The 72089-nt window shown below is 37.6% G+C and overlaps 3 protein-coding genes and 1 long non-coding RNA gene across 4 annotated transcripts; 3 read left to right on the top strand and 1 right to left on the bottom strand.

Annotated features, from left to right (window-relative positions):
- Window positions 1-13462: 13462 nt before the first annotated feature.
- Window positions 13463-14558, top strand: LOC138876075 (uncharacterized). The gene is made up of 2 exons (XM_070154967.1): window positions 13463-13942; window positions 14085-14558. The coding sequence occupies exons 1-2, from the start codon at window positions 13463-13465 to the stop codon at window positions 14556-14558; spliced, it is 954 nt and encodes a 317-aa protein (XP_070011068.1).
- A 3733-nt stretch (window positions 14559-18291) lies between these two features.
- On the top strand, window positions 18292-21477 carry LOC138876074 (uncharacterized). Its single transcript, XM_070154966.1, has 6 exons — window positions 18292-18637; window positions 19088-19145; window positions 19259-19327; window positions 19468-20018; window positions 20347-20543; window positions 21034-21477. Exons 1-6 carry the CDS (start codon window positions 18292-18294, stop codon window positions 21475-21477), a joined length of 1665 nt encoding a protein of 554 aa, XP_070011067.1.
- A 10735-nt stretch (window positions 21478-32212) lies between these two features.
- LOC104237421 (uncharacterized) lies at window positions 32213-35703 on the bottom strand. The gene is made up of 2 exons (XR_713624.2): window positions 33358-35703; window positions 32213-32544 (listed from the first exon to the last, which is right to left on the bottom strand). It is a non-coding gene; the product is annotated as an uncharacterized lncRNA (long non-coding RNA).
- Window positions 35704-44496: 8793 nt separating this feature from the next.
- LOC104238236 (probable polygalacturonase At3g15720) lies at window positions 44497-61542 on the top strand. The gene is made up of 13 exons (XM_009792541.2): window positions 44497-44865; window positions 47607-47838; window positions 48598-48815; window positions 50602-50670; window positions 58343-58462; window positions 58582-58716; window positions 59255-59419; window positions 59869-59895; window positions 60343-60553; window positions 60666-60747; window positions 60867-60975; window positions 61101-61217; window positions 61309-61542. The coding sequence occupies exons 1-13, from the start codon at window positions 44497-44499 to the stop codon at window positions 61540-61542; spliced, it is 2088 nt and encodes a 695-aa protein (XP_009790843.2).
- The last annotated feature ends 10547 nt before the right edge of the window (window positions 61543-72089 follow it).

The raw sequence follows: 72089 nt of genomic DNA, 5'->3' as shown, positions 1-72089 counted from the left end.
TTGATAGGAGTCCGGTTTAGGCCAAAGCATATACTTCGATTAGCATACATCTTTCTTTCTTCTATTTCTGGAAACAAAATAATAGAAATGTAGTCACTTTAGGATATCCTCTTCTAAAATAATGAGACGAGCCTCGCTAAATAAAAAATGCAAATTGCGGGGCCCTCAACAACTAATCATAATATTTAGAATTCAGGCTAGGCCGTTTAGTGAATCTCATGGCCTTCTCAAAAAATAATAACGCGTTAGACTCTTTAGGCGCGGCTTAATTAAATCATATTCTTAAATTCGGGTGCACATTGATGTGACCCAAATCCAAATCTCAACGAAGTCAAAATGTGTTGACGATCACGGGCGCATTGATTGTGACGTGGTTCGAGATGCATTTTCACGACGTTGCAATTCTATAAAAATAAGTGATAATGATAAAAGCGGTTTAAACTTAATAAAAGCACGTAAGTCATAACATGTATTTAAATCAGATATTTAGCCATTATAACAATTTAAGCGACCGTGCTAGAACCACGGGATTCGAGGGTGCCTAACACCTTCCCTCGGGTCAACAGAATTCCTTACTTAGAATTTCTGGTTCGCAGACTTCATTTGGAAAAGTCAAAAATTTCCTCGATTTGGGATTCAAGATAAACCGGTGACTTGGGACACCAAAAGCCAAACCTTTCCCAAGTGGCGACTCTGAATTAAATAAATAATCCCATTTCGAATATTGTCACTTAAATTGGAAAAACTCCCTCGCGCATTTAACCCTTCGGGGCGGGGCGCGCAAAAAGGAGGTGTGATAGGCACCGGTGTTGGTTTTGCCTACAGGTTCAGGGCCCTATACAGTCTATTGTGATGCATCTCGTATTGGACTTGGTGCAGTGTTGATGCAGGATGGCAAGGTCATTGCCTATGCTTCGAGGCAGTTGAAGGTTCATGAGAAGAACTATCCAGTGCATGATTTGGAGTTGGCAGCCATTGTTCACGCATTGAAGATTTGGAGGCACTATCTGTATGGTGTGGCGTGTAAGGTGTTCACGGATCATAAGAGTCTTCAGTATTTGTTCAAGCAAAAGGTGTTGAATTTGAGGCAGAGGTGGTGGTTGGAATTGTTGAAAGATTATGACATCACTATCTTATATCACCCGGGAAAGGCCAATGTGGTGGCCGATGTCTTGAGTAGGAAGTCAGCCAGTATGGGCAGTCTTGCTTATATTCCGGTCGGTAAGAGACCACTTGCTTTGGATGTTCAGGCTTTGGCCAATCAGTTTGTGAGGTTGGACATTTCTGATCCTAGTCGAGTATTAGCTTGCACGGTCGCTCGTTCTTCATTATTGGAGCGTATCCGTGATCGGCAATTCGATGATCCCTATTTGTGTGTCTTGAGAGACACGGTGCAGCGTGGACGTGCCAAGAAAGTAACCTTAGATGATGATGGCGTATTGAGATTGCAGGGGCGAGTTTGTGTGCCCAATGTTGATGGGATTCGAGAGTTGATCTTAGCGGAGGGCCACAGTTCTCGGTATTCTATTCACCCGGGCGCCGCAAAGATGTATCAAGATCTGAGGCAGCGCTATTGGTGGTGCAAGATGAAGAAAGACATCGTTGCGCATGTGGATCGGTGTTTGAATTATCAGCAGGTTAAGTACGAGCATCAAAGACTTGGTGGTCTATTTCAGAGGATTGCACTTCCCGAGTGGAAGTGGGAGAGGATTACGATGGATTTTGTTGCTGGACTTCTGATGACTCGAAAGAAGTTTGATGCAGTTTGGGACATTGTTGATAGGCTGACCAAGTCAGCGCATTTTGTTCTTGTTGCAGCCACCTATTCGTCTGAAAGGTTAACAGAGATTTATATCAGGGAGATTGTTCGCCTTCATGGGGTGCCACTATCTATCATTTCGGATCGGGGTACGCAGTTTACCTCGCATTTCTGGAGAGCGGTTCAGTGAGAGTTGGGCACCCAGGTTGAGTTGAGTACACCATTTCATCCCCAGATGGACGGTCAGTCCGAGAGGACTATTCAGATTCTTGAGGACATGCTCCGAGCCTGTGTCATTGATTTTGGAGGCTCGTGGGACCAGTTTTTGCCTTTAGCAGAGTTTGCCTACAACAACAGCTACCAGTCCAGCATTTAGATGGGTCCGTATGAGGCGTTGTATGGTAGGCGATGTCGGTCTCCGGTTGGATGGTTTGAGCCGGGAGAGGCTCGATTAATGGGTACGGATCTGGTTCAGGAGGCCTTGGACAAGGTCAGGATTATTCAGGATAGACTTCGTACAGCTCAGTCCAGACAGAAGAGTTATGCAGACCGCAAGGTCAGAGATGTTGCTTTCATGGTTGGTGAGCGGGTATTGCTCCGTGTATCGCCTATGAAGGGCGTGATGAGATTTGGGAAGAAGGGCAAGCTCAGCCCTAGGTTCATCGGTCCATTTGAGATTCTTGATCGTGTGGGAGAGGTGGCTTATAGACTTGCCTTGCCACCTAGCTTGTCAGTTGTGCATCCCGTGTTTCATGTATCTATGCTCCGGAAGTATCGCGTAGATCCATCGCACGTGTTAGATTTCAGCACTATCCAATTGGACAAGGATCTGTCATATGAGGAGGAGCCGGTGTCTATTCTAGACCGGCAGGTTCGACAGGTGAGGTCAAAGAGTTTTCCTTTGGTGCGTGTTCAGTGGAGAGGTCAGCCTCCTGAGGCATCGACCTGGGAGTCTGAGTCTGATATGCGAGGCCGTTATCCTCATTTATTTCCCGACTCAGGTACTTCTTTCTTTTGTCCGTTCGAGGACAAACGGTTGTTTTAGAGGTGGAGAATGTGACGACCCAAAGGGTCATCACCGTAGTTCTTCCTTGTTCCGCGCTTCTGAGGCCTTGAAAACCTCGCTTTTAGTTGCCTCGATTTGCGTTCGCAGTTCGGGCGCGTAGCCGGAAAGTTTTTATGTTAGAATATGTGAATTATGTGAAAAATTTGATGAATTTTGATATTAATATGCATAATATTGAAATCGGTTAACATCTTGGGTAGACGGACTCGGACCTGCGCTTCGACGGTCCCGGAGGGTCCGTAGAAAAATATGGGACTTGGGCGTGTGCCCGGAATCAAATTCCGAGGTCCCAAGCCCGAGAAATGAATTTTTGTGTGAAATTGTTTTCTGAAATTAATTAAGGAAAAGGAAGAAGAAAATTGATCAGAAAACTGTGGTATCGGGCTCGTATTTTGGTTCCGACGCCCGGTACGAGTCTTAAATATGTTTTAAGCACTATATGTAAAGTTTGGCTAAAAACAGACATCATATGACGTATTTCGGACTTAAAATGGGGAATTTGAGTTTTATGAAAGTTGAAAGAAAATCATGAGTTTTGAGGCTTGATCCTATGTATATGATGTTATTTTGGCGATTTGATCGCACGACTAAGTCTGTAAAGTGTTTTCGAGAACATGTGAATGTTTGGTTTGGAGCCCCGAGGGCTCAGGTGAGTTTTGAGTGGGGCCCGGGAGGTCTTAGGCTTAAAAAATGCAGGTTCAGATGTTGCAGGCCCCAGTGCGGCCGCGGTTATTTCCACACGGTCCGCGCAGGCAGACACGCGGCTGCGGTGCTTTTCTGTACGGTCCGTGTGGTGGAGTTCAGAGGGTCGACCAGCGCGGTCGTGCACCAAATCAGTGCGGTCTGCGTTGGGTGGGTTCAGAGAAAGCCCACTTCTTCCCTCCCTCGGCGCGACCGCGATACATTTCTGCGCGGTCCGCGCCAGCCCCCAGCATATATATAAATTCAGGATTTTCAGTCATTTTATCCACTTTTCAAAAACCCAAAACCTAAGAGGCGATTTTCCAAATAACTTTTCTTCTCCAAAACGATTGGTAAGTGATTTCTAACTTAATTTCTTTATTCCTTGACATCTTTTAACATGATTTCAAATTCAAATCAAAGATTTTCATGGGGGAAATTGGGTGTTTTGGGTATAACCTAGGTTTTCTACAAATTGAGAAGTTAGACCTCAATTTGAGGTCTGATTTCAAAACAAATCATATATTTGGATTCGTGGGAGAATGGGTAACCGAGTTTTGGTCCGAACCTCGAGTTTCGACCACGTGGTTCCGGGGGTGTTTTTGACCATTTTGGGAAAAACCTTGTAAAATTTATTTTTCATGCATGGGGAGTGATTCATTTAGTAAATATTAATGTGATTAAGTAACTTATGACTAGATTTTAGCGGATTGGTGGTGGAATCAAGAGGTAAAGCTATACTAGAAGCGTGAGTTGAGTTTGGAGCATTCGAGGTAAGTGTTTGTTCTAACTTTGGCTTGAGGGTATAGGATTAGGATGTTATTTGCTACTTGCTAATGTGGAGTACGGTGTATAGGCATGGTGACGGTTATCTATGCACCGGCGGAGTCTAGCATGACCGTGAGTCTTAATTGCTTTTAATTCGAATAACATGACACAATCTCCTTGTTTATTTGATGAGTTTCATATAATGTGAACGGTTGAGGTAAAATTGTGATTGGTGTACTTTTGGAGCGTTAGCTCGAACATGAATGTGTTAGTTGAGGAAGAAGGGATTTAAAAAGAGAATGTGTTATGATTACTCCCTTGCCGGGATGTGTAGACCGATATATATACCCTACCTTGTCGGGATATTTTTGGGCTGTTAGTTGTACCCTTGCCGGGTTAGAGTGATATGTTGTTGATTCCCCTAATGGGACTCTCCTTACAAAATCAGATGTTTCGAATTATATTATGGGATCGTGTGGCACGCCGTCCACTTATATATTATATTATGGGATCGTGTGGCACGCCGTCCACTTTTATATGATATTATGGGATCGTGTGGCACGTCGTCCACTTATATATGATATTATGGGATCGTGTGGCACGCCGTCCAAGTATGATTTTACGAAATGGGATCGAGTGGTACGCCTACCACAAATTAGAGTGATTATTGGTTATTGGCTTCCATTGCCAGTGACATATTGCGCACTGTGATAAAGATGAAATGTGAACGAGTGATACGCCTACCACGTGGTATATGAAAATTGGGATCGTGTGGCACGCCGTCCACTTATATATGATATTATGGGATCGTGTGGCACACCGTCCACTATATATATATCATGGGAACCAGAGTTTTTTCTATTTATTTCCGATATTTCATTTTTGTCTGTTACTCCCTGATAGCATATCCCCTCCTAGCTTTACTTTGTATTATCTTGTTATTGGTTTCTTGCACTTGTATATATATCTGTACAGGTTAATTGTGGTAGGTCTTGTCTAGCCTCATCACTACTTCGTCGGGGTTAGGCCAAGCACTTACCAGCACATGGGGTCGGTTGTGCTGATGCTACACTCTAAGCATTTTTGTGCACAGATCAGGGAGCAGCTTACGGACCACAGCAATAGGACTTCTAGGAGCTATTTTCAGTCCAGGGACTCTCGAGGTAGCCTAGCTGGCGTTCGTAGGCCGAAGTCCCTTTACATGTTTTTCGTTTATTCATCTTGTATCAGACAAACATGATGTATTTCCTTTCAGACATTGTTTGTAGTATTCTGTAGTAGTCCGTGAGCTAGTGACACAAGACCTTGGGTAGTGATGTGTATTAAACTTCCGTATTTTTGGTTTTCAGTTGCTTTAGATTTAAAGTCTTCCGCTTAAATTTTGTCTCGTTTATTATATCGTTTGAAAGAAAGCAAGAAAGGTGTTTTAAATATTTGTCTTGCCTAGCTCCGATAGTAGGCGCCATCACGACACCCGATGGTGGGAAATCCGGGTCGTGACATTATCGGACAGCTTACAAAACTCCGATTGGTATGTCTTCGTATCGGTTGGTGTTTGGGAAAGCTTTCCATCTTACGATTGAGTTATAGCACAAGGCCATGTAGGCTTCGAGGAAGTTGAATCTTGAATGGGATGTTGCAGCCAATCTTCGTGTAGAGCAGCTCAATGAACTCGATGAATTTAGATTAAAAGCCTACTCCAGTTCGTCCTTGTATAAGGACAAGATGAAGTACCTTCATGACAAATATGCTTGTGGAAAAAAGTTCAAAGTAGGTGATTTGGTTCTCTTGTTCAACTCCCAGTTACGTCTGTCTCCGGGAAAGCTCAAATCCAAATGGAATGGACCGTTTGAAATTGTGTTCGTGACCCCTTTTGGTGCTCTTGATTTGAAAAATAAAAATGGTGAAGTCTTCAGAGTTAACGGGCACCGGGTCAAGCATTATCTTGGGAAAATTGATAACAGCCACGTGGTGGCACTTTTTCACTTCAAATGATGTGATGGTAACATGTGTTGTGTCGCGACGTTAAATTAGGCGCTTATTGGGAGGCAACCCATGTGTTTTTCTTCTTGTTTTCTTTGATTTTCTTTGTAGTATAGGACTGATTTTTGGACTAACTGGTTGTGAGATGTTACAGGGTTGTGTTGATGCAGTGTAAGACAAGGTGGAAATATGCACAGGTCTCTGATGTTGCGAGTGCGGGTGCACTACATTTTGTGCGGTCCGCACTGGACCTCTACGGCTGCAGTCCATTTTATGTGGCCTGCAGAGCATTGCCTTCTCAGGTTTGAGCATAACTGTGCAGTGCGGACCGCGGTCCATTTTGTGTGGTCTGTACTGGTTGATGAGAATAAGCCCCAGAGGTTTTTCTATAAATAGACCCTAAGGGCTCCCTTTTACACTTTTCGCAAATTTGAAATCTCAGAGAGTGTAATCACTGTTCACTATCCTTACTTGCTCGTAATTACTTGTTGGAACTTATTTGCTTCAATTCATCTCATAATCTGGTACTATAATCTTCTTTTTACTTGTTTAATTTTGTGAATTTCATTTAAATTCATTTTCTTAGTTGTTATTTCTTCTTCCTTTCATTTTTTCTTAACTGCTAAGTTAGGTTAGTTTAAATTTTGATTCATGTGGAATTAGTTAGCTTAATGGATTGGGTAATAACTTAGCAACACCTATTAGGTGCAAAAATTGGACTTAAAAGAAAAATTTTATGCACCCTAGCTTAGTGCCATATCTGGGCACTCAGTGTGGACTGCGGTCGTTTTAGTGCGGTCCGCAGTGTCCTTGTGTGGTCCGCAGTTCCATTTTGTGCGGACCGCACTCCATTTTGTGTGGTCCGCACTGGCCCCTGTGCGGCTGCACTACTGTTTTGTGTTGTATGCACTGTCAAGATACAGAGGGTGGGTATTCTGAACCCCACCCTTGTGCGGACCGCAGTCAATTTTGTGTGGTCCGTACTGTCCCTTATGCGACCGCACTCCATTTCGTGCGGTCCACACTGGGCTGGTTTCTGCAACTGTCTGCAATTCTTCATGCCTTTAGACTTATTGCTCGAGGACCCAGTCCCAGCAGCTCAGCCACAGCAGGAGTAGACACAGAGGCCTCCGAAAAGGAGGAGGATGATTCCTAGAGCTGATGATGCTATCATCCAGTTGGCGGACCCACCGTAGACTTCCTCCAGTCATCCACAGGATGTACCAGTTCCAGAGCCTGTCGAGGTTCAGGCCCAAGTCCCAGTAGCAGAGGAGCAGACCACCAGGAACCAGTCTGAGGTTCCCGAGCACACAGAGGACCCAGGGACCACTCATGATCCTATGCAAACAGACATGGCCTAGGGAGTCTTCTATATCCTTTTCCTCTATCTTTTTGGTGCTTATTTAGACTAGTTGGCATTGGGGACAATGCCAACTTTCATTTAAGGGGGTAGGCCCTACTATTCATTTGATGGATGATTGTATATATATTGATACATTTTTATGCTTTCTTGATTTTTCATCCTTGGTCTGTATATAATTTGATATTTAGTTACATTTATTGCACTTTTATTTTACTTTGGGTCTGTATATAAAGTTATATCACATTGTATATATTCATCCCATCCGTTGTATATTCAAATCCCCTCTTGTATATATTCATGCTATTTTCTGCAAACAATTTTCATTTTTAGCTTCTTATTTGTGTTCGCAGCTTTTTGTTTTGTTTTGGACGTTTTCAATAATCTTTTGGTTTTCTTAATGCCATGATTCTTTCCAAAGGTGGAGTGTTGTGTGAACCGGGTGGCTCTTCCCAATGATGGATGGCGTGACAACCTTCTTAAGGGTTTGAGTCCGTTTTCCTTTTTGTTTTTAGTAGTTGTAGTTAAGGATACCTCAAGCAAAACTTCACTTGGGCCTAGCATATTTTCCTTTGATCTCATGATCAAAAACAAGTTGTTGTGTTTAGGATGGTGAAAGTCGTGACCTTGAGACTCTTGTGTTGACCAATAATCATCAAGTGGTTTTCGGGACCATTGTGTGCTCAAATCGTATCTAAGGTCGTTGTGGGACCTCGACTCTATGTCTTTAGCAATCCCTTAGCTTGTGTGGTGAGTAATTTAATTGTGAGTCCAAGTACCAATCCATTGGTCTAGAACTTGCCCTGAATGTTTGTTGAGGCGAAATCCTAAGTGAATTTTGACTTGAAACGTGATTATAGGCTCTCCTTGATCCAAATGATCGTTTGAACAATTCCATAGCCTACCAATAATATGATCCCTACTTACTCCTTTTGAGCCTTAGACCTTTTTCTTTCAAGAACCATGATACAAGCCTATACTCGTTTTAAAAGATACTCTCTCTTGGCACCCGATCTTTCCTTTAGCACATGGCAAAAGTATAAGTTTGGGAGGAGAGACGAAGATGGAAACAAAGTGGTAAAAAAGCACGAAAATGAAAAAAATAAAAATAAAAGGGAAAGGCAATGAAAAAAGATAGAAAAGCAAAAAAAACAAAAAAAATGTTCAAAGTGAAAAAGAATAAAAAGGGATTAAAGAAAAATCAAAGATGAAAGGTGTGGAAGTATGTCTCTCTAACTCCTTAGAAAGAAGTGAAATGACTCAAAGAGTCAAGAGAATGTGTGCCAAATGAATCAAAAGAAGTGCTTAAGGGAAGATGGAACCTACTTAGCCCAAAACATGTCCTACCCTGAACCAAAAGCCTTCACAATATCTCCACAAAATCCCTATATGATCTTGAGTTGAATGAAGCTTACATTAGTGGATACTCACATAAGGGGCAAGCATATGGTACTTAGAGCTGGACTTGTGACTTTTTCTTGAGAGAGATGAGTGAAATTCCATTAGCCTCGTTTTGTGTGCCAATATTCTAAAGGTGAGGTTTGCTTACGGAGAGTTGAGGATGTGTGAGTTTGGGTTCCACAATGACCAAAGTAATTGAGAGAGTTCTTTGATGTGTTGAGTCAACTCTTGAAGCTCTTGTGTCGCACTTGATCCATGGTTTTTCAAAGGCCAAATGTTGTTAATGACTCATTTGTATTGAGGGCAATTGTTAGTCCCAATTGATGCTAGTGAGGTTTCTTTAGGACAGCTAAAAATTTCTTGGATTTTCCCTTAAGGGGTGGGTCTTATTTTGTTTTCTTGAGGACAAGCAAAAGCTTAAGTTTGGGGGAGTTGATAACTAGGGATTTTGACGCATTTTATACTCCTTCTTGCTTGTGCTTTGATTATAAATTCATACCAAATAGTCCCAAAAGGCTCATAAGTTGTGCTTGATTGTAGGTTTGATCAATAAAGTGACAAGATGTCAAAGATCAGCTCAAAAGGAGTGAAACTTGCACAAGTACCAAAGACAAGACAAGCTCAGGAAAAACAGGCCTAGTACGGCCGCACTACACTTTGTGCGGTCCATACTAGGTAGATTCATAGAGCTGGTACTTCAGGCATTAAGGCAGTGCAGCCATAGAAGGTTTTGTACGGTTCGCACTAAAGGCAATGTGGCCGCACTACCATTCTGTGCGGTCCGCAGAATCAAGGTTCAGAGAGGGTGAAGATTGGAGCTTTCAAGCCTATGCGGTCCGCGGTCCAGATTGTGCGGACCGCACTAGAAGCCTCCGCGGCCGCAGTCCATTCTGTGCGGTCCGCGGAGCCTGAGTTCAAAGAGCAATGTTTTCAAGTTCAAGAGCCTAGTGCGGCCGCACACCATTTTGTGCGGTCCGCACTAACCTCGTAGGGGCATTTTTGTCCAGTTTTTCCAGCTCAGTATAAATAGATCCCTTTTCCATTTTTAGGGTATCAGACATTTTAGAACAACTGCTGCGCTCGTGAGAACATATCTTGTAGCCATTTTGGGCATTTTTACTTACTTTTTGTCATTGAATCTTTGTATTTAGTTTAGAAATTAATTAATATGTGTTCATCTTCATATATTTCTCTGTTTTTCTCTTCAAGTATGAGTAGCTAGACCCATTAGCTAGGGTTGTGGCTCAACCCTAGTGTGGGTAATTGATGGATGTTGTAATTTAGGGCTAGATTGACTATGAGTGTTTTTTATTTGGGTCAATTTCATGGTTTAATTATTGAATTAGTGGTTGCAAACACTAGTTTGTGCTAAGTTGACTTGGGCTCTTCTTGAAAAAGAGAGCCTAAGTCTCCGAAATTGATCCAACAAGGAATTGGGATGGAGTCAAGAGAATTGATAGTCACAATTAAAGGGTTAAACCTCAAGAGAGTAATACTCGACTTGAACCTTAGTTGCTTGAGCAAATATGCATACCCAATTGGTCTTGGGAAAGTTAATTGGGCAAAATCATTCTTTCTACCGATAGGTGTGAAAATGGATAATATCGAGCAACGGTTATAACATATTTTCCAATCATGTCAATCGTGTCTTAGACACAATTACCCGTCAATTGGCCACCTAGGTGAAAGTCACTACCCTAGTGCCTTTTAGAATATTTGAACAATTTGTAGCATTTTACTCTTAGCTTAATCTAGTTGCAATTATAATTTGTAGTTTGACAATAGTAGAATTATAAAAGAAAACCCAAAAATGAATAGAAGTGCAATTTGGAACTAATACGCAATCCCAACCTAAATAGATACTCAACTCCCTTTCTAGCTCTCTCTGGAAATTAATCCCGACCCAAAATCGGGTAAAAGCTATTGCGACCCTCTCTCGCTACTTATTAGTGGTGCGGAGTAGGCTGCGATCAAGCTGCACCAGAAGAAGGAAGAGGTGATGGAACAGGTTCTTCCATCCAGAGAAACCTGACAGGGGGAACTGAACAAAGAAAATATAATCTAATTCCCAAATGGAACCTGTCCATGAGCCTGTTCCTCAGCAACATAACATGGGAGAAACATCAAACAGAAACCAGTTGGTTGTGAAACCTTACAAGTATCAAAGTTCTCATCCCATTGAGAACATAATTACTGATCCAACCTCTGGAATTAAAACTAGTTCTCAATTAAAGTATCTGTGTGCTTTTGATACTTTCTTATCTCTTATTGAACCTAAAAATATAGCTAAGGCTTTGCAGGATGCAGACTGGGTAAATGCAATGCAAGATGAACTCAATTAGTTTGAAAGGAGTCAAGTTTGGTATCTGGTTCCAAGACCCAAGGACAGATCAGTAATTGGCACTAAATGAGTGTTTAGAAACAAACTTGATGAAGATAAAACTGTTACAAGGAACAAGGTAAGGTTGGTGGTTCAAGGTTATAGCCAAGAGGAAGGCATAGACTATGATGAGACCTTTGCTCCTGTTGCAAGGTTAGAAGCAATAAGACTCCTCATAGCCTTTGTTTCATACATGGAATTCACTCTTCACCAGATGGACGTCAAAAGTGCCTTCCTAAATGGCTACTTAAAGGAAGAGGTGTTTGTCAAACAACCTCTAGGGTTTGAATGCAAGGACTGTTCGGATCATGTATACAAACTAGACAAGGCACTCTATGGACTCAAGCAAGCTCCTAGAGCATGGAATGAACGACTATCCAAGTTCTTGCTTGAACATGGCTACAAGAGAGGTTAAATTGATAGCACTCTATTCTTGAGGGAAAAAGATAAGGATCTTCTTGTAGTACAAATATATGTTGATGACATAATTTTTGGAGCAACCACTGAAAAACTAAGTAAGGAATTTGCTAAACTTATGGGGAGTGAATTTGAAATGTGTATGATGGGTGAGCTTAATTTCTTCTTAGGCTTAAAAATTAAACAAAACTCAAATGGAACCATGATCCATCAGCAGAAATATGCAAAAGAGTTGATTAAGAAGTTTAAAATAGAAGAATCAAAGGAAATAGACACTCATATTGCAACAGCTACAAAATTGGACATAGATGAACCTGGTTCATCTGTTGATCAGAAGTTGTATAAGGGTATGATTGGTTCACTTTTGTATCTTACTGCTAGCAGACTTGACATTATTTTCAGTGTAGGGCTTTATGCTCGATTTCAAGCAAATCCCAAGGAATACCACTTGACTACTGTCAAGAGAATATTGAGATACTTGAAAGGAACTACTGATATTTTGCCTTTGGTATCCAAAAGGTAGCAACTTTAACTTAGTGGGATATGCTGATGCTGACTATGCAAGTTTTCTTATGGAGAGGAAGATCACCCCAGGTATGACACACTTCCTTGGTTCATGTCTTGTGGCATGGGCTACTAAAAAGCAAAATTCAGTGGCCCTATCTACTGCTGAAGTTGAGTATGTTGTTGCTGTTTCCTGTTGTGCTCAATTGTTGTGGATCAAATAACAGTTGATGGATTTTGGTATTGAAGTTTCTTGTATCCCTATTTTCTGTGATGACACTAGTGCTATTAGTATGACTAAGAAATCGGTTCATCATAAGAGAACTAAGTACATAGATGTTAGACACCATTTTTTGAGGGAAAACTATGAGAAAGGACTGATCTCTATAGAATTTTGTGCTACTGATAAATAGATTGTTGACATCTTCACAAAAGTACTGAGTATAGAGCACTTTAAAAGGAACATGTTAGAACTAGGTATGATTAAGATCACCTAATGGGACCAGTTCAGGATGCATAATGAAAAAAAAAACAAAAAAAAATATTTTTTTTGGTTAGAAAGTCTGGAACTTGTGTAAATATCTAGATTAATTTTTGCTCAGTCTCATACTGTAAATAGTATACTCCTGTGACATGTGTTGATATGACTCACTGATCTCTAACAAAATTTTCTCTATTTTGGTAAATTGAGGCATGATCAAGAGGATTCTTAGTGAAGAACCTGGTTCATCAGTATGGGTTTATCTGAATAACGAGGTATGTTTTCTACACTTTGCATAATTAAAAATATTAATATTTAATTCATGAGCAGAGTCCTACCTATGTTCAAAAACTTCAGAAAAACCTAGCCTTTTGCGTTTGAACCAGTTCCGTCCCAAACTAGAATCCTCACTGTGTTAGAACGCCTAGATTCTAGGGAAACCTAACCATCTATTCAAACTGAAATTTTAGGGTGATAAGACTCCTATTTGACTACTAAAAGTTTTCGTTATGTATTAAATACACCTTCTCCTTTAACTTCATCATCACCACCACTGCCACTCCTCCAAAATTTCCATAATCGTCAAAAATTTTCTCTCTTCTCTCCTCTTCGCTTCTAAAAATTCTCCACACACATCCCCTTTTCTCACTGAATTAGCAAAGATGACCAACCCCCAAGACAACCCTGGCACACCTCCACAACCTACCCCCTCTGATTCCTTCACTTCTCCTCAACCCAGCACAACCCCCCAACCTAGGAGAAGGCGAGTGAAGATTCTTGCTCGCAAAACTGTGGCTACAGGTGAGCTTTCAAAGAAATTGAACGCAAAATTAAAGGCTAGCCAAGCCCAAGATTCTGAAAACTCAGATGACTCCTTCAAATCTACGAGTGAGGGGGAAGGAACTGGGTCTTCTGATTCTGAGAAAGCTCAAAATCCCCCTTCTAAGGTACGTTCTGTTCTAGTTGAAAATTTGGACAATAGGTTTGTTCTGGTTAGGTCTGTTATGAATATGGAAATGCCTGAGTCAAGAAGGAGAGGAGGTAAAAATAAAAGTGAAAAAGAAAAGGAGAGTGAGGGTGTGAGTAGTGATGTGAGGGGGAAAGGGAAAGAAGTGGATGAATCATCACCCACTTCTAAAATGGTTAGACCGGCTATCTGTGGGGCTGAACATGAAAGTATGGAAGAAAGTAGCAAGAAAATAGGGGAAGTGGTTCAGGGGAGGCTACTAAAGGGTTGGTTAATCTCAGTTCACAGGGAGATAATCTGGTTCATCTATTGAGGAGACCCTAGCAGACCTTCTGAAGAAAGCAGATGCAAGCTATAATCCAAAGAAAAGGAGAACCTCAACACCGAAAGCCCACATCACTACAAAAACTACTAAGAAAAGGAAGGCTACTTCTCCAACAACTACTGAGATTCCTCTACCAAAAGGAAGGACCACAAGGAGTAAGTTAAAGCAGAGTGAGGATGAGTTACAAAAGGCTATGGCAGAAAGCAAGAAGAAAATAATGGACAAAGGGAAAGCTAAGGTTGCAGAGCCCGTTGAGACTGTTGATGTGGATAGGATGGACCCAATCCATCAAGATGAACATGTGACTGTGAATGTAGAGGTTCAGATCCCTAAGCCAAAGAAAACCACGGCTTCTTCCAAGAAGTCTTCATCTGTTTCCAAGGCTGTTGAACCTTCTTTTTTAGCTAAAAGAACAAGGTCTGCTGCGAAAGCCAAGCAAGTTAACATTACTGAAGAAGAAGATTGAAGTGGTGAATAAAAAGGTGAATCTGACTATGAACAAAATAAGCTGGCCAAGTTTGGCAAAAGAAAAATCTTGAAGGGTAGACTTTTGAAGGATTTGGTGGAACCAGGGATGGTTCGACTGGTTGATGCTCTAGCTGCTCAGGGTTGTAAGGACATGGTCCTTCAGTTGGATGCCGGGCTAGCAAGGAATGAGGTTATTGAGTTCATGGAAAATGTAGAGGTCAAGGATGGCAGAGTTACCAGTCAGGTGAAAGGGGTTCAAGTGACATTTGATGCAAAAGAGCTGGGTGAGATCCTTGACATCCCTTCTGAAGGGTATGATGACTACACGAGGCAAAGATGGCCAAGTCTGGACTCCCTTCCTACTGCCCTTTCAATCACTAGGAAATTTTGTGATTTCACAGAAGTGAATGAGGCCAAGGTTGTGCATAAGAGTGAAATGAAGCCATGCCACAAAGTCTTGCTTGAATTTGTCAACAAGTGTTTGAAATAAGATACATTGCTAACTACATGGATTTGTTTTTAATGGAGTGTCTTGAAAGTAGAAGGCAGATCAACTGGCCTGCATTTTTTATTAAGTTACTGGACAGGATTATCAATGGCTCCAAGGCCCATGCCACTCCTTATGAGTTTATTCTGACTACTGTTCTTGATCGTTGCAAGGTACCACTAAAGAAGTGGGAGATGACCACAAGCAAAGACCATTTTGGATTCAACACTTTGATTGCTTGTAACTATGAGGTCAATGTGATTCCCATTGAACCTAGTTCATCTAAAAAGACACCTATCAATATCAAGGTCAGAGCTCTAGTGCAGGAGAACGGGGCAAAGGATGCTAAGATAGCTAGGCTGAAGGCTCGTTTAAGAGAGGTTGAATCTGAGAGAGATGCTCTCAGAGCTTAGCTCACAAAGGAAAAGGAGAAGAATGATGGCATTCTTCAAGACATGTTGCACCTTCTCCAAGCCAAGACCCAACCCTCTAGTTCTTCCAAGACTTAAGTTCTTTAGCCTTCATTTCCTGAACCTTGTCTAGACCTTTCAGTGACCCAGATTAGGGATTTTTCTTGTTTTGCTCATGTTTGACTGTTTTTGTTTCTTTTTGTGGATTGTGACAGAATCATATTCTATATCAATGAAGTTTGATGTTTTTGCTCTTGTTGACTGTTTATATTTCCTTGATAGTTTGAATATGTTTGGTTGATTACTGATGATTAATCAATGATTACACTTGTAGTGACCCCAGTGACCATGAGTAATTGTTAAAATTCTCGGAATCACACTGTGTTTATGCATATTTTTTATGATGTCAAAAGGGGGAAGAGATATTGTGCTTTATATTCTGTATAAGTGATGTTTATAACCTAATGAACCTGATCCTTGATGATAAGTAAAAAATTTCTAACTTTGCATTGATGAATAAGCTGAGTTCTGACAGGGCTTAAGTGAATGAAAAGCACAGAGTTTGTCATCATCAAAAATGGGAAATTTGTTGGCCCAAGTAAATGTGAGTTTTGAAGACTGACAAAGGAACTCAGACATGGACCACGTCCATCCTAGCGAGGCACGGATATGGTCAACTCAAGCAGGTGAGATGCACGTGAAGGAGATAAACCTAACTTACCAGAAGTGATATCTCCTGATCATGATCGAAAAGGTTGCATATTGGATAAGGAGAAAGATTCCTTATACAAAGAGAACACGACTTAAGCGAAGGATAGAGTTAGAGGATGAGATCAACTAGAACTCTTCCACCAAGGAAGAGTAGCATCAGAATTCTAGTTAATCTCTATTTACTAACTCCAGAAATATCAGTGTTGTTCTCTTTTACAGGTAACACACATAAGCAGAAGTTAAACGTGAATTGAGAGCAAAATAGCAAGACAATTTTGCAAGTAGTTCATATGTGATTCAAGCGTGCAAACCTGAAGCTACTTGAACCAGATAGAAGAACCAGTTCCAAGTGTCTGTCTTTTATTTCTAGTTCAATTGTAGTAGGTGTTTTCATGTTGTACCTTTAAGTTTATTTGGAAGCAATTATATTAGGTACTCAAAGTTTTCAAGTTAGAGTTAACTTGAAGTTGTCGCAACAGTTGAGGTTGTGTGCTACAACGGGATTAGAGTTAATCCTAGGTTTACAAAAGAGTTTTTGTAAATGCAGTTTTTGGCTCAGTGATTTTAGTGGAGAGTTTGGGAAAATCCTACTGGAAAGTAGGTCGTGATTTTTTCACCTTTTGAGCCAGGTGTTTTCCACGTAAAATCTCTGTGTTCTTTAATTTATGTACTTATTATTCCGCAACAGTAGTAGTTGGAACACATAGAAGAACCAGGTCCTTCTATAATCAAATTAAGCGAAAAATTGGACATCACACAAATCACTCCCCTCTTGTGTGGTATTGAAGTATAAAACATCAATATATAATTTATTTTGAACAGTGAGGCAAATAATCAAGCAATTTAGTATGCACATTCTAATCCAACCTTTGACTAAAGGAAGAAACCTCGAGGCGCCTCAAATCTTTAGCTCCAAATAACTTCTTCAAGTTCTGTGAGTGTTCAATTACTCATAACTATAATCGGAGTGATATAAATCATTAAGTCAATTAATAATTTCCTCTAAAGCCGAATCCCCAAACAATCTTAAATATCAGTTCATGGCTATCTTTAAATTTTATTGACATCCGTTAAAAAAAAAAATTGAAGCTTTAAATTCGAAAATTAAATTTTATAAAATTATTATTTATTTGGATTGTGTTGCAAATGATTGAGAATATCCACTGAAGTTTATATCTCAATTTTGAAGAAATTTGGTGAAGATTCGAGTTGGTTTTGTTTGGAATTTCATATTGAACTCGAAAAAAGAAGACATAAATAAATTGTATATATTTTTGTATGTCGGAACTCGGATGTACAAATTACAAACGACATATAAAATACATAATTAACATAATTATACCCAATTTGTATGTAAAAGTATAGTTTTTTGACCAGATTCTGTATAACAAGTAATTATATGCAAGTTGTATATGTTATATGTAAACAGTAGCTTTTGATCGGATTTTATACAACAAAAAATTATATACAAATTATAGCTTTTAGATGGATATATATGTGTTTTGTGAATAAATCTAATTACTTTTTATAAATAGGAAAATCTAACCAAACCGGATAAATATTGTCCTAATGTTGTATATATAGAAACAAATTCCTTTTATTTATACTTGTACTGGGCCGTACCCGGGTAAGAATCAGCTCAAAAGCCCATCTCATAAACGTCATTTACATATGACCTTGGGCACCCCCCAATTCACTATTTCTCTAAAGGGATTTTTTCTTTCCTATACCATATATGAAATTTTATTACCAAATATATGCATAGTATTTAAATTACCCACCTAGTCCACATTTTTCCTACAATTTCTGTACCATTCGTTTATTAGGAATTAATAGGGCAGAATCTTCCCCTAATAACGCGCGAAAAATCAGGAAAGAATCTTAGGATTGGTTGATTCTACATTATATTCAAGTTTTGAAACGGAAAGGAGATTTCGCAACAATTGCAGAAATATCTTCGAGATTCAACAAACTGAATTCAAATTGTAGAATATTCTATTCTTCGTCGTTTTCAGAAATCAAATTGGCGATCGTATATCTGTTCTTCATCTTTTTTTCTCTCAATCTAGAAATCCAAAAAAACGAAAAAATTTAGAATAATACATCAGCAACAACACGCAATCATGTCCAAAATCGCAATCATGCTACAATTAAATGGGAATTGGGATAACTATTGCAGATTTAGAGATTTTGAAGTTGATGCCATTGTGGTAGATGAGAATGCAAGCTACAGTATTCTGATTTCTACAATTGCAAAACAACTGTCGATTGATACTTCAGAAAAAATTGTAAAAATCAAATACATGGTGAACGACAATTGTCCCCCATTGAAGATTAGGAATGATATAGGGGTTCGTGTGTATATGGAGACCAAAAAGGAGAATAAAAACTTAGGTTCATATCCGTTATGTATAAGTGTACAAGATTTCAATATGGAATTGACAATCACCAACGATAACACAAGTGCAGGTTTGTATAGTTTGAAATTGCATAGAATTATGGTTTTACGGTATTATCTACAAAATTACTACATTTACCTACAATTAAACGACAAATCAGTTTAATGAAAGAATAAAGCAATGTTGTTTTCAAAATTATCTACAAAGTTACTACACTTATACGACAAAATAAACTACAATATATGATTAGAAATTGTTGATTTCAAAATGTTGTCTTCAAATAAAACTACAATCTATGTTTAGAACAAAATCTAGTCAAATAAAATACAAATTAGTTTAATTATGCACGAAGCAGTATTGTTTTCACAAATTTCTACAAATTGCAAAAGTTATAGTACAATTTAACTATAATGTCTGACATCCTAAAATGGATGACTACAAAATTTTCACTATATCTACAAATTATCTACAAAGATTCTACAAAATTATAATGACACTGTTTATCTTTATTTTGATGCAGGTTCGTCTGGATCCCTAAAGTTACTTGACATCCTCTCCAGCTATAGAGGAATATCAAAGTGAAATAATAACAGAATCTACTCAAACCGCTATTGAAGAAGGACAAGTGTATTAGGACTAGCAAACTGTAGCTGCTGCAATGAAGCACTTTTCTGTGATGCACATGTTCCAGTTCAGAGTTAAAAGATCCAGTCATAGAAGGTATGGAGATATTTGTGGTGAAAAGATCATTAAAAGCAGTGTTTTACTCAAGATATGTGTTTTTAAAACATTGTAAATAAATTGTAGTTAAATTATAGTTTATATTACTTTATGTTAAAACAGTCCTTTTGTTGCATCTACATTTATAATCTGTATTAAATTTTTATATTTTTTTTGTAGCTACTGGCTTGTATGCGTTGGTGAAAACTATAAATGGCACTTCAAGGCAACGTCAATCAATGATTCCGCAATGTTCAAGATAAGGAGTTTCAACCGACAACACACATGCTCCTTAATGGACGAAACATTCATACAGCGCAAACGTACTGCAGCTGTAGTTGGTAGCATGGTCATTCCAAAGTATTGTGATCCTAAGACTATTTACACACTAAAGGACATACAAATTGACATGTTATCCGAACACGGAGTGAACCTAAGCTACATGCAAGCATGGAGAGCAAAGGAAAAGGCTTTACAGTTTTTGAGAGGGAATCCGGCTGACTCCTACAGCAAATTACCCAAATATTTTTATATTCTTGAGGAGACTTATCCTGGATCAGTTGTTAAATTGAAGAAAACTGCAGATGAATGCTTCTTATACGCATTTGTTGTTCTTTGTACATCAATAAGTGGTTGGCAACATTGTAGGCCAGTAGTAGTAGTTGATGGGACATTCGTAAAGTCAGCCTACAGGGGGATTATGCTGACAGCAAGCACCATGGATGCAACAGGTAAAAAGTGTAAAACTTTTGTAGTTATTTTTTAGGCAGTCTATAAAATGTAGATACATTATAGTAATTTTGTAGTTATTTTGTAGCTATTACAAGAAATGTAGATAAATTGTCTATATTATGAAGATATATTGTAGTTGTTATATATTTATATTTTTATATACATTTTCATAACTGCCAATTAATATTTTATGAATTAATAATGTAGGTGCAATATTGCCCTTGGCATATGCTATGGTTGATTCTGAAAATGACGCATCTTGAAAGTGGTTCTTTGAGCAATTCAAGCAGGCATATGGTGAAAAACCTTTAATGTGTGTTGTTTCAGATAGGAATGAGAGTATACTGAAGGCAACATCAATTGTCTATACGGGCATGACACACTACTCTTGTATGTGGTATATTTGGACAAATATAAGGTCAAAATTCAAGAAGGGTCATCTACAATTACATGAATTGTACTTTGCTACAGCACGGTCATACACTCTCGATGAATTTAATGAAAGGATGTCGAAGATTGAAGAGGTAGACCCGAAATCTTACCTATATGATATTGGCTATCATAGATGGTCAAGAGTACATGCAACAATGAATAGAACGTGGACAATGACATCAAATATTGCAGAGTCGTTGAACGTTGTAACAAAAGATGCAAGAGAACTGCCGATATTTGACCTTTTAGAGTATATGCGGACACTGCTAGAGCGTTGGACCAACGAGAAGTTATTGAAGGCGAAGGGTACTTTCACATTTTTGGGTCCAAATTCAACAAAGAATTAGAGAACAACAGAACATTATCTCAGAAGCTTAGGGTAAGATCTGTTTATTTGGTGCAGAAAAAATAAATTACTTAATATGCAGTGTTTTCAGATTGTAGATAAATTGTAGTCAAATTGTAGATAATTGTAGGTTGTAGATAAGGTGTAGAATATTTGTAGATGATTTGTAGATAGGTTGTAGATAATCTATTTTTATGATTGAGATAATATTTTTTCTGTTTGTTCTGCAATTGTAGGTGAGGGCTTCAACAGATCATATACATACTGTGTTAGATGGTGTGAAGCGGTACATTGTGTGTCTAGAAAACAAGAAATGTAGTTGTAGCCAATTCCAACTTGAAGAACTTCCATGTGCGCATGCTTTGGAAGCATTAAGGCACAGGAATGAAACATATGAAAACTATTGCTCTCCGTATTACACAAGGGAGAGCCTTCTGCATATGTATGAAATACTAGTAAATCCTCTTCCTGATGAAAGAAAATGGAATGTGCCACAATATATTTTGGATGAGGTAGTAAATCCACCGACGGGAGATAAAAGGCAGTCAGGGAGACCTCAAAAGGAAAGATATAAAACATATGATGAAATAAAGTCAAAGAAATACAAGGTGTCATGTGGAAATTGTAGAGGTGAAGGGCATAACAAAAGATCTTGCAAGAATGCGCCCAAGAAGAAATGAATATCATGTAATTAGAATAGTTATTCAAACTAACTGTTAGTGAGTTAAAGTTAGCAGATTTTTTGTGTAATCGTTTAAGTTTTTAAAGATCATTACGAAGTAGACTACAATTTGTGTGTGTTTAATATGCTTTTATGTATTGTGTCAGGCATTTAAATTTGTCTTTGATATAGTGTAATTAAATTTTAATATTTATTATCTACAATACAACTGATATCAAAAAAATAACTTTAATGTAAAGTGTTTCCAGATTGTAGGTAAAATATAGGTTAAATGTAGTTAAATTGTAGTCTTGGTAATAATTTGTAGATGATTTGTAGATAAATTGTGTAAAATATATTTCTAGGATTGGAGTATTTATTTCTTCTATTTGTTGTGTAATTTAACTTCAACTGACAGTTATATACAGATATTACCTAGAACTTGAAGGTATTTCGTAAAAATTATGAACATATACAACTACAAAATTATATACAATAACTACATTGAGTGTTTCCAAAATGTAGATATTGTGAAGATTATTTGTAGGTAAATTATATTCTAATATCAAAATACTCATGTTTAATATAATGAAGATACAGTGCTGTAAACAACCAATTTATATTCAAGTGAACAACTAATAATGAAAGATAAAATAACAAAACAAAAAGGTATGCTGCAATAAAAAAATAAAAATTTTGTTCATAAAGTAGTGTATTCTCCTTCAACTACAAATTGGCATCAACTAAACTAGGAAAACAGGACACTATTTCTTCTTTCTCTGGACTCTAGTCTTCTCATTCAAAGCAGGAACACCCTTCCTCCTTGCTAGCCTGCATGTAACCTCACTTTCACTGATTGACCCATCTTCTTGCTTCTTTGTAGCATAGTCCCATAGGAGAGCTCCATAGAGTCTACGGTGTTGGTCGATATCCGAAAGGTCTTCTGAAGGGATTGACAAATCTCCAAGGCTAACATACTCCGCAAAAGCAGCCACAAATACACCACAATCGCTGCATAAGACAAAAAAATTTAATTATTTAACAAATGATTATAAAAATAATAATTAAACATATAGAAAGAGAGAATAGTTTTTTACAGTGATCCTTCCTTTTGCTGTGGAATCTCCGCAACCATCCACTGTATATTGTGAGGGTCTGTAACTGGTTTCTCAATGTATGCCTTTGTGGTCTTGAAGTTAATGTCTTTACGCTTCCCGTAGAAACCAGTTCAAGACAAATACAGAGGGATAATGATTGAAAGCTTATCAACACATGATTCAACAACATTATGATGGTGTGAAGACACCATGGAATCATACACATAAAGTTGCATGTCCGCTATGTCGAAAACGACCAACAACCAATGGAAATTCTCTACAATGTTCACGGACATGATGACATAGTCAACTTCATCCCAGGCAACATTAGCAAGAAGTCTATACCCAAGAATATATTCTGCAACATCATCATCGGGTTTAACAATCGAATACTTTTTTTCTAGCGGAGAACTTATGAACTTCTCATAAATTTGTTCAATCTTTGACTTGAACAAGCAATCCGTTGTTGTAAACCTAGTGTTGTTGTTGTTGGGGCCATATTTGCCTCTTTTTCTCAAGTAATACATAATAACATCAATGTGCTGCAAAATAAAATAAAATCTACTATAAGCTACAGTGTAACTACAATTATCAACAAAGCAGCTACACTTTAAACTACAAAGCCAGAATTCAAATAATCTAACAAATAGCTACACTTTAGCTGCTATACACAGCAACAAATGGAACACAACAACTACCATAAGGTCTCAATAATATCTACATTCAAACTACAGTTAATATTATAAGTCTTCAACTTGCTCTATAATTTAACTACAAATTAACTACAATCATGAAATATAGATATACCAATTCTGTCCAAATTACCAAATATACAATCTTTACATACAATCCATCATCAAATATGATACATAAGGTCCAACCTAAATACAATCACACTATAAATAATAAGAGCATCATTTATACGAAATGTCTACAATTTATAATAAAAGGCATAGTCACATATATTTCATATCTACAATATAACTACAATTATACTACAAAACAGAAGACAAAATATATCTTGTGAATTTATTCTTTGATACTTACCGAGTCATTGAGGACTTGTCCAGGGTGAGCAATGGAATAAAACCAGTGCTTCTTATCCACCTTTTTAACTCCAAGGTTTAACCAAGGCTTCATTTGGTTATCCTTTATGGAAAAGAGAACCTTCCTCCTGTAACAACAAATAAATGTCCAATAAAAAAAATCACAGAATGAATTACATATTTAAACTTTAAAATGCTGAAATGAAAGTATCAAATTAAGCATTCATACCTCTTAGATACTTTGCGACTACGGTGGTATAACCACTTATCTAACACATCAGAATCTACATTTTCACCTATAAGAGTTGTGAAGGGGTGCTTGAGGTAGAAAAATTTAGGTCCAATAGAGCTGCTGCCTCCAGAACTATATAGAGGTATGAAAGGTGATCGTCCATGTTTCCCCGGTTGCCTGGTTCTCCCCGGATGAATAAGGGTTGCTTCATCTGGTATGGGCTTGCCATACTTAACCAATTGTGTTAAGTTGTCTGGCAACTCAAAGTCATCCAATGTCACACCCTTCTTATCAATGTCTTATCCTTCAGAAACAACTTCATCCACATGCTGTGCATCTTCACCTTCATTTAGCTGTTTCTCAATGACTTGTTCTATCTGAGCTGCTACAGTCACTCCGTGAATTGGGGACTGTGAATTGATATCTTCAATATCTGTTATATAAAACATAACTTACTTAACAAAAATGTAAAACTGTATAAACAACAATTATTTATTCTGAATGACAGTATGATATTATACCTGCTTGTTCTACCTCAGTTGCTTCTTGAAATTCTGAATATAAGTCAAGATGTGCTGGAACATGTTCTGGACAAACTGCAGCTTCAATTTATAATTAAAAAAAGGTAAATAATACTAGATAATGTTGCCTTAAAATTTGTAGATATATGTAGGAAGTTGTAGATAAAATGTGAATAATAAAACTATGCTCTATAAAGTTTTATACTAAGTATATATATTTGTAAGTATTTTGTAGATACCCGTGTTGTTTGTGCTTGGATGCACTTGCTCACCAATATTGAACTAAAATTGTTGGTTGTTCACTCCTTGTTTTTGGTTGAACTACCAGCAAACTAAAGATTTTATGTTAGTTTGAGTATATTGTTTCATGTCATAATTTTTTTTGGTATATAAATATATGTCAACTCTTACCTTTGCCTCATCCGCATCATATCTCATGTTTATCAAATTCAAAACACTCTTCACATAATCATCTATAAACACTCGAAGGTCATGGAGTTCCTCAAATACAGTCTTCCTAAAATCCTCTAACTTTCCATCAACCTAAAAGTTAAAAATATAGTTAGTTGGTAATTTTATTCAAATAAATTACAAATCAGTTTAATTATGTACGAGGCAGTATTGGTTTCACAATTGTCTATAAATTGCTACAATTATACTACAATTTAACTACAATGTGTGCAATCCCAACACGGCTGACTATAGAATTATACTACAATTTAACTACAATGTATACTACATAAATTGTTATGAAATGTAGATAAATTGTAGCAAATATGTAAATATAATGTAGTTATAATATTACCTGTTCAATTCCCTTTTCTAGCTTCCTGAGCTTCTTAGCCACAGATTCCTTGTCCTCTTGACAATCTGTATGTTTGGGTTCCAATGTTGGAGAATCGACATTTGGAACCTCTGATGATTGTGCACCTTGTTCATCTTCAAAACCCGTTATGAAACCATGTTCATAACCCGTTATGAATGTACACGGAGATTTAGACGATGCCTAACGGGTTTCATAACCTATTACTTAAACGGGTTATGAAAACGGGTTCGATAACTAACCCGTTATGAAAACACGGAGATTTGCACCTTGTTCATAACTACAAATAATCTACAAAACTAAGACAACTAATCTATAATTTACCAAAACACTTAAAACAGAGATTTTTACATCCAAAACAAAACTAAAAAACTGGAAACGAAAATAATAAATGTTTACCTTCACCAAAAAAATTTTCTAAACCAATTTTGGGAGTTTTTTGGACTGTTTCTTCATTTTTTGTTTTGAGGAAGCAGGAGACAACTTGGGTTTTTTAACTGTTGGAATTTTAGGGGCATCTTCAACAATGTCATCATCTACACATACCTCTTTCCCCTTTCTTTTGAGTTGTTTGCCGCCAGTTGTAGCACTTCCTCCAGCATCTACATTGTGCATTTGCTTTGTTCTCATCTCGGCACGGATTTGCCTAGGAGATAAAATGTGAGTAGTAGGTTCCATTGCATGTGTAGATTTTACTTGTTTTTGTGGTGATTTTGGTGTTAAAACACCCAAAAGAGGGGATATCACCTACTGTAGATTTTTTAGGTATTTTTTTGGGAAATTTGATGTTCTTCATGGTTTAACTTCAACTTGACTAAAGATGGGAACAAATTTTGTAGAATGATAACTTCAATATTTGGTGAATTTACATGGAGAATAATGAAGAACGTGTGTAGCTTTTGTTCTGTAAAAAGAAAACAGACGCTAAACGTGGAGGAGTGAAGGGAAAGGTAAAACGTGGGGGGGGGGGAGTTACGGGTAAAGGTAAAACGTGGGGAAGGTGGTTGAGCTAAAAAGAAAGAGAAACGTGGGAATATACGGTCCTATAATTATGCCTCGTATAAATGCCCCATTAATTATATCCCTGTTTTAAATTATGGTATATAAATGATAATTTAGTATACTAAATGTAATTATATCTAACCTTAAATATTGAGGGTAATAAGGTTTCATATGTGGCATAGGAAGGTAAAAATTCCTTCTCTAAAACACTAGATATGATTGCCCGTGCATAGCACGGGTCCAACACCTCAAATGACTTTGAGGCTTATATTAGTAGCAGAATTTGTTTATTTCATTCCAGCGCAAGTGTTGTTCTTATTCTACTTTCTCTTATATTTTCTTTGGCACTTATTACACCTCTAATCAGCAACTCAAATCACAAAAAAAGAGGGATTACTTACCAGTAAAATATAGAGAGTAGTTAATGGCAGTTAAAGAGGAGAATAATAAGTGAAAAGAATAATTTTATTCTTGTTATAAATAATTTGTACATTGAATGCTACATTGGATGTCCATATTGTGAATAGCTTAAAGATTAAATTCCTACTTTATGTCCATCATCTTTACTTTTTATGCCTATAAAAGGCTATTAATTGCAATGGAAAGATACACCAAAGTGAAAGAAGAAAAGACTTCTTCCTTCTTTCTATCTCTTCTTAGTTACATTTTACTGCATTGCTTTTATTTTATAACACGTTATCAGCACAAAGCTCTAATTTTATTCTTAACTCCCGCTAAGCTGAGCCATATTTTATTAAGTTTTCACTATGTCAAATTTATCAAAACTTGAATTTGTGGCACTTGACATCACCGGGAAGAACTATTTATCATGGGTCCTTGATGCTAAAATTCACCTTGATGCTAAAGGTCTTGGAAATACTATTATACAAGGAAATGAAGCATCAAATCAGGATAAAGCGAAAGTCATGATTTTCCTTCGTCATCATCTACATGAAGGGTTAAAAACTGAATATTTAACCGTAAAAGATCCACTTGAATTATAGATTAATTTGAAGGATCGGTATGACCACCTAAACTTACGGTATTACCGAAAGCTCGGTATGAGTGGATACATTTAAGGCTGCAAGACTTTAAAACCGTAAGTGAGTATAATTCTACTATCTTTAAAGTAAGTTCTCTATTAAAATTATGTGGAGACACTATCACAGATGAGGACTTATTGGAAAAAATGTTTTCTACTTTTCACGCTTCAAATGTGGTGCTACAACAACAATACCGTGAAAAAGGTTTTAAGAAATATTCTCAATTAATCACATGCCTACTTGTGGCAGAGCAGAATAATACTCTATTAATAAAAAATCATAAAGCCCGTCCCACTGGGTTAACTCCATTTCCGGAAGTGAATGTTGTAGCAGCATATGATAAGTTTGAAAGAAAACAAAATAATTACCGTGGTCGTGGACATGGTCGTAAATGTGGGTGTGGCAGGGGACGAAACAATTATCGTCGTTATGGTGGAAATAAATTGGAGAACAATAAGGGTTCTCAAATTAATCATTCAAAAGGTAAAACTAGTATGTGTCACCGATGTGGTATGAATGGTCATTGGGCACGCATTTGTCGTGCGCCAGATCATGTTGTCAAACTTTATCAAGCCTCCCTCAGAAAAAAAAGAAAATAATGTGGAGGCACACTTGACCTTTCAAAATAATGATGATGAAGCAGGTCCCTCAAACAAATATGATTCTAAGGCACATCTTGCATATAAAGATGATGATTTTGGAGGCCTAACAAATATTACTCATTTAGAAGCTGGAGACTTCTTTGAGGATATTGACGGAAGAACTAATCATCTTACTGGGGAATGAAGCTATAAAAGTTGTTATTTATGTTTGCAACTAGTTTATTTTTCTTGAGTGTATTTTCCTAATGCATCATGTGTTGCTAGTTTCTACATTCCTAATGTATTTCTTAATGTTTGTTTTGTTTGTCTTTCATATTTCTTATGATGTATTTTTTGTTTTTTTTATGAAGAATATGAAAATTCCTCAGTCTTCAGTTGGACTCAAGATTAATAAAGATGATATTTGTCTTTTGGATAATGCTACAACACACACTATTTTAAAAGATAAGAGATATTTCTCTTATTTGGTAATGAAAGAAGCGAATGTTAATACAATATCCGGTAGCACAAGATTAATTAAAGGTTCTGAAAGAGCCAATTTATTACTACCAGGAAGAACAAATTTGGTTATTGATGAAGCATTATATTGTAGTAAATCTCAAATAAACTTATTAAGTTTCAAAGATATTCGACAAAATAGCTATCATATTGAGACTACAAATGATGAAAAGATTGAATATTTTTATATTACTACAATAATGTCTGGTAAGAAATATGTGCTTGAAATGTTACCTGCTCTCTCCTCCGGCTTATACTACACAAGTATTAGCAGGATTGAAACACATGCCGTAGTAAACGAGAAGTTTATTAATCAAGATAATTTTATTATTTAGCATGACCGGTTGGGCCATCCTGGTTCTAATATGATGGGTAAAATAATTGAGAATTCACATGGACATACAATGAAGAATCAGAAGATTCTTCAATTTAAGGAATTCTCTTGTGCTGCATGTTCTCAAGGAAAATTAATTATTAGACCATCAATTATTAAAGCTATGATGGAATCCCCTGTATTTCTGGAACGTATACAGGGAGATATATATGAGCCCATTTATCCTCCATGTGGACCATTCAAATATTATATGGTTTTGGTAGATGCATCTACAAGATGGTCACATTTGTGCTTACTATCAACTCGCAATATGGCATTTGCGAGATTGTTGGCTCAAATAATAAAGCTAAGAGCACAATTTCCAGATTATGCAATTAAGACAATTCGTCTTGATAATGCTGGTAAGTTTACATCCCAAGCCTTTAATGATTATTGTATTTCAACTGGGATAACAATTGAGCATCTGGTTGCTCATGTTCATACACAAAATGGTCTAGCAGAATCATTGATCAAACTCCTCCAATTAATCGCTAGACCAATGCTTATGAGAACAAAACTTCTCATTTCAGTATGAGGTTATGCTATTTTGCACGCAGTAGCACTTGTGCGGATTAGGCCCACAAGTTATCATAAAGTCTTCCCATTGCAATTGGCTTTTGGTCAGGAGCCAAATATTTCCCAAATTAGGATCTTTGGTTGTGCGATATATGTTCTAATTGCTCCACCACAATGCACAAAGATGGGTCCTCAAAGAAGGTTGGGGATATATGATGGATATGAATCTCTTTCTATTATAAAATATCTAGAGCGGATGACTGGAGATTTATTTACGACAAGATTTTCTGATTGCCATTTTGATGAATCAGTATATCCAACATTAGGCGGAGAAAATAAACAGCTGAAAAAGAAGATAGATTGGAATGCATTATCACTGTCTCATTTAGATCCTCGAACAAATCAATGTGAACAAGAGGTTCAAAAGATTATTCATTTGTAAAATATTGCAAATCAATTGCCACATGCATTCACTGACCTACCAAGGGTGATTAAGTCACATATTCCAGCTGCTGATGCTCCAATTCAAGTTGATATCCCAGCCGGACAATTAATTAAAGCAAATGAGTCTAAGCCATGCTTGAAACGTGGTAGACCAATCGGTTCTAAAGATAAAAATCTTCGAAGAAGAAAAGGAGCAAGTGATCAAAGTGAACATAACACAGAGGTAGTGGCTCAAGAAGAGCCCCAAAACGTAACAAATGATAAGACCTTAGGGGAGGTCCAAGTACCTGAAAATAATGAGAATGAAGAGATATTTATAAGTTACGTCTCAAACGGGAAAAGATGGAACCGAAATAATATTTTTATCGATAACATTTTTGCTTACAATGTTGCTGTTGAAATAATGCAACAAGATGAGGATCTTGAACCAAAATCTATCAATGAATGTAGACAGAGAAATGATTGGCCAAAATGGAAAGACGCTATCCAGGCAGAGTTAACTTCACTTGGAAAACGTGAAGTCTTCGGACCCATAGTTCGAACACCTGAAGGCATAAAGCCAGTAGGGTATAAATGGGTTTTTGTGCGAAAACGAAATGATAAAAATGAAGTCGTTAGATATAAAGCGCGACTTGTGGCACAAGGGTTTTCCCAAAGACCTGGAATTAATTATATGGAGACATATTCTCCTGTAGTGGATGCTATCACCTTCAGGTATCTCATAAATATGGCAGTGCAAGAAAAACTTGATATGCATCTAATGGATGTTGTTACAGCCTATTTGTATGGATCATTAGACAACGAAATTTTTATGAAAGTACCTGAGGGATTTAAAGTGCCAGAAGCATATAAAAGTTTTCGAGAAACTTGTTCAATAAAGCTTCAGAAATCTTTATACGGATTGAAACAATCAGGTCGTATGTGGTACAATCGCCTGAGTGAATACCTGTTGAAAGAAGGGTACAAGAATGATCCAATTTGTCCTTGTGTCTTTATAAAAAGGTCTGGATCTGAATTTGTTATAATCGCCGTGTATGTTGATGATTTAAATATCATTGGAACTCCTGGGGAGCTTCCAAAAACAGTAGACTGTTTGAAGAAAGAATTTGAAATGAAAGATCTTGGAAAGACAAAATTTTGTCTTGGTCTACAAATTGAGTATATGAAAGATGGAATATTTGTCCATCAATCAACATACACCGAAAAGATTTTAAAGCGATTCTATATGGATAAAGCACATCCATTGAGTACCCCGATGGTTGTGAGATCACTTGATATAAAGAAAGATCCATTCCGACCTCATGAAAATGATGAAGAGCTTCTTGGTGCCGAAGTACCATATCTTAGTGCAATTGGGGCATTAATGTATCTTGCCAATAATTCCCGACCAGATATAGCTTTCTCAGTAAGCTTATTGGCAAGATTTAGTACTTCGCCAACACAAAGACACTGGAATGGTATTAAACATATATTCAGATACCTCCAAGGGACCATTGATATGGGTTTATTTTATTCAAATGAATCCAAGCCATCATTGATTGGTTATGCAGATGCAGGATATTTGTCTGATCCACACAAAGGTCGATCTCAGACAGGCTATTTATTTACAAGTGGAGGTACAGCCATATCATGGCGTTCGACAAAACAAACTATGGTTGCTACTTCTTCAAATCATGCAGAGATAATAGCCATTCACGAAGCAAGTCGAGAATGCGTTTGGTTAAGATCTATAACTCAACACATTCAGCAAACATGTGGTCTTTCTTCGAAAGAGAATATTCCAACAATATTGTATGAAGACAATGTTGCATGCATAGCTCAATTGAAAGGAGGATATATCAAAGGAGATAGAACAAAACACATTTCACCGAAATTCTTTTTCACTCATGATCTTCAGAAGAATGGTGAAATAGATGTACAACAAGTTCGTTCAAGTGATAATTTGGCTGATTTGTTCACTGAGGCATTACCAACCTCAATATTTGAAAAGCTAATATATAAGATTGGAATGCGCCGTCTTCGAGACATTAAGTGATTTTTCATCAGGGGGAGTAACTACATGCTGCACTTTTTTCCTTAACCAAGGTTTTGTTCCACTGGGTTTTCCTGGTAAGGTTTTTAATGAGACAACAAGCAATGCATATTATAAATAACTATGTACATCCCAATATTCTTTTTTATAAGTTCTTAATGAGGCACATTATCTTACATGGACATCCAAGGGGGGTGTTATAAATAGTTTGTACATTGAATGCTACATTGGATGCTCATGTTGTGAATAACATAATTTGTACATTGGATGCTACATTGGATGTCCATGTTGTGAATAGCTTAAAGATTAAATCTCTTACTTTATGCCCATCATCTTTACTTTTTATGCCTATAAAAGGCTATGTAATTGCAATGGAAAGATACACCAAAGTGAAAGAAGAAAAGACTTCTTCTTTCTTTCTATCTCTTCTTATTTACATATTACTGCATTGCTTTTATTTTATAACAATTCTAAATTTATTGAATAAGTATCTTAGAGTCAAAATAATATATCACGCATAGGTGCTCAAATCACAAAACTCATCAACTGAGATCTTTCTGTGATTTTTTTCACTCAAATGAAACATCTTCCAAAGAAATATTAAGAAACATACTGCAGAAGGCATAAAATTTGAAAAAGTAAACAATTGACAGTTACGATCTTTACACATGGATCTATCTTCTTTTTTTTGAGTAAAACACGTGCACCTATTGCCTAGAAAGATTGAGCAATACACCCAAAGAGGTGAATAAGTCTTCAGGATCTCCAGGCTTTGGCTGGCAACAGATTGAACTAAGATATACTAATACTATTCTCTCCCCTCTTGTTCGAGTTAAAGCATCATATTCTACTACAACCTGTATAATGTCAAAAGAATTGTCGAGGAATAAATCTTTTGTATATCAAATATCTCAAGGATGAAATAACTCTTGGAAGGGATATCTTTGGTGACCTGTAAGGATATAAATATTTAAGTACGACTCCATTTACATGCACAGGTAAATAATGCTTTTCCACTGAAAGAAAATCAATTATAATAAAATTGTACTACAAATCCAAATCGATAGTTATACGCTATAAAATATATGATACTCCATAATAGTTTAATAGCTCAAGGAGCAACAAAAAGAGGACCAGAGCAGCACTACTTGCAAACCTACTCGGGATGTCAAAAGTACTCTCTGTTGAAGAACCACGTAAAGGAGATTTTTTTAGTAAGCAGCCATCTTTGTATATAGTACAAATCCATTTCGTGATCCATTTGATGAAAATGTCATGTATCTTACGTATATTGATTTAATTACTCCCTCCATCCCATTTCTTGTTGCAGACTTTTCATTTTGCAGATATCTTAGAATATTTGGCATATTCTATGGGAAACATTAGTTTATATAAACAATATTCTTCAAGCATTCCATCTCTGCGAGCAATCAAATAACTATGTAGAGGGATTGGAAGAACTAAATAGAAGTACTGTTCCACTACTGCTAATACACTGCATGTGTTCTTTGTGCCAACTCCCTCTAAAGAAGAGAAACGAAGCTGATCTTTTCCATCTAGAATTTTTTTATACTCAAAAGTACTTAATACTTTAGTCCACTAAGGCTAGTTTCAGTTGGGAGAAGTGATAGTGCAATTGTAAAATATCATTCAAGAGGTATGACACTTACCACATTATAATGGTTCTTCCCGATTTACGAATCTGAGATCAGCAAGAAAGCCAGTTTTTGCAGGAAACATCTTCATCGCTTTTTTCTACCGTCTCAGCACTATTGTTTCCATCTCAGCGCATTCAAGAAGCATTTAGTCTAGTTAAAAACTATAATTTGTAGGATCCCCTTACAGCAGTGGTGATGGATGAACTGCTATCATTGCAAGCTACTCCATTATCTATATTTAGGATCTGGCAAAAATCTATAACTACGACCAATTATTGCTCATGGATAAGATATATATTCAAAATAATAAAAATGAGGCACCCAGCAAATATAGTGTGTTTCCCTCCTGTTACAACTAAGATTATAAGTTTGGTAATTGCCCTAAGCTGTACTTTCTCTTCTTTAAAATATGTAAATTTTGAACTTCCTTCTTTCTTTTCTCCTTGTCAGGAGGTGCGTCAATACAACCATTCAATTCATCTACCAGAAAAGCTATCATTTTAGAGATGTTTTACGAAAAGTGTAGGAAGAAAGATTAAAGTGAATAAACAAGGAGCAAATCAGAGATGCTTTAGGAAAAAGATAAGTTTTTCGCTTTCATCATCAATCAAGTATATAATCAAACTGGAATAATGTGCGCAAAGTAATCAGAAAAGACACTTTTACTTTATCAATAAGCAATAAAAATAGAACTTGGAAAGAAGAAAAACTATGGTGAGCATGAGTTTAGAGAAGGAAGAATCAAGCAAATAGGTCTATATCACACTTATACCCGAGAAGAAAGAACGATAACAATGTCTCGGCCTTTTTTTTGGTACGTGCTTATCAATGTAAATGCTTAGTTTATCTGAAAAGAATAATAGATATAAAGTAATAACATCTCAAAAGAAGTGACTCCAACAAATTTGTTAGCATAAGATTTTTCCTATTAGAGACAAAGAATCTCAAAGTTACTTAGCAATTTTAAACATATAGAACCACTTGCGTGTAAAGAAAATGAAAAATCTTTAAACATCTTACACAGGGATAAAGGAATCAGCATCAACCAAGTACTCCATTCTATGAGATTTAGGCAATAAATAAATTGTTGAAGCGATCACAGTAGCATTCCTGTATATCTATTAGCAGAATCCGCTGCCCAGCAAAATTAATTGCTCTTAAATATCTTAGCTTTTGCATAGGTTTTCCTAAATCTAATATACTCAGCAAATATTTCAACTATAATTTAAATTTACGTACATTCTTTGCATCCTATAATCCTTTCGCTAACACCAAATATCCTTGTGCCTCTGAAATAAATATAGGCAGCCTAAACAATGTAGGATGAGTAAAGTTCCATGTTGACTTGGCAAAATATACTGAGAAAGAAATGGCACAAACATGAAATCATATAGAATGCCGAAAAGAAATGTTTTACAAGAATCTAAGGTTGAAAGAGAAACAGAGACATACCCCAATATTGTTGTACTCCCAAATCTTATGTACTTCGTAGTACACCGCCTACAATTACAACAACAACAACAACAACCCAGTATAATCCCACTTAGTGGGGTCTGGGGAGGGTAGTGTGTACGCAGACCTTACCCCTACCCTAGGGTAGAGAGACTGTTTCCAAATAGACCCCCGGCATCCTTCCCTCCAAGAACTTCCCACCTTGCTCTTGGGGAGACTCGAACTCACAACCTCTCGGTTGGAAGTGGGGGTTGCTTACCATCAGAGCAACACCGCCTACAATTAGTAAAAGTGAAATCATACTTGGACCCATCCGATAATATTTGTATCACAATAATTAGAATTCAATATTAAACATATCAAAATAATGACAACAAATATTAGTACCACATAAAAAATGTAAGAAAATGCTTTTTTTTTTTTTTACAAAATATGCAAAAATATTTAGAGAAACAGACCCGTCACCAAGGAAAGCACAAGCAATAATAAAGGTGGCATATAAAGAAGCTGCGACACATAATCTCTGTAAAGCCCTTAAAGAAAGCCCCTTTGTTTGTTCTAGCAACTGTCCCATTCATTAGCAAGGAAAAAGAAAAGATAATGAATATCACATTAAACAGACATGGGAAACAAAATACGACAATTACTACATCTCTTATCTTTAAACCTAATTCCCACAAAATACACAATTTAGCTTTAAGAAATACCTGAATAAATTGAAGCACATGTCGGAAAGATTTCAACAAAAAGAAGTTTTACAATTAAAAAAGAATCTTGCTGAAGCTAAATGGAAGAAGGCAAACGCGATAAAAGGAACTGAATCACAGAAATTCGTCGTTAATAGGGTGAAGCAATAAACACAAATGAAGACCATGAGAGAAAGGAGGCGCGGTTTTACCTATCAAAAAGCACAAGTGGTTTGCTAATATCAGTTGTAGTAAAATAACCTTTTTATCCTTCTGTAAATTGTCATTTCTACCCTTGGTCGACCAACTTGGCTCTTCTATAATAAAAAAAACAGACTTTGCTAAAAGTGCTCATTTCCCAATACAATTCGAGCCACCTCATCGTATAAAAGTCGACCTCGTGTATTTCTTATAATGTCGTACTTTCACTTAACTATGTACATCCCGTTCACACATAAACTCATTGAAATAATAATAATAACCACACGTTAAGAAATGTATGGGATAAAATTAGTTGATAACAGGTGGTCGAACAGTAAAATGACAAGTAGAGCCGAAGATAGACAAAGGACGAGTCGGAAAACAATTAGTATCGAATGCGGCGTGTCTGATCGGTACCGGATAGATTCCGAAGGGAACGTAGTCGGCGGTAGAAGTTGAAAGATTTGCCATTGGACAACATTCAATGAGAGAATATTTGGTAGCATTAAATGACCAACCGTTACATAGAATATCTGTATTCAAGGCATGCCGTTACATACTCATCAATGACCTTTTTATTATCATTTAAAGAGGAGCTTGATCCTAAGATCATGTTTCCCTAGATAAACTATAAATAGTGGTGTTAACAGCCATTGTAAGGACACGAAATATTCCACATGCAAAAGTTATACTTTATTATTTTGCTCTCATATTTTACTATTCAAGCTCTCACTTTAACAATTTTATCGTTGCTTTATCTTTGGCTAAACTTTTGCTCTTAGAAAGACTGAGTTCGGAATTCTTGTTATCTTCTTTAATTTCAATCACTAAATCTTAACTTTAGTCTTATTTCTTTATTATTTTTGGATCAAATTGATGTGAGCACGTGATTTTTGCCCTACATGAATTACTCCCATAAATTCAAAACAAAATAACTTTCTTTTATTTGGAACCTTTTGAGGATTTCATGGCATTTTCTGTTAATTATTTGTATTTGTCTGTGCATTTCATTTTTGTTTAATTAATAAATACAAAAATATACTGCATTTGAATTTAGGATTTAATTTTACATTTTTTTTAGATTAACTAGTAATTAGTGTTTTACAAAAATAGAAAAACCACAAAAAATAACTTATTTTGCATTTTTTTTAATTCTTAGCTTTGAATTTTGGTAGTTTTCTTTTAATTTGGTATTTAAGTAGTTGTGGTAATTATTTTTAGAGTTTAATTAGTTTAATTTGGTAGGATAATATTAGTTTTAATAATTAATTTAGGTTTTATTTCTAATTTTGAAAAGAAAAGAAATTTTGAAATTGAAAAAGAGAAAAGATTCAAAAACAAAGAGAAGTTCGGACTTGGGCCATTTTAATTAAACCTTCATCAGCCCAATTGATACCCTGAAACCTGTATAATTCCAGCCCAAACCATGCCCCAACCCGGTCCAAATCTCACTTTATGACCAAACGACACAGTTTCCCTTATTAAATCTGAGCCTTCGATTTCTTTTAATCAACGGTCGGGAACTGGGTCACATTTTAGTATTTAAATGTCCTAAAGCCTACCCCCCCACCCTCTCAAACTCGTCTCTCTCACTTCCCATCATCAGAGACCCAAACAAAAAAAACCTAGCGCCGCCTTGGTTTTCCACCATATCCGCCCGTGCGGCGCCACCCGCAAATCACCCCAAATTAACACCCCAAAATCCCCATGGTTCCCTCTCCCCAAATCTCTAACTCTTTTCCCTCGAATCTATCCCGAATCCCTTGAATCTTAAATCTGAAGTCTGAACCCTAAAAGGCCTATTCTCGAAATTGGTTGCATGCAAGGTTATGTCTCGAGTTTTCTGAGTTTTTCAAGGCCAACTTACCACAAAATAATGATGGTTGCTGGTTCTTGGAAAGGAACAAGCGATTAACATTATCTTGGGTTAAGTTGGAATATCAATATGGATTCCGAGTCTATTTGGTAAGTTTCTGCATTTCCTTTTTGTTTCGTTTGGTTTTTTTTTGCGTTATTTCACATCTGTTCTTCTCTTGTCTATTATTTCTGTAGGTTTAGGTCTCTTCTGTTAAATTTGTTGAATTTGTTTAGCTTTTGATTTTAGGTTCTTCTTTGTTTTTTTTTTAGAATGTTCAATAATTTTGTTGGTTTGTGCATTGTACATGTTTTAACTTCTGATTTCTGTTTCAGTCGATAACTAATCTAGTTAAATTTGGTGTTAATTTGATAATCTAGTTAATTCTAGCCCATTTATAAGTCATTCATTTAGTCTAGATTTTTAATTTGTTTGAAATCGTTTAAGTGCTGCTTTCCTCTGCCTTCCATGAGATTGTAGAATGCTTTGGTTTATTTTATTTGGGCTTTGGGTTTCTAACCCATTTGCAAAAAGAAAGGCAGCCCGTTCATTTAGTTAAGTCATTGGGTCAACTTGACCCATAGATTTCAGGGTAAAAACAGGGATCCTAAGGGGTAGTTTAGGAATTGTAGGTGGGGGAAATCTCTTGTAACTGAATAGGAAGCTTCCTAGAAGCTGGGATTGGGACTAAAGTAAAAACCTGATTTTTAAATTAAGGGTATGTGAGCAAAATGAGAATTTAAAAAAAAGGGGTCTTTCCTTCTTTAGCAAGTCAGAATTGAGGGATTAAAAAAATACCAAAAGGCAAAACGGCTGAGAAAAGTTATTCGTAAAACACATTGAGATTTCTGCATCTTTTGGGGTGTGAATTGGTTCTGAATCAGCTCACTAATCTTGAATTTCAACTGGAATTTAAAAGCTTCAAAGAATTCTTGCTTTATCTGGGTGAAAAAATGGTTTAAAGAGCTGAAATTGCTGGATCTCTGGAAGCTGTTTGATTTGGTTTTACTGCTGATCTCTGCTACTATACTTGCTAGCTTGGTTTTGCTTTAAGTTGATTCTCAAAACTCTTGTTTGTCTTTGCTGTAACCAGGTACACATTCGACTTCAAATGACATATTGAAATAGGAATGAGCATGCTGATGATACCATGTTTTATGGCAGTATATGTTAAATTATTTGGTTCTGTGTTCATGTAGTCCTGTTGCATGGTTGTGTGTTCATTAAGTTATTATTAAAGTATTTGTAAAGCGGATGAGTAGTTTGGTCTAGTATGGTTTGAGTTATGGGCTAATAAGAATGCTGTTAGATGCATTTAGCCATGCTTTTGGTACTATTAGTTCTAATGTGAGATTGTGTTCAGAAGTTAGACACGTGAGTTTCATTAACTAACTTGAGGCTGCTTACCTCTTCTAGATGTTAGTTTAGGTGTTTGAACGAATTCAGTGCACGATATTGTATTTGATAGTTGATCCGAATGGCTGTAATATTCCACTGAAGCCACTGAATGTGTTAGTTTAAATATTTATTATGTAGTAGTTCTGATTTTGAGATGCAGAAAATTGGTTGTGCCATGTTGCAATACAAAAGTCTCCTATTTGGTTTAGGTAGAATCAACTAGTGATTGCTTTCTTTCGAGGTTTGGAGTCAGGCAGTTCCCAGTCCTTTGTTAATGAATGAAGTCTATCTGAAACTTTAAATTGTTTTTCTTCTTGCTGGAAATTCGAATTGGTTGCTTAAAATGATAAAACATCTTGCACGAGCTGTTAATAATCAGTTTTTTTTTCAAATTCTAAATCTTTACAACAATGTAGTTTACTTTCAATTGTTAATGCTTAAATCACTGAATTGGGCTATTAGCATTGGCCCAGTTGTGCCAAATTTCCTTTTGACGGACAGATCTCAGTTATGGGCTTCGTGTTTGAGCCCATTTGCATCATCATACCTGTTGGCAAAATGATCAATTGGTCATTGGGTTCATAGCCCTCCTGGGTTCCTTCAGTAATTCCATTTGATTTCATGTACTGTTAACTTACGAATTATTAACATTGATTTTAAAATTTTCGCCTTAATGATTGGAAATTCTTTAGTCTTTTAATTAGTTAGCAGGGTCCTTTAAATTAATCGAGGTATGCCATATCAAACAAGACCAATATTTATGGCCCTCAAAATTAAGTGTAGAAACTCTTTTATTAGAATAATCGAGGTGCGCTGTGCCGAACAAAAGTCTTAAAATGCATGGCCCTCGCATAATTAGTATTTTGAGCCTTAGAATTCGAGGCGCGCCATTTAGCGAATTTCCATAGCCCTCGCAATGTTGCAAAGGCATAGTTGCTTTAGACGCATAATTAAATTACCTTTCTAAACTCGGGTGTGCATTTCATGTGACCCAACTCCAAGTCTTAACAATGTTAAATAAAATGTGTCTCGGATTGCGGGTGCATTTCATATGGCGTGGTCCAAAGACGTGTTTTAGATGACGTTGAATCTTCCTAAAAAATAATTAAAAGTGGTTAAAGAGTTAAAATTTGCACATAGGTTCAAATGTAGTAAAATTATATAATTAAGCCAGTTATAACAGTTGAGCGACCGTGCTAGAACCATGGAACTTGGGAATGCATAACACCTTCTCCTGGGTTAACAGAATTCCTTACTCGGATTTCTGGTTCGCGGACTGTTAAACAGAGTCAACCCTTTCCTCGATTCGGGATTCAACCGGTGACTTGGGACAACATAAATCTCCAAAGTGGCGACTCTGAATCTTTTAATAATAAATCCCGTTTCGATTGTCCTTTAATTGGAAAAACTCCCTTTTATTTATACTCTCCCGGGGGTGTAGTAAAAAAGGAGGTGTGACAGCTCTGGCGACTCTGCTGGGGACAGAACCCAGAATCTCTGGTTCAGGGTTCCAGAATTCGAGCTTAGAATAATTGTTATAGTTGGCTTTATCCATTATCTGAATTTGTTACATGATTTGGGCCTAATGTGATAATTGATTGCTTTTACCGCTTTGATATTCCGTGAACTGTATATAAACTGTTGTGAAGTCCTTCCTCTCTCTGAGTCTTCTAAATCATGAAGAAGTGTGCACTTCGTGTGATTTCTTTTCTGTTAGAATCATATTCCAAATTTAGAACGAGGTTCGGACAAGTTGCAAAACCGGTGAAGCTTTTGTATTCCCGGTACGCTGCCCCCTGCCCCCCCGGGCTCGAGCTGTCCGCTCGGGTAAGCCAGGTCTAGAACAATAAACCCCAGGATTTAAACCTAGCAAAACACAGCTTCATGCCAGATCCCTAGTAGGAACGTTTGTTTGCATCATGTGCATTTTGACTTTGGAGGCTCAACACAGGGGTTGGGTCTGTCTAGGACAGGTGCACCCGAAACAAAAAGACCATCCTGATGCATCCTACTTGCTACTTGTGCATTTATTTGCTTCGGACTTGCATGTTGACCGGCTTATGAATATTGGGAAAGGTTGAGGAAAGAGAAATGGCAGTATGAGGGTTAAAGAGAGTTAATCGCGTGTTCTAAAAAAACCAATGTCCAAATAGTGTCAAAACTCTGCCGAATTTTCGAGAAAATAAAAAGAGGGAAGAAAAGAAAAAAAGTTTTTTTTGTTTTCAAAATAGATTGTTTTATTTACCAATGAAATGAAAAAAGAAAAAAAGAGAGAAAAAGTTTTTGTTTTCAAAAAATAGTTTTATTTGCCAATGAAATAAAAAAAAAGACTTTTGTTTTCACAAATAGTTTGTTTTATTTGCCCGAACTACGCCGGTTTGATTCTCACGGGGTGTGAGATACGTAGGCAACCCCCATCGGGTTCAACTTTCTTTTTGCAAAAATAGCCCAAAAGCCCAAAAATTACTTTAATTTGAAAATAATTAGGATGATGCCACTCTTGTCAGAAATAACCGAATGTCCCTAAAAGGGCACTGGAAGGCTATTTTTGCAAGAACAACCTCTTTTGTCACTTTCAAAGGTTTTGGCTGGTTAGCTGACACAGCCTTAAAATCTTCGTTTTTGAAGTGCTGAAAGGCCGTGGTGGCAAGGCCGGATGTTTTATGGAAATTTTGGAATTGGTCATTTCTCTTAAGTCAAAACGAGTCATGGTTTTCTTTTAAATTAAAATCACCTTAATAAATGTGCAGGATGAGCACAAATCAAAATGAACATTTCTCAGTCCGTGAAGAGATCCCTTTGGAGCTACATATGTGGTGGCATGATTTGGGGGACGATAGCAGAAAAATTGTGACAAAAGAACTGGGCGGTCTTATTGGGCTTTTGAAGGTCAAGACCAGAAAAGACGTGATTGAGGCCTTAATACCATTTTGGGACCCACCACATAATGTGTTACACTTTGCGGATTTCGAGTTAACTCCTATGCTAGAAGAGATAGAAGGCTATGCTGGTTTCGAAGGGAATCTCAGAAGTCAATACCCGATAGCACCAAGAACAGTGACCCCCCACAAATTTTTGGACTTGTTAAGCATCAGTCGGGATGTCCGAGATGGAAATTTGGCCAAAGGATTTTGTACCTTCTACTTTCTGTACCGACGATACGGGAATCCACGTGGTTTCGAAACACCAGATACTGGTCTTACTCATGCTGGGAATTACGATAAGTGGGAAGCTCGGAGAGGATTAACTTTCATAGTGGCGTTCCTGGGTATTTTGGTTTGCCCGAGAAAAGATGGGAACATAGAGATGGGATTAGTAGGGATAACTGACTTTATGGTGAAGAAGGCAAATGGGACTATAGTGTCGTTGATCTTGGCAGAAATTTACCGAGCTCTTACTCGTTGTCAAGAAGGAGCAAAGTTCTTTGAAGGGTGCAATATGTTGTTACAAATATGGATGGAGGAACACCTTTGCCACCATCCCGGATACTTGAATTGCGGTATGATTGGCCTCGAGTGCATTAAAAAACATGAAAAGCGAGTAGAGGGTTATGAGTTTCCAGATGGTGCGGAAGCATGGCATGCTCATTTGAGATCTTTGACCGCAAATAAGATCGAATGGACATTCGGATGGTTCTCGGTCAATGAAGTAACCTATATGTCGGCTGAGGTGTGTTTTTTGCTGTTGATGGGTCTGCGGAGTATCCAGCCTTATGCTCCGCATAGAGTCTTGCGTTATTTGGGCCGGTACAAGACCATCCCACATAATGAAGATTTGAGTCAGCAAGTCATTGAGTTAGATCCAAAAGCTGCCTTCCCAGAAGAAAACGTGCATCGGGTTTGGCATCAGTGCAGATTCTTAGGGCCTAACACGCAAGTACGAGACCTATCCAGAGGTGAGGTGGAGCCCAGTTATATTGCTTGGTATGGTAAAAGATCCTGAGTTCAACATGAGCCTGACAAGCCCGCAAAGAGACCTCATGTCTACCAATTCACCGACGGAGCTCAGGTATAATGGGATTGGCTGACCAAAGAAAACGATTACAGGGCTACCATAAGCAAGTTGGAAAAGCAAGTCAGAGAACTTCAATTCGAGAATAGCTTGCAAGTGGCGGCGGATGAAGGAGAAAATAAAAAACTAGCCAAAGAAAATGAGGCCCTTCGAGCTCAAATCCAGAAATTAAAAGTAGCAGCAGAAAATCCAGTCCGAAGTGACAGAGATGAAAAACTCATAGCTAACCTGAGGCAGAAAGTAAATGACTACAGTTTTGATTTGAATAAAGCAGAAAGTGAATTAGCTAAGGCTCGAAAGCAATTGGCTAAAAACTCAGATGAACGAGTACTCTGGTTAAGCAATTGAGAGAAAGGTACGACGATGAGGTCGCAAGGTTAAAGAGAAGGGTCATCGCCGCAGAAAACAAAATGATCAAACATGCAAAAGACTTCAAAGTTGAAAGGGAACATTGTTATACAGCATTGGCGCAATTAGAAATAGATTTGCAACAACTTCAGAAGCAAAATCATGTGGCTGAGCAAACTTTGGAAACCAGGGCCCAGCAGATTGGGCGTTTGTTACAAGAAAAGGGCGCCATAAGAGAGAGAATTAGAAGCATTGCCGACTACATCGTTATGAAGTGCCACATCTGTGAGGATATGACTCGCACTACATTCTTTGTAGCGGTGATGACCTTTATTAAACAAATAATGAACGACTTGGACCGACTTCAAAGGGATCTTGCACATAGGCCCGTGGCGAGACCGAATGATGTCCCGCGGGCACCAGGAGCTTTGATGTATTCGTGATTTTTCGTTTGAGTCTGTATTTCCTTTTCTGTCGGAGTCTGTAAGTCATGTTGAGTTTGTATTTTCTTTTTGTTTTTGAGTCTGTATTTCTTCGGAGTATGACAGTCCATTCTTGGAGTCTGTATTTCATCTTTGCATTGAAATCTGTTAGTCTTTTGGAATTTGTTAGTTTTGAGTTTGTAATGGAGGCATTTGTTGTTTTATGAAAATTGAAAATCCCAAAAAAATGTTTTATTTCGCACTTATCTACAAGAACTACGCTTGGTCTGATTCATGCGGGGTCATGATACGTAGGCAGTCTCCATAGGATTCAACTGTAACCAAATAAAAGAGAGTAAAGAGAAGAAAGAGCGGAAAAACAAAAGAGAGAGAAAATAAGAAATAAGATAGGGTAAAGACAAAGAGAGAACAGAGGCTGGAATGAAAGGAAAGGAAAAGAAAAGAAAAGAAAAGAAAAGAAAAGGGGATGTTTGCAATTAAAAGAAGGAAAAGGCCGGGATGACGCATGCAACCAATCAAATACACAATAGAGACGGTTAACTGTTTAGGTGCATTCATGCCCAATGTGCGGTTACCAATCTGTTAAAGCCTAATCGCTAACAAGGTTGTTTGTTTGATGTATTAAGTCCAGGCAGGTGATTAGTTGACTGGCATTCTGGCAACTCACTCCTATAACACCCGATCAAAAGATAGGCTGAATATGGTCGACCAGGAACCGAAAACAAGTATTGTCGACCCGTCGAAAGAGGTGGAAGAAATGGACGTTAATGCAATAAGGGAAGAAATGTATAAGCTGAAACAGAAGATGGCTGAAATGTACCAAGCTTGGGTGAAAGGACATCCACCACCGGTTTATCCCGCCAATCCTGCTTATATCCCACCATCAGCCCAACCTCTGGAGCCTCCCACTGTGAAGTTATCTCTAGCCTTCCCCCTCTACCAACAATGCCATGGCACCACTTCCCATACTTCTCAAGCTCCACCACCTAAACAAGTCTCGTACCCTCCCCCACCAATTACACCTGTTTTTGTAGCACCTCCACCTGCTACATTACACAGATCTTCCAGTGAACTCCTGTTTCAAACTCACGACAACCAGTACTATCCCCCTGAAATCACCTTCAAAGTTCCAGAACCATATCCTTACACTCCTCATCTTGATATCCCGGCAGAGACCGAGAAACCGCCCAAAAATCACGAGCATGAAGAGATGATCAGAAAGGTCAAAAGCTTAGAGCAATCATTCCGAGATATGAAGGGTCTGGGAGGCCAAGTGAGTGTGGCCTATAAGAATTTGTGTCTGTTCCCAGATGTTCAGTTGCTAGCAGGGTTCAAAATGCCCAAGTTTGATCTGTACGATGGGCATGGCGACCCGGAAGCACACTTAAGAGGATTCTGTAGCAAGATGAGAGGAACAGGTGGAAGAGACGAATTGCTGATGGCATATTTCAGCCAAAGTTTGAGTGGGTCAGCGCTAGAATGGTACACCAGACAAGATCATAACAGGTGGTACACATGGGACGATTTGGCCCAAGCCTTCGCCTGTCATTTTCAGTATAATGTTGAAATCATCCTAGACCGTCTGTCATTGACGAAGATTGAGAAGAAGCCCGGTGAGAGTTTCCGAGAATATGGGTTCCGTTAGAGAGAGCAAGCGGCGAGGGTTGACCTTCCGATGAAAGAAAGCGAGATGGTTGATTATTTCTTGCAGGCTTTGGAGCCCACTTATTTTGGTCACTTGGTGTCAGCGGTGGGCAAGTCCTTTAATAAAGTTGTGAAAATGGGAGGCATGGTTGAGGAGGGACTCAAGTCCAAAAAGATCATGAGTTACTCAGCAATCAAAGCAACCACCCAGGCCATTCAAAACGGTACTGGAGGTGTACTCAGAAAGAAGAAGAAAGAGGATGTTGCAACGATCGAGTCGGCAGCTTGGGGTGGATCTAGGAACCTTCCACCATTCTACAACCAGCTTCGACCCTATCCCCAAACATACCCCCACACTCCATATAGCCCACCACAACACTACTACCCACCGGTAGATCTCCATTTTTCTGTCTATCACGCACATACTTATACCCAACCTCTCGCTCATGCGCAATGGCGTGCGCCAGCTCCATAGAGTCCTTACCAAGCTCCACAAAATACCCATCCACCCCCAAAAGCCTACAAAAACCCTCATGGAATAGGTTTTCGATCTAATCAAGCCTTTAAGAATGAAAGGTTGCAGAAGCAGAAGACTTTCACTCCATTGGGAGAATCATATACCAGCCTATTCCATAGACTGAGACAGTTGGGTATGTTGAATCCGATCGAGGCCAAAATGCAAAATTCTCTTCCTAGAAATCTTGATTGCTCGGTGAGTTGTGAGTATTGTTCAGGGGCCTTGGGCCATGACACAGAGAAATGCTGGAAACTAAAAATAGTTGTACAAGAGCTCATTGATACTCATGGGATCGAGGTTTAGGCCCCAGAAACACCAAATATCAACCAGAATCCGCTACCAGCTCACCATGAGACCCATATGATTGAGTTGATACACAAGGGAATGGAGGCTAAGAAACCCTCGCAGACGGTGATGATGATCCGCTCCAGTGAAATGCTGGGGAAACCTACATGAGGGCAATGACAACAATATTCCATGATATGATACACCAGGAAATCGAGGTGTACGTGGATGATGTGATCGTGAAGTCTAGAAAGCAGTCTGACCATGTCAGGGATCTGAAGAAGTTCTTCCGAAGGCTTCGCAGGTACAATCTCAAGCTTAACCCTGCAAAGTGTGCTTTTGGGGTGCCGTCTAGAAAGTTGTTGGGGTTCATAGTCAGCCGCCGGGGTATTGAATTGGACCCATAAAAAATCAGGGCCATCCAGGAATTGCCACCTCCGAAGAACAAGACCGAGGTGATGTGTTTGTTGGGGAGATTGAATTATATCAGCAGGTTCATCGCTCAGCTCATGACAATTTGTGAGCCTATCTTCAAGCTGTTAAAGAAAGATGCTGCGGTCAAGTGGACAAATGAATGTCAGGAAGCGTTTGATAAGATAAAGGGGTATTTGTCAAATCCACCCGTGTTGGTCCCGCCAGAACCAGGGCGACCATTGATTCTATATTTGACGGTATTGGACAATTCATTCGGCTGTGTATTAGGTCAACATGATATCACTGCCAGGAAGGAGCATGCCATATATTATCTCAGCAAGAAATTCACATCGTACGAGGTCAAGTACACTCAGCTCGAGAGGACATGTTGCACCCTAACCTGGTTGGCGCAGAAGCTGAAACATTATTTGTCATCTTACACTACCTATCTCATATCCTGTTTGGATCCATTGAATTATATCTTTTAGAAGCCTATGCCCATAGGGAGGCTTGCAAAGTGGCAGATCCTGCTCACGGAGTTTGACATCATCTACGTGACTCGAACTACAATGAAAGCACATGCCTTGGCAGACCATTTGGCCGAGAACCCGGTTGATGAAGATTACGAACCTTTGAAAACTTATTTCCCTGATGAAGAGGTGATGCACATTGATGAGTTGGAACAAGTCGAGAAGCCTGGATGGAAACTTTTCTTTGATGGAGTCGCAAACATGAAGGGCGTGGGGATAGGAGCAGTACTTATTTCTGAAACAGGGTTGCACTACCCTGTTACGGCTCAACTTCATTTTTACTGTACCAACAACATGGCTGGGTATGAGGCATGTATTTTGGGTTTGAGGTTAGTTGTGGATATGTGTGTCTAGGAAGTCTTGGTTTTGGGTGACTCGGACCTCCTGGTGCACCAAATTCAGGGAGAATGGGAAACACGGGAATTGAAACTCATACCGTATAGAAAATGTTTGCATGATCTTTTCCAATGGTTTCAGTTGATAGAATTCAAGCATATCCCAAAGATCCATAATGAAGTTGCTGATGCTTTGGCTACTCTGGCGTCAATGCTACATCATCCAGATAAGGCTTATGGGGACCCTTTGCAGATTCAGATCCGTGACCAGCATGCTTACTGTAATATGGTGGAAGAAGAACTTGATGGGGAGCCATGGTTCCATGATATCAAAGAATACATTAGGATGGGAGTATATCCGTTGCAGGCCACATGTGATCAAAAAAGAACAATCCGATGATTGTCCAGTGAATTTTTCTTCAGTGGAGGGATATTGTATAAAAGAACTCCAGATCCGGGATTGCTAAGATGCATAGATGCAAGACAGGCCACAACTATCATGACTGAGGTACATTCCGGAGTTTGTGGACCGCATATGAGTGGGTATGTTCTGGCAAAGAAGATTCTCCGAGCAGGTTATTACTGGCTCAGTATGGAGCGGGATTGCATCAGTTTTGTGCGTAAATGTCATCAGTGCCAAGTGCATGGAGATTTGATTCATTCTCCACCATCTGAATTACATACAATGTCTGCACCATGGCCTTTTGTTGCTTGGGGCATGGATGTCATTAGGCCAATCGAGCCAGCAACATCAAATGGACACAGATTTATTCTGGTAGCCATTGATTATTTCACCAAGTGGGTTGAAGCAAAAACTTTCAAATCCGTGACCAAGAAAGCAGTGGTTGATTTTGTGCATTCAAATATCATCTGTCGGTTTGGGATTCCGAAGGTAATCATCATGGACAATGGTGCTAATCTCAATAGTCATTTGATGACGGAGACATGTCAGCAGTTTAAGATTATACATCGCAATTCCACCCCATATCGCCCTAAGGCGAATTGAGCAGTCGAGGCAGCCAACAAGAATATAAAGAAGATACTTCGAAAAATGGTGGAAGGTTCTAGGCAGTGGCATGAAAAGCTGCCATTTGTGTTGCTGGGTTATCGCACTACTGACTGTACTTCAGTAGGGGCCACTCCTTATTTATTGGTGTATGGCACGGAAGCAGTAATACCAGCAGAAATTGAAATCGCATCCCTTCGGATTGTCGCTGAGGCAGAAATTGATGACGTTGAATGGGTCAAAACCCGCTTGGAACAATTAAGTCTGATGGATGAAAAGAGATTGGCAGCAGTGTGTCACGGCCAATTGTACCAACAGAGAATGGCAAGGGAATATAACATGAAGGTACATCCACGGAAGTTCGAAGTGGGTCAGTTAGTGTTGAAACGTATTTTGCCTCATCAGGCTGAAGCAAAAGGAAAGTTTGCCCCAAACCGGCAGGGGCCATTTGTTGTATCCAGAGTATTGTCCAATGGCGCATTGTATTTGACAGCTATAGAAGGCAAATGTGTAGAAATGGCTATCAATTCCGATACAGTCAAAAGATACTATGTATGATTTCTTTGTTTGATTGTCTTGTTTGTATTTGGCATATTTCGAAGATTGAAATGACGAAGGCATTTTGTTCTGCTATCTAAACACTTTATCCCTTGTCACCCCTTTTCAGCCTTATTTATTTTCTTTCATACCCTTGTTTCGGGATCAACGACACAATTCAAAAACGCAAGTGCGGAGGATAAGTAAGTGAAAAGAAAAAAGAAAGAACGAACAAGAAAGGAAAAGGGGAAGAATAATGAAAAGAGAGAACAAAGAGAAAGAAAAGAAAAGAAAAGAGAAAAGCAAGAAAAGAAAAGTGAAAAGCAAGAAAAGAAAAAGAGAGAAGAAAAGAAGAATAACAGAAGAAAAAAGAGAGAGAAAGAAAAGAAAGAGAAAAAAAATCACAACAACGAAGTAATTTCTATGACATGAACTACGTTCGACCTGATTCCTTTTAAGGATACGTAAGCAGCCTCACGGTTCGGTCTCAGCAAAATAAAATCCAAAAGTCCCCAAGCAAGAAATTGGGGCAGAAGTTGTGGTTGTTGTAAGAAATCTGATTCCGAAAGTTGTAATTTTGAACCCATGAGAATTGTTTTTGAGCCTTTGACATCCTTTCTTTTTAACCCTACCCAAAAGCCCACATTACGGTCGAAAGAAAGACCTTCCGATCAGTCTTTGAGAAATGCCAAGTCAAGCAGGTAAAGGTAATTCATGTCAGGGGCAACACTTTGGTTCAAGCAATGAGAGAAATAAAATAAGAGAGTCTTATTGGTGAAAACCCTCACGGGCACCGTAAGGCGATGGGAGTTGAGAGAAATTAAAATGAGAGAGTCTTATTGGTGAAGACCCTCACGGGCACCGTAAGGAGAAAGTGAGTTGAGAGATGAACGAATGAAAGAAGTCTGCTGGTAAAAACATTTCAAGGCACCGCAGGATGAACAAGGTCAAGGTTTGGGTAAAGTAATCAAGTCATGGCAATTCTGAGGTAACGAAGTACAGCAACTGAAAGTCGATTGGTCGGACAGATTGGGCCGAGTAATCCGAAATGCATGTCATGATCATTGGTACCAGCTGTTCCACTCAGATAAGTTTCTTTTTCTTTTCCTTTTGTAGCAGTCATCTGGTTTTGGATTCTTCTTATCCTTAACCCGCAAAGTCATTACATTTCATTTCTTTTGGGTTTATCTGTCTAAGATGTTTCAATGTCAGTCGTGTTCAAAGTAAGTCAAAACTCACTACCAACTTCCAAAATTGCAAAGCATATCGTGGTCGGAGCATACTAAGGATAACACGATGTAAGGGGAGGGTACAAGGAATCACCAGAAGTATCATCGGTGGAAGGGACTGGTAATGTCATAGGGGATGCAAAGGTTCAGATAAATGGGTCAGAGGCAAAACAACACTATGGTTATAGAACACTCGGTTCGTCAAAGGTCATAGGGATTTGAAAGTCAGTCAGAAAGTCAAAGCGGTTCAGGGCCAGTTCGGGGAAGCCAATCAGAACAAAATGATGCAGCAGAAAGATCTTCAACAAGAATGCTATCAGCTAACCACCATTTTACATTGACAAAATGTTCTTTGATTGAAACAGGGGCAGAAAAGTTTGTTTGTTTTGGAGGAACTCTCCGCAAGGAAAGGCAGGCATCAAACAGGTTTGACAGTAAGTTTCAGGACCCTCCTGGAAAATGGCACCTAGTTTAAAGTTCAGAAATAACATAATTTAGCATAAATGTATCCCAAAGAAATAAGTTGGCTTAGAGGTTTGCATGTTCAAGATAGGATTCAATTAGGAGTTTCCAGGACCCTCCTGAATAATGGGACTTAGCTTTAAGATTTTGATTAGATAACAACATTTAGCGTAAATTCTGCTATAGGGTAGTATAATTCAGCCATGAAAGTTGTCACCCTCAAGATAAAATTTGACCTTTGATTTTCAGGACCCTCCTGGATAATGGGGAGTAGTTTAAAGACCCTGTTAGATAACAAGATTTAGCAGAAGTCTCACCTTTAGAAGATATAACTTAGATTTAAAATTGTAGTTTAAATTAAGAGTTGTCAGGACCCCCCTGGATAATGGGACCTAGCTTTCAAATTCTTAGTAATATTCGGTAATATGACTTAGTTCACATCTGTGCCCAGCCACCAAACTGGGGCAGAAAATTTTCTTTGTTTTTATCTATTTTGTTGAAGTGAGGAGCCCACCTGGAGAGCAGGGAAGACATTTCATGTTCAGCAATCAGGAGCCCGCCTGGAGAGCAGGGAATACATTTCAAGTTGAAGTCAGGAGCCCGCCTGGAGAACAAGGGAGTACAATTTAAGTTTTAGCTTTCAAATTCTTTGTTTTGTCTATTTTGAAGTCAGGAGCCCGCCTGGAGAGTAGGGAGTTCTTTCAAGTTGAAGTCAGGAGCCCACTTGAAAAGCAGGGAATACTTTCACGTTTAGCAGTCAGGAGCCCGCCTGGAGAACAAGGGAGTACAATTCATGTTCTGGTTTTCAAAATTCTTATTGATATTCGGTAATGTGATTCGTTTTACACTTACACATGGGCCCACATACCCAAACTGGGGCAGAAAATTTTCCTTGTTTTTATCTATTTTGCTGAAGTCAGGAGCCCTCCTGGATAGCATGGGAATACATTTACATTTTAAAGTCAGGAGCCCGCCTGGATAGCATGTGAATACATTCAAGTTCAGCGATCATGAGCCCGCCTGGAGAGCTTGGGAATACATATCAAGTTCAACAGTCAGTCACCCACCTGAAGAAGGGGAAAACATCTCAGCTTACAATTCAAGGTGGTAACAAACGGATGTCACCACGAGAATAGAGGACAATAAGGCAGCAAGAACAACAAGATCAAGTTTGAAGATATAGATAGGATTTTGTAAAACATAGATCATAGTCTAGTCTAGCTTCTTTTATTTTTGACATGGTGTAATAAGGGGTTCAGTAAGCAGTAGCAGCAACAACAACAACAGTGAAAGCCCAGCTTCATGGTAGTCCCAGCTACCAGACATTACCAGACTACACTGACCTGATTCCTTTTTAGCCAAGGATATGTAGACATCCTCGGAAGCAGGGTGCGGTCAAATCTTTCAAAAAAGCTTCCCACGGAGTATTCAAACGGGCAAAAATCGCTCGTATCCGCTCATTTTATCTTTGCACGAAAACTCTTCGTGTTTTCGAGCAAAGAGGGGCAGCTGTGAGCACATGATTTTTGCCCTACATGAATTACTCCCATAAATTCAAAACAAAATAACTTCCTTTTATTTGGAACCTTTTGAGGATTTCATGGCATTTTCTTTTAATTATTTGCATTTGTCTGTGCATTTCATTTTTGTGTAATTAATAAATACAAAAATATGCTGCATTTGCATTTAGGATTTAATTTTATATTTTTTTTAGATTAATTAGTAATTAGTGTTTTACAAAAATAGAAAAACCACAAAAAATAACTTATTTTGCATTTTTTTTATAATTCTTAGCTTTGAATTTTGGCAGTTTTCTTTTAATTTGGTATTTAATTAGTTGTGGTAATTATTTTTAGAGTTTAATTAGTATAATTTGGTGGGATAATATTAGTTTTAATAATTAATTTAGGTTTTATTTCTAATTTTTAAAAAGAAAAGAAATTTTGAAATTGAAAAAGAGAAAAGATTCAAAAACAAAGAGAAGTTCGGACTTGGGCCATTTTAATTAAACCTCCATCAGCCCAATTGATACCCTGAAACCTGTACAATTCCAGCCCAAACCATGCCCCAACCCGGTCCAAACCTCACTTTATGACCAAACGACACTGTTTCCCTTATTAAATCCGAGCCTTCGATTTCTTTTAATCAATGGTCGGGAACGGGGTCACATTTTAGTATTTAAATGTCCTAAAGCGTCTCTCTTACTTCCCATCATCAAAGACCCAAACAAAAAAAAACCTAGCGCCGCCTTGGTTTTCCACCATATCCGCCCGGCGGCACCACCCCCATATCACCCCAAATTAACACCCCAAAATCCCCATGGTTCCCTCTCCCCAAATCTCTAACTCTTTTCCCTCGAATCTATCCCGAATCCCTTGAATCTTAAATCTGAAGTCTGAACCCTAAAAGGCCTATTCTCGAAATTGGTTGCATGCAAGGTTATGTCTCGAGTTTTCTGAGTTTTTCAAGGCCAACTTGCCACAAAATAATGATGGTCGCTGGTTCTTGAAAAGGAACAAGCGATTAACATTATCTTGGGTTAAGTTGGAATATCAATATCGATTCCGAGTCTATTTGGTAAGTTTCTACATTTCCTTTTTGTTTCGTTTGTTTTTTTTGCATTATTTCACATCTGTTCTTCTATCGTCTATTATTTCTTTAGATTTAGGTCTCTTCTGTTAAATTTGTTGAATTTGTTTATCTTTTGATTTTAGGTTCTTCTTTGTTTTGTTTTCTTTTAGAATTTTCAATAATTTTGTTGGTTTGTGCATTCTACATGTTTTAACTTCTGATTTCTGTTTCAGTCGATAACTAATCTAGTTAAATTTGGTGTTAATTTGATAATCTAGTTAATTCTAACCCATTTATAAGTCATTCATTTAGTCTAGATTTTTAATTTGTTTGAAATCTTTTAAGTGCTGCTTTACTCTGCCTTCCATGAGATTATAGAATGCTTTGGTTTATTTTGTTTGGGCTTTGGGTTTCTCACCCATTTGCAAAAAGAAAGGCAGTCCGTTCATTTAGTTAAGTCATTGGGTCAACTTGACCCATAGATTTCAGGGTAAAAACAGGGATCCTAAGGGGTAGTTTAGGAATTGTAGGTGGGGCAAATATCTTGTAACTGAATAGGAAGCTTCCTAGAAGCTGAGATTGGGACTAAAGTGAAAACCTGATTTTTAAATTAAGGGTATGTGAGCAAAAATTAGAATTTAAAAGGGTAGGAGTGCAAATCTGAATCCCTTTTATGCTGCCCTAAGACTTGCCTATAAAGGGGTCTTTCCTTCTTTAGCAAGTCAGAATTGAGGGATTAAAAAGAATACTAAAAGGCAAAACGGCTGAGAAAAGTTATTCTGAAAACACATTGAGATTTCTGCATCTTTTGGGGTGTGAATTGGTTCTGAATCAGCTCACTAATCTTGAATTTCAACTGAAATTCAAAACCTTCAAAGAATTCTTGCTTTATCTGGGTGAAAAATGGTTTAAAGAGCTGAAATTGTTGGATCTCTAGAAGCTGTTTGATTTGGTTTTACTGCTGATCTCTGCTGCTATACTTGCTGGCTTGGTTTTGCTTTAAGTTGATTCTCAAAACTCTTGTTTGTCTTTGTTGTAACCAGGTACACATTCGACTTCAAATGACATATTGAAATGGGAACGAGCATGCTGATGATACCATGTTTTATGGCAGTATATGTTAAATTATTTGGTTCTGTGTTCATGTAGTCCTGTTGCATGGTTGTGTGTTCATTAAGTTATTATTAAAGCATTTGTAAAGCGGATGAGTAATTTGGTCTAGTATGGTTTGAGTTATGGGCTAATAAGAATGCTGTTAGATACATTTAGCCATGCTTTTGGTACTATTAGTTCTAATGTGAGATTGTGTTCAGAAGTTAGACATGTGAGTTTCATTACCTAACTTGAGGTTGCTTACCTCTTCTAGATGTTAGTTTAGGTGTTTGAACGAATTCAGTGCACGATATTGTATTTGATAGCTGATCCGAATGGCTGTAATATTTCACTGAAGCCGCTGAATGTGTTAGTTTAAATATTTATTATGTAGTAGTTCTGATTTTGAGATGCAGAAAATTGGTTGTGCCATGTTGCAATACAAAAGTCTCCTATTTGGTTTAGGTAGAATCAACCAGTGATTGCTTTATTTCGAGGTTTGGAGTCAGGCAGTTCCCAGTCCTTTTTAATGAATGAAGTCTATCTGAAACTTTAAATTATCTTTCTTCTTGCTGGAAATTCGAATTGGTGGCTTAAAATGATAAAACATCTTGCATGAGCTGTTAATAACCAGTTTTTTCAAATTCTAAATCTTTACAACACTGTAGTTTACTTTCAATTGTTAATGCTTAAATCACTAAATTAGGCTATTAGCATTGGCCCAGTTGTGCCAAGTTTCCTTTTGACGGACAGATCTCAGTTATGGGCTTCGTGTTTGAGCCCATTTGCATCATCATCATACCTGTTGGCGAAATGGGCAATCCGCCTGGGCTCCTTCAGTAATTCCATTTGATTTCATGTACTGTTAACTTACGAATTAATAACATTGATTTTAAAATTTTCGCCTTAATGATTGGAAATTCTTCAGTCTTTTAATTAGTTAGCAGGGTCCTTTAAATTAATCGAGGTATGCCATATCAAATAAGACCAATATTTATGGCCCTCAAAATTAAGTGTAGAAACTCTTTTAGTAGAATAATCGAGGTGCGCCGTGCCGAACAAAAGTCTTAAAATGCATGGCCGTCGCTTAATTAGTATTTTGAGACTTAGAATTTGAGGCCCGCCATTTAGCGAATTTCCATGGCCCTCGCAAAGTTGCAAACGCATAGTTGCTTTAGACGCGTAATTAAATTACCTTTCTAAACTCGGGTGTGCATTTCATGTGACCCAACTCCAAGTCTTAACAACGTTAAATAAAATGTGTCTCGGACTGCGGGTGCATTTCATGTGGCGTGGTCCAAAGACGTATTTTAGATGACGTTGAATCTTCCTAAAAATAATTAAAAGCGGTTAAAAAGTTAAAATTTGCACATAAGTTCAAATGTATTAAAATCAGATAATTAAGCCAGTTATAACAGTTGAGCGACCGTGCTAGAACCACGGAACTTGGAAATGCCTAACACCTTCTCCCGGGTTAACAGAATTCCTTACTCGGATTTCTGGTTCGCGGACTGTTAAACAGAGTCAACCCTTTCCTCGATTCGGGATTCAACCGGTGACTTGGGACACCATAAATCTCCCAAGTGCGACTCTGAATCTTTTAACAATAAACTCCCTTAATTGGCGACTCTGAATTAAATCCCGTTTCGATTGTCCTTTAATTGGAAAAACTCCCTTTTATTTATACTCTCCCGGGGATGTAGTAAAAAAGGAGGTGTGACAATTGATCTTGTCTATAAACTACGTTACAAATTTAACTGTACCGTTTTACGGTTAAACAAAAAATAACTTAATAGTTCATCCCAAATGACTAGTGATACTTTAAATAGAACCGCTCATACATCAAGAGTCATTTAAAGTTAGAGAAATTTTGCTGTTGTTACACTAGACTACACACACACATATATATATATACACTATTTTTAATTTAAATAATTGAGTAACCAGTTATTTAGTTAATTCTATTTCATTAATCTTATACTATATATATATATATATATACACTATTTTTAATTTAAATAATTGAGTAACCAGTTATTTAGTTAATTCTATTTCATTAATCTTATACTAATACATGTCTCTTGGTGCATCCATCTGGGAATAAATTTTATGGGTGGTCATTTAGCTTTGTGTTCATTATCCAAAAATCATTTTTTTGTTACGTCAAAATGATTCAACTTTGTGTTCATTACTCATAAGTCATTTTTCTTTCTTTTGTTACACAAAAATTATTTTACTATGCTCTAGTTGTCACAATAGTCATCTTGACTAGATTTTAAAACATTCACCTGAAAAGTCTATTATGCCATTGACAATATAAATCTTCCGATTTATGTAATACCTTATATATATATATATATAATATAATATAATTTATTTTTACCTAGGTATTTTACTTATAATTCAAATAATTTTATATTGTTTTATTTATTATTGTTATAATATATTCGTACATTTAATTTTACTTAACGTTTAATTTTCAAGATATATAGGTAACATTATTAAATTTTTCACTAACATTACTGTGAATAAATCTCAAGTTAATGTTCTTAATTATGCCTAATAAAATATTTTTAATAAAAATTATAAAATCAAAGCTCATAAATTTATCCGCCAAGCCATATTCGTTAATCCAAATAAACAAAACACACACATTTAGAACACTGATACTTCAGATTAATACTTTCAAATAAATAATATTAATAGATAAATTTTTAAAAAACTTAATATTAAACACAAATATCTCTGAATTTTTTAAGTTTAACTAACTATAAAAAACACATTTGTTAAATAAATATTTTATTATTATTTTAAATAAATATTAAAAAACAAATATTTTTATCATTTATATTTTAAAAGATGTTCATGTTTGAATATGATTTTAAACAAATTGAGTGCCATGAAAAAATTATATGTAGGGGTATATTATAGAAATAATAAATAAAATAATATATAGTTATTTTAATTATAAGTAAATATCTAGTTAAAAATATGCTCTATAGTATATAATATAGAAGGTATTATATGAATGAGAAAAGTTATAATGTCAAGGGCATAATAGACTTTTCAAATAGAAATATTATAAAATCTGGCTAAGGTGAATTTTGTTATAAGTAGAGCAAAGTAAAATGATTTTTGTGTAACAAAAGAAGAAAAATTGATTTTTCGGTAATGAACACAAAGTTAAATAACTTTTACATAACAAAAAAGAAGAAATGATTTTTGAGTAATGAACACAAAGTTAAATGACTACACGTAAAATTTGATCTTTATTTGGAAAGACAAGAGTGTTTAAAATTGATATGCAAGATATGTTGGTAACTCTTTATTGTTCATTAGTTTTTTAACATATCAGAATTATATTATAAACTTTACTTTGGAACGAACTTATAAAAGAAATTCTCTTTATGAAACAATTGACAATTTATTATGCAAGACATGTTGGTAACTCTTTATTGCTCATTAGTTATTTAACATATCGGAATTATAAACTTTACTTGGAAAGGAATTATAAAAGAAAATCTCTTGATGAAACAAGCCTTTGGTAATTTACTTTCTCTAGTTTTGGCCCTTTATTTTCTATAAAAATAAGAATTCCACTAGATTCTCCAACATCAGCCGAAATTAATTAGAGAGGATATTGTAAATAGTCAAATAGATTACGTTTAAAGTAAGGGATTAATTTACTTATATAAAAGGCATATTAACGCAAATAATAATAATAATAATAATAATAATAATAATAATAATAATAATAATAATAATAATCATCATCATCCATTTGGCCATACCACTTTAAGTTTGTCATGGTGAGTTAGCATTACTTACTAGTTTCTTTACAATAACTTGGGTTTCAGTGTTTATTTTTATTTTTCTATCAAGTCACTGTAATAATACTTTTCTGAAAATTTTCTTATATCAATCATTAATTCACGTGAATGAAAAATGATTGATTATAGCTATTTTTTGTCATTTTTGCAGGACAGAGTTTCCATCTTTCTAGTTTTTGCTACTTCATTTATTCTGCACCAAGGTCTTGCTGCTATTTTTGATGTCACGGATTATGGTGCTATTGGAGATGGAGTAACTGATGATTCTCAAGTAAAGTATTTTTTTATAATTAGTTTTCACATCTTAATTATAAAGAAAAAAAATTCTATGAATAGAAGAAAAGACTTTGATTAATTGTTCTTGTATTATGATTAATCTCCATTTTGAAGGCTTTTCAACAAGCTTGGCTAGATGTATGCTATGATTGTGAAAATCCAACGATGAACCTACCAAGTGAAAAGTTATTCTTGTTGAGCCCTATATTATTTCAAGGCCCTTGCAATTCTACCACTATTAATATACAGGTAAAATGCTACACTTTCTTTAATTAGGAGATATATAGCCCAGAAATATTTGTTAGAAATTAAACTTCACTTTCTAATTAAACATGTTTCATTTGATTTTGTTTATTGGAAAAGGTTTTAAAATTTTATAGATAAAATTCTAGGAAAAGCTCTTTTTTGAGAAATGTCCTTGGACAAAAAGGGCAGCTTGGTGCACAAAATATTCCGTATTCACGCAGGGTCTGGGGAAGGTTGCACCCCAAGACAACCTGCAAAAGGGAGAAATAAATTCCTTAAAAGAATTGGACACTTTTAAAATAATTTTTTAACAAACATCTATCTCACTTTTTAATTAAAAAAATAGCAACCATCTAACGTGTCTTTCTTCTCATGAATTTATTTTTAAGGTGTGTGTGTAAGAAAAAATATAAAGGAACACAAGGGAGAAATAAATTTCCTCAAAAGAATTGGTGGATTCTATAATTCTTTTTGCAGATTATTAGAGAGAGATTTACTTAATTATTTTCAAAACTAAATATCGTATTTTTTTTATAAACAGGTTTTAGGGAATATTACGGCACCCCAAAATATAACAGAATGGGTAGGGTGTGAAAATGATAGTTGGCTTTATTTCACTGGGATATCTGGTCTCATCATCAATGGCACTGGTCAAATTAATGGTCAAGGCGCTACCTGGTGGAACATTTCTGGTCGCGCTCACAAGGTATGTTTAGAGCTCGCACTCAAAATATTCTAATTCAATACGATAATTCAATGCTCAAGAGGTTAATGGAAAAAATTAACCATCAAAAGAAGTGGTGCAGTGGATAAGGCGACTCTCCCTTAACTAGAGGTCTCGAGTTCGAGCCCTGGGTATGGAAAAATCCTTGATAAGGAGCGCTTCCCCTCGAATGGGGCCCTACGCGGCACGAATCCCGATATAGTCGGGCTCCAATGCGGGTATCGGACACCAGGTAGGAAACCAAAAAAAAAAAACAATTTAAACTAAAGCATTAAGAGTTTGAACTCTAATAATCTCTTGATTTTTGATGTTGAATTGCATTTCTTGTTAATTATTCGAAGAAAAAGAGAGTTTTAAGGAATTATGAGTCAATAATATTAAGGAATTTGACAAAGCCTTTTTCTCTTTTTTTTTTTTTTTTTTTTTGCTAGGTCAATGGGACTTGCCACAAGCCAACGGTAAGACACTTCGTATTTTTCAAAGTGTTAAGGTATAATGTGGTTATGTGGTCGCTGAATTGCTTAAACCCTTTTTGTAATTATTGATTATGGAGTGTTCACTTAATTTAGCAAAGTTCTAGTAAATATTTCTGTAATTAACCTAATTTTCTCAAAGTTTGAATCCATATTTTTATGTTAGTCGTGGGTAACATTTCAATATTTAAAATACTGGTGAAATATTAAAGTTTTGTTTAAGATAGTAATTTAAGTTAAATATTATTTTCCACCGATAGTAATTTAAATGAAATTCATGTCTAGGCAAACACAACTTTCAAATATATATTTTTCAACTTTATGGTTCAGTTTGAAACTCTTTTTAAAAAATAAATAAAAAATAAACTTCAACCAAATATAATATCCAAATGCCTACTAATTGTTTTAATTTTTGTATGAAAATTTTTGCAGGCTATGCACTTTAATTTTTGTAATGATCTTCAATTGAGTGGACTGAACCTTGTTAATAGTTCAAGAAACCATATTAGCATTAATTTTAGCACAGGGGTAAATATCTCCAATATCACTATAACTGCACCTGAAGATAGCCCCAACACTGATGGTATTGACCTCTCTATGTCTACTACTCAAGTTCAAATTATGAATTCCACTATTCAAACAGGTAAGTATAATTTTAATGTACTATTAGCAATGTCTTAAGGTTAAGTTTTTTAATTCTTTGGATAAGATTTAAGTTGATTAACTTTCGTAACTAAAAGTATTGATACAAATAGGCGATGATTGTATTTCGATCAATACGGGATGTTCTGATATCAATATTACTGGTATTTCATGTGGACCAGGACATGGTATAAGGTAAAAGTTGACCTAAATTTCTCTTTTCATTTTTTGTTTCTTTTTTCTATTTTACTTCATTTTACACTTTTTATTTTACTGAAATCCTTCCTATACCTTTTTTTTTTGTGTAAATGCAGTGTAGGAAGTCTAGGAGTTAATGAGACTTTTGTTACTGTGGAGAATATAAATGTAACAAATTGTACCCTCCAAGGAACACAAAATGGTGTAAGAATCAAAACATGGCAGGTAAGTAGAAGGATGGTTCTTTTACTAATAAACAAAATAAAGAGGGAAATTAATTTATTTTATACAAATATTGTAAAATTAACCTTCCATTTTTTTCTGAAAAATGTCTTCTGATTGCTTTTCAGGATGGTATGGGCTATGCCAGATTTATAAATTTTGAGAATATCAACCTCACAAATGTTCGTCATCCCATCATCATAGACCAATTCTATTGCAATGGTGCTCATAATTGTGGAGTTGAGGTAATACAAAAAAATTAAAACCCATCGAATTCTTAGTAAAAGGGAACATATTATATTTTGAAACGATAATCCATATTATTTTTTTGTGCAGCCAAATGCAGTCCAAGTGAGTAATGTAACATACAAGGATATATTTGGGACAACACCAAGCAAAATAGCTATAAATATGAATTGCAGTGACAACTGCACAGCTTGCACCAGCTTAGTGTTTGAGCAAATTAATATAACCACAGTTTTGCCTGAAAAACAAACTCTTGCAGCTTGTAATAATGCTCATGGACAAGCCAACTCAACTTTACCCCCAATAACATGCTTGTTAACATGATTATCAAGAAAACTTTCCATTTAGTTATAGAAATTGGAGGATCACCATTTCTTTTAGCAGTATAGTATTTGGAGTTCGACGCATGTTCATGAGTTTAAGCTAATAATAAGTTGTTAGTTTTACTTGAATTATCTACTAACTTTGAGGTCATTGTATTGGTGCTTGTTTATTACATGAAAATCACTTGGAATAGATATTGTTGTTGAACGTACGAACAAAGTTTCACATTAAATGCTGATAATAAAAAAAGCTACATATTAGGTGCAACAATGCTCTTATTCAAATGAATAAAATATGTGCATACACACCATTTTCATCCTTTTTACGAGCTACCACTATATTTTCTAGCCAGTCAGGGTAGAGTACCTCTCAGACGGATGTGTTGTCAATGAGCTTTAATATGGTGTGAGATATTTTGGGAAAAATCCTACGCATGTTAAAGGATCCAGATATTGCTTCAGTCATGTACTCCTATTGTAGTGAATTGCATTCGCCGTATGGCATGTTAAGCGTGTACCAAGGATAAATACTTATATGCATATGATGTTTACACCAAACCAAGCAGTTTAACCATGACATTTACAATTTAAAGTGCGGATCCATATCATTTAATCACAGTTAAGCAAAAAATATATTGTATACAGGACATATATCATGCATTCATTTACTTGGTGTAAACACCGGGTGCTGGAAAGATTTTACCTGAACCAAATAGCAAAGCACACTAAGATATCTTGTCAAATATGCATTCAAGCAATATATTAACATTGTTTATAGGCCAAATATATCGGCAGCCCCTTAAAGTTGTCCTCACTTTTCACTTACACACTCTATCTTAAGTTCGTTTCATTTGAACACTTCAATCATATCTCTTATGTACCATTTAAACACAAAAAGCTGACATGGTAAGTTAAGTGTTCCTCACATTTTTCAGACGTGTGAAATGGTCCAAAAACAAACTCCTCATCTTTCTTTCCGGAAAATGAATAAATTTTCTTTTAATTTTTCATCATTCTATCTCCATCGATATAATCACCTTCTCCATTCACCCCCTTCTCCAATTGTAGAATGAGGCTCCTGACCTATTGTAGTCCGACGAATGAGGCGGAGAATTTCCCGGCGAGCTGAGAGGAGAAAAAAATGAATAATGGCAAAAGAAATCTGCAACTTATAAAGGTTACTCATGGCTACAAACGTTTTTGGACTTTAAAAGAAATTTTCAAGATCTGCAACTCACTAAGGTTACAACAATCTGAAAGTTTGTTTTGGCCGAAAAAGTTCCTTTCTGATCTGAAAAATTTGGAATGTCGTTCTAAATTTGAAATTTGAGCCTAATTTGTATGTAACTTTCAGCAAAATTTGTTGGTAGTACTCCAAAGATTCTTGGCTAGGTTAGAATGTTACTGATAGTACTAGCTCCCTCTCTCTGCTCGCGCGCGTTGGTGTGTTTGGATTGTTGAAATGAGGAATTTTCTTTGCTCTCTTTTCCATTGTCCTAATTCTTTTTTCTGTTTTTGGTATTTCAGTTTAATTTTGTCAAATCTAATGCAACTCCGTCAAAGCTTTGACAGATCTCAGTCCTCAAGTCTTAGATATAAAAATATTTTTTGCTTTCTCACATTAGATATGGGGAAGAAAACGATGTAGGTGGAGAGTTTTGCGAAGACAAAATAGGGGGAGGAGGGGGGGTCGTCGGGAAGATGACGGAAGGAGGGGGATCATTGAGAAGATGACGAAGGGGTGGGGGGTTGGTTCTTTTTTTTATTTTGTTTCACGTGTCCTTGGCTTATTCATCAATTTGGAGTGTGAATTACACGTATCTTTTGTGTTTGACTGCCTAGTAATTTTGTGTCTAAATGGCACATATGAGATATGGTTGACGTGTTCAAATGGAACAGACTTAAGATAGAGTGTGTAAGTGAAAAGTAATGACAACTTTAAGGGGCTGTCGATGTATTTGGCTTTGTTTATATGATATTGGTGTTAAAGACTCAATGTGATAGGATTTTAGTTGTCACGCCCCAACTTCGGGAGGCGCAACAGACGCTCAATCGAGTGAACCCAACTGAGCAAGCCTTATCAACCGCTATCTACCCAACTCGATAGGAATAAGGAAGCCATGCTTACCTTTATTTAAACTAGGAAAGAGAGTACATTCAACATCTTAGTTCATTTTATATCACAACATTTAAAACGTGGTTAAATTTCCAAGGTTCCATACAAGTTATAGTGTAGAAGAAAGCAAGAGTACAAGGTTACAACATGGTCCATTGACCTATCCAATACCCATACATAACCCACACAAACGTCTACGGAACCTCTAAGGATACAAAAGACGTGATAACATTGCCGGCAACAAGGCCCCGGCTATACCTCAAAAGTGAAAGTTCAAAATAAGAAGATGTACTATATAGCCCATTGAAGGAGAAATGGGTCACCAAGACTTTGAGAAGAAGGTACTCCGCTATGCGCGATCGGCACTATCCGCAATGGAGCCACCTACATTCATAAAACAAAAATGTAGTGCCCCCGGCAAAAGAGACGTTAGTGCCATCAAATAACACTAGTATGTATAACTAAACACCATTTTACTAGAAAGAACTATCAAGCAAGTACAAGTAAATCATATGATTAAATCAAATATGCAATTCATTCAATCCTTCATATAATTTCCAAAACTTAGTTTGGGGCATTTCTTTCATATCTTCATCACTTTTCTCAATAGCACCGCTATCTTGAGCGGAGTCCGATCACAACCCGACTTGCTAGGTTTCCTCATTGGAGGCATATATCTCAATCACTATTTCATTTCCCTTATCCGAAATTCAATATCAGCACATTACTACCATGTGTGCGGCATGGTGTCCGATCACGACCCGATCAGCTAGGCCGCCTTATCTAGGCGTTGTTCCTTTCTCATTAGTCATCACATCTGAATCTTTATTTCATATATATCATATCAATTCCTTGGCACTCAGGGCCACCATTATCACATCATTTTCCATTTTCAGTATCATCTTGCAGGTTGTGATCATAGGCATACAAAAGTAATTCAAGTTGCAGTACAGGTAAGTGGGCACATAGCTAGCATGAATAATTCTCAGTTTCTATCTTGGCTTATAGCCTAAGCATTTAAACACATAATTGTATTCTTCATACTTCTCTAATTACCAAGAATGGTACATTACTCACATAGAGGCATATCCTTCACGTATATGTGTAGTTAATTGCAAATCAATTAATGCGCAATAACAATCAATACATTAACCAATTCAAATCTTACCACACTTTCGTAAACGCCAACGGAGCTCAATTTCTAATAAAAGGGGGTTTTAGCCATACATACCTGAAATTTGCCCCTTAATGATACTACAATGATCCAATACACTTAAGTAACTTCAATTTACAATACAACATCCAATAGGGCCAATATTAGTAATAAATTCCATAACTTAAGCCATTTAGGCATATTATCAAACACCTTGTAGGTATAGATATTTACACCTCATAACTATAGTATTGGTTCATCAAACTATCACCATTAACCAACAATTCATCCCACCATTATTCTTTAACAATTTATACTCCTAACACCACATGTGTGATCAACCATTCACACCCAACCAACAAAATTCCATCAAATAATCACCTTTTAATCCCTACCATGGTCATGTATTTAAATTGGAAATTTATGGCTTCCAATCACCATACCATAAGTTGTAATACTTGATTCATACTCATAATTCCAGAATAACTCCATATATGTAAGTCTAAGAGTAAAAGTTTACCTTTTGTAGACCAAATCTTGAAAGACAACTTTGGGGTGTTCTTGATATTTTGAAGAAATCATATGAAATCCAATCAAAATCATGTTATAACTAGTTATTGAGAAGTGAAATCACCATGAAAACACACTAAAAAACTCACCTTAGGTGTGCAATTGGATGCCTTGGTCGGATTGGGGATGGAGAGGATGCCCTACTCTTGAAAAATGACTTAAATCCTCTAATTTCCTATCCTTAGGTGTATTTAGAGGTCTGCCACTAGCGCGCCCGCGCTAAGGCCGCGCTAACGAGGCAGAATACTTCGCAATATGCGCGGCCGCGCTAATGACACATTCTCAGTAAAATGGTCGTAGCTTTCTGTATACACCTCCAAATGATGAACGGTTTGATGCGTTGGAAACTAGACTCAACGGGATTTAATTTTATAGGTTGTGCATCACACAAATCCTTATATAGCTGGAGATATGATTGTCCAAAGTGAGGTCTTGTGCGCACTCATTTACAACTTTAGTCTATTATGAAATTTTCCAACTTGGCTTAGACTTAGGCCTCTCCTTAGACCCCAATTCACTTATAATATGACTTATACGCTTATTAACATACCCAATTGATATCCATTATATCATGAATCCTCATTTGCATACAAAATAAAATAATTAGCCTACCTTGGCACCACGAAATCTTAAATTACTTGGCAAAATTTTCCGGGGCTTTACATTCTCCCCCGCTTAGGATAATTCGTCCTCGAATGATAATTGGAGTCAATCCGAAAATACTTTGTATAACTTATCTCCTTTCTCACGCATCTTTAACTCCCAAATTGACTAACTCCCAAATTTTTCAGAAATTTCGGCAGAGTTTTCCTTGTAACTAGGACTATCCACCTGTCAGAGAGCCCCAGATACATATCCTAACAACATATACATGTTCCATAGGCATAACATAACTTATACAACACCAACCATGGCCGCATAGGCAACATATATTACCAAAATGGAATAGTTTAACATAGATCAAATCAAAAGATAAGAGTTCATAGGAACCAAATGCATAAAAGCTATTACATAACTATTCAAACAAATTTGGGTACTTCTTTCTCATTTCTTCCTCGGCTTCCCAAGTGGCTTCCTCAACCTGCTGGTTCTGCCATAACACTTTTACAAAGGCAATTTCCTTATTTCTCAATTTTCGGACTTGCCTATCAAGAATGACAACTGGAATTTCTTCATAAGATAGTTCTTCATTAACCTCAATAGGTTCAATTGGCACAATAACAAACAGATCTCCCACTACCCTCTTCAACATAGACACATGGAAAATCGAATGTACCAACGACATCTCGGGTGGCATCTCGAGCTTGTATGCCATCTGACCGATCCTCTGAATGATTATGTACGGTCCGACATACCTTGGACTTAATTTCCCTTTCTTCCCGAATCGCATGATGCCCTTCATGGTGGAAACCTTCAAAAATACCCAATCATCTTCTTTGAACTATAAATCTCTGCGACGAATGTCCGAATAAGACTTTTTGCGACTCTGAGCAGTTTTCAACCTCTCCTTAATAATCTTGACTTTCTCCATGGCCTAATACACGAGGTCCGGCCCTATCAATTTTGCTTCTCCAACCTTGAACCACCCAATGGGAGACCTGCATCTCCTACCATACAGTGCCTCGAATGGTGCCATCTGATACTAGCATGGAAGCTGTTGTTGTAAGCAAATTCTATGAGTGGCAAATGGTCATCCCAACTACCTTTGAAATCAATAGTACAAGAACGTAACATGTTTTCAAACGTCTGAATAGTCCGCTCTGCTTTCCCATCGGTTTATGGATGAAAATATGTGCTAAGGTTTACCTGCGTACCCAAACCTTGCTGAAATTTCTTCCAAAAGTTAGCCGTGAACTGAGCCCCTCGATCTGAAATGATTGAGACTGGAGTGCCATGCAACCTGACTATTTCTTTGATATACAACTGAGCATACTGTTCCGCTGTGTCGATAGATTTAATTGGAAAGAAGTGCACTGATTTTGTGAGTCGATCAACGATCACCCAAATTGAGTCGAACCTGCGCGGAGTGCACGACAGCACTACTACAAAATCTATATTGATCATCTCCCATTTCCATATTGGAATTTCTATGCTTTGAGTCAATCCACCGGGCCTTTAATGTTCGGCCTTCACTTGTTGACAATTTGGACATTTTGCTACAAAATCCGCCCCATCCCTCTTCATGTTGTTCCACCAATAAATTTCCTTGAGATCATGATACATTTTTGTAGAACCTGGGTGCACGGAATACCTGGATGTGTGAGCTTCTGCCATGATCCTTTCCTGAAGACCGTCGATATCGGGAACACATAGGCGGTCTTGGTACCGTTGAGTACCATTATTCATGCCAAAGGAAAAAGCTGTGGTATTGTGTTTGTGAATCCCCTCTTTCAATTGTGCTAACAATGGATCGTTGAATTGTTTTTCCTTCACCTCCGCTACAAGCGATGATTCAGACCTATTCTGTATAATTACCCCTCCTTCACTAGAGTGCGGTAAGGCGAACTCCCAAACTGGCCAACTAGTAAACCTCCCTGGCTAACGACCTCTGATATGTCCCCAAATGAGCTAAACTCCCCATAGATTTTTGAGTAAGTGCATCTGCCACGACATTAGCCTTTCCCGGGTGATAGAGAATGTCGATGTCATAGTCCTTGAGTAACTCTAGCCATCTTATTTGCCTCAGATTCAACTGTTTCTGCTTGAAAATACATTGAAGGCTCTTATGATCCGTAAATACATCCACATGGACCCCATACAAATAATGTCGCCAAATCTTTAGCGCAAACACCACTGCTGCCAGCTCTAGGTCATGGGTTGGATAGTTCTTCTCATGATTCTTGAGTTGCCTAGAAGTGCAGACTTTAACCTTACCGTGTTGCATCAACACACACCCGAGCCTGATCCTTGAAGCATCGCAATACACCACAAATCCCTCTGTACCCTCTAGCAGGGCTAATACCGGTGTTGTTGTCAACCTTGATTTCAATTCTTGGAAACTCTTTTCACAAGCATCGGAGCATTGCAATTTAACTGCTTTCTGTGTCAATTTAGTCAATGTAGAGGCAAGAGTAGAAAACCCCTCCACAAACCTCCTATAGTATCCAGCTAAACCCAAGAAACTACGGATATCGGTTGGAGTGATAGGTCTAGGCCAATTCTTCACTGCTGCAACCTTCTGAGGATCAACCATAATTCCTTCCCTGTAAATGACATGACCCAAGAATGCGACAGATTCAATCCAAAATTCACATTTTGAAAATTTCGCATATAGTTGATGTTGCTGAAGAGTCTGTAAAACTGCCCTGAGATGGTCAGCATGGTCCTCCCGACTTTGGGAATATACCATAATGTCGTCAATGAACACTATCACAAAGGAGTCTAGAAAGGGCTTGAAGACTCGATTCATAAGGTCCATGAAAGTTGTGGGGGCATTTGTTAGCCCAAAAACATCACCATAAATTCGAAGTGCCCATACCGAGTTTTGAAGGCTGTTTTTGGAATATCTTGCTCCTTTATCTTCAATTGGTGACACCCGGACCGCAAGTCAATCTTTGAGAAACACGTAGCACCCTGAAATTGATCAAACAAGTCATCAATTCTTGGCAGAGGATATTTGTTTTTGATTGTGACTTTATTGAGTTGCCGGTAGTCAATACACATCCGCAGCGATCCATCTTTCTTTCTCACAAACAAGACCGGTACGCCCCATGGCGACACACTCGGCCGGATGAAACCCTTCTCTAACAAATCCTTCAATTGCTCCTTTAGCTCTTTCAATTCTGTCGGTGCCATTCTATAAGGTGGAATTGATATAGGTTGTGTGTCTGGCATCACATCGATAGCAAAGTCAATCTCCCTATCTGGGGGAATCCCAGGGAGCTCATCTGGAAAGAAGTCCGGGAATTCATTCACAACCGGTACAGACTCAAGGCTAAGCACCTCGACATCAACATCCGTAACCCGAACTAGATGATAGATACACCCCTTCTTGATCATCTTCGGGCCTTAAGGTAGGAAATAAACCGACATCTAGGCACTGCATTATCACCCTTCCATTCAATAACAGGCTCATCAGGGAATTCAAGCCTAATATTTCTAGTCCGATAGTCAAGTTTAGTAAAGCATGAATAAAGCCATTCCATATCCATTATTACATCAAAGTTGACCATCCTTAACTCAACAAGATCGGTCGTGGTATCCCTACCCTGCACCGTGACAATACACCCTCTATAGGCTCGAATAGCCAAAATTGACTCTCCAACTGGGGTAGATACTGAGAATGGTTCATGAAGTTGTTCTGGTTCTATCCCAAATTCCATAGCAACAAAAGGGGTAACATAGGATAAGGTGGAACCGAGGTCCATAAGTGCATACACATCATGAGATTGGATAGTCAGAATACCTGTAACAACATCTGGAGAAGCCTCTACGGTCTGGCGACCACTCATAGCATAGAATCGGCTGGGTCCTCCTGAACTCTGCGCACCACCCCTAGTTGCACCACGCCCTGCGGGTGCTGGGGTACCTCGAGCTGGAGAGGGGGCTGAAGATGTAGCAGCTGCTGGACTGGTGGGCTGAGCTGCACCCCTACCTGCTCGCTTGCGAGACACACGAGAATGTCTCTGAATATGACCCCTCATCCCACATCCATAGAATATAGGTAACTCCATATAGCAAATTCCCAAGTGCATCTTCCCGCACCTGGGGCACGGGGACCTCTGCTACTGCTGGAACCTCTCTCCTGACCGCCCCTGCTGATAGGATCCCATGTTGCCCTGACCAGGCCTGAAACGACTCCACTGTTGTTGGCTGAGCCTTGATGGCGGTGCACTAGCTGAAGACTGTGCAATAGACTGGGAAGGCCCTGATGATCCTCCCCTGAAAGCTGATCTTCCCCCACTTAGTGACTCTCTCATGTTGCCCGTGGACCTGGCCTTGTTGTTACCCTCTCTCTCCATTCTGTTCTTCAACTTGCGGTTCTCTATAGCCTGAGCAAAAGATACCATCTTCCCATAATTCAAATCCGAATTCAATGCAACCGTAGAAGACTCATTAATGGTCAAATAATTAAGTCCCTGAACAAACCGCCGCACCCTGGCCTCCATTGTAGGCAACATATGAATGGCATGTTTTGACAAGCGAGCAAACTCCATGTGGTACTCCCACACACTCCTGTTACCTTGCCTCAAGTTTTCAAACTCCGCTGCCTGGGCTGCCCTTGTCTCGGCGGGCAGGAAATGATCTATAAAGGCGTCTGCAAACTCACTCCATCTCGCCGGAGGACGCCCCTCCTCATGGGAATCCTCCCACAACTCAAACCAAGAATAGGCCACCCCTTTCAAGTGGTAGGCAGCCAACTCCACCCCCTCTGTCTCAGTTGCATGCATCACCCTGAGGGTCTTATGCATCTCATCAATGAAATCCTGGGGGTCTTCTTCTGGATTGGCACCCGTAAATACCAGAGGGTCTAATTGAAGGAATCTGTTTACCCTGGAACTAGTAGAATCCCCTTGCTGGCTGGATGAACTGGGCACAACATTTGATCTCTGGGCCTGAGAGGATACTAATTGGGTCAGCATATGAATAGCTCCCCTAAGATCCCCATCAGAAATACCAGAACCTGAGGTTGGGGCTGGAGGCGGGACATAAGTATCAACGGGAGGGATAGTGGTACCCTCCGTAGGTGTAGGAACTGGGGTAGTCTGCTTTGGAATAGAAGGATCCGGTAGAGTAATAGCAGGGTGACTACCCTCACCCGCAACATCAAACAGTGAATCATCAGCCACTCCTGGGGTGGCATTGGCTTCTTGACTAATTCTCGCTTTCTTCTTAGGTGCCATTAACTAAAAGATAGAACAACACACTGATTAGGAAGAAAACAGTTTCACCGCACGATCAAGAATATCAAAGAAGGGTGTTATTCCTAAATGACCAAGTATCCTCCAACTTATAGATGTGGTCGACAACACACCAATAAGAAGGACTACTAGAAATGGCTCCGAGACATCCTAGGACACTTTAAAACCTTAGGCTCTGATACCAAGTTTGTCACTCCCCAACTTCGGGAGGCGCGACCGGCGCTCAATCGAGTGAATCCAATGATCAAGCCTTATGAACCGCTATCTACCCAACTCGATAGGAATAAGGAATCTATGCTTACCTTTATTTAAACTAGGAAAGATAGTACATTCAACATCTTAGTTCATTTTATATCACAACATTTAAAATGTGGTTAAACTTCCAAGGTTCTATACAAGTTATAGTGTAGAAGAAAGCAAGAGTACAAGGTTACAACATGGTCCATTGAACTATCCAATACCCATACATAACCCACACAAACGTCTACGGAGCCTCTAAGGATACAAAAGACGTGATAACAATGCCGGCAACAAGGCCCCGGCTATACCTCAAAAGTGAAAGTCCAAAATAAGAAGATGTACAATATAACCCCTTGAAGGAGAAAGGGGCTCACCAAGACTTTAAGAATAAGGTACTCCGCTATGCACGATCGGTACTATTCGCAATGGAGCCACCTACATTCATAAAAAAAAATGTAGCACCCCCGGCAAAAGGGATGTTAGTGCCATCGAATAGCACTAGTATGTATAACGAAACACCATTTTACTAGAAAGAACAATCAAGCAAGGACAAGTAAATCACATGAGTAAATCAAATATGTAATTCATTCAACCCTTCATATAATTTT

The sequence above is a fragment of the Nicotiana sylvestris genome, chromosome 8 (genome assembly GCF_000393655.2).
Source record: "Nicotiana sylvestris chromosome 8, ASM39365v2, whole genome shotgun sequence".
Taxonomy (NCBI): Eukaryota; Viridiplantae; Streptophyta; class Magnoliopsida; order Solanales; family Solanaceae; genus Nicotiana; species Nicotiana sylvestris.
The sequence above is the reverse complement of the archived record's forward strand: the minus strand, read 5'-3'. Positions and strand labels throughout refer to the sequence as shown.

Bases quoted from the DNA above. Each gene is read 5' to 3' on its own strand.
- LOC138876075 (XM_070154967.1), top strand. From the start codon at position 13,463: ATGACCAACCCCCAAGACAACCCTGGCACACCTCCACAACCTACCCCC. The intron at 13,943-14,084 runs GTTAGACCGGCT...TCTATTGAGGAG, and splicing joins CATCACCCACTTCTAAAATG to ACCCTAGCAGACCTTCTGAA.
- LOC104238236 (XM_009792541.2), top strand. From the start codon at position 44,497: ATGGACGTTAATGCAATAAGGGAAGAAATGTATAAGCTGAAACAGAAG. The intron at 47,839-48,597 runs GTGATCAAAAAA...GTACTTCAGTAG, and splicing joins ATATCCGTTGCAGGCCACAT to GGGCCACTCCTTATTTATTG. The intron at 48,816-50,601 runs GTACATCCACGG...TGATTGAAACAG, and splicing joins CAAGGGAATATAACATGAAG to GGGCAGAAAAGTTTGTTTGT.
- LOC138876074 (XM_070154966.1), top strand. From the start codon at position 18,292: ATGTCCAAAATCGCAATCATGCTACAATTAAATGGGAATTGGGATAAC. The intron at 18,638-19,087 runs GTTTGTATAGTT...ATTTTGATGCAG, and splicing joins CAACGATAACACAAGTGCAG to GTTCGTCTGGATCCCTAAAG. The intron at 19,146-19,258 runs GTGAAATAATAA...CACATGTTCCAG, and splicing joins AGCTATAGAGGAATATCAAA to TTCAGAGTTAAAAGATCCAG.